General features: G+C 30.7%; 1 protein-coding gene across 3 annotated transcripts; it reads left to right on the top strand.

Moving 5' to 3' along the window:
• Nucleotides 1-19884: 19884 nt before the first annotated feature.
• LOC139784364 (uncharacterized) lies at nt 19885-60643 on the top strand. Of its 3 annotated transcripts, none has more exons than XM_071723538.1 (2): nt 19885-21066; nt 59819-60592. In XM_071723538.1, the coding sequence occupies exons 1-2, from the start codon at nt 20610-20612 to the stop codon at nt 59890-59892; spliced, it is 531 nt and encodes a 176-aa protein (XP_071579639.1). In that variant the 5' UTR covers nt 19885-20609; the 3' UTR covers nt 59893-60592. The 3 variants fall into 3 exon arrangements, 1 of the variants encoding a protein (XP_071579639.1); XR_011721545.1 differs by lacking the exon at nt 19885-21066 and adding an exon at nt 56524-57035 and having other exon boundaries at nt 59819-60643; XR_011721544.1 differs by lacking the exon at nt 19885-21066 and adding an exon at nt 56524-57427 and having other exon boundaries at nt 59819-60643.
• The last annotated feature ends 11446 nt before the right edge of the window (nt 60644-72089 follow it).

Below are 72089 nucleotides of genomic sequence, written 5' to 3'. Positions count from 1 at the left end.
TTTAATTGAAATTTGACTTTAATAGTAAGATTAATTTTATTAGTATACGTTCCATCTTCTTAATCTACTACTTATTTTGTACGTGACGTACGCAATCCATGCTTCATATGCACATTCAATCCTATTGGATATGGATTAGAGTAGAGATGTGGATTCCAATAGATTCTGAAAACAATACATTAATTAAGTAACATCAGCAATCTTGATGTTTTAAACACTGTAATTGATGAATGAACAGCTGCCGCATTTGACGAATTAAATATTAACTTTTCTACAAGCATATAATTTATTGCTTATTTTATTAGTTATTTAAATTAACGTCGAACATAGTTGAATTTCTTCTACATTTATATATCCGTTCTTTTACATATCTTATGTAATGTCTGTAAGCTATAAACATCTGAGTAACATTCAAATAATTTGAAATAATATTCTAATTATTTGGATAATTCGAACAACAGTGTCCAAAAAAAAATCTGAATAGAATTTATTAATTCAAATTTACTTAATCTATTAAATACTAAATAGAAAACTAATTGCAAAATGTTAAAATTATTTGAAGTTAAGGATTACCTAAAAATAGTTTAGTAAATGAATTATACAATAAAGCATTTTATTAAAATTTGAATGATATTTATAGTCCTAATCTATATTATTTATTTTACGGAAAATTCGTTATTATGTAGAATTTAATCTTTAAATACTTATGTGTAATATTTATTTGTACAATCCATATTTAATTTAAAATATACGCATAGAAATAACTTGTCATAATGATCTACATGTATATTTAGTTTCATTTCTCCTGTCTATCAGCTTAATCGTTTATATATTAACCGACTTGGAAGAATTGTCCATGTTAAACCTAAAATTTTATGGATCTGTTAGAAGTCTTAATATTTGGATTCTAATGTTTGCAATCGAGCTTTGAATCTACATCTTGTCACTTTAAGAAATTCACATCTCATCGCTGACGTTAGATAATTATTCGTTATAGTTATCATATTTGATTTTTTCTGTATTTGTACTTATTTTTTCTGCGCTTTTTCATATAGTTTTAATTTTTTCACTTACTTCTTGTCATTTATTTATATATATAGAGATTATTAACGTCTGCCTATCTAGCCCCCCTCCCACTTGATCAAAATTTAGCGAATAAATTATATAATAATACGCTTATGCGTTCAAATCTTATAAGAAAAAAAATTTGCGCTCCTTTCGTTTAGCCAAAAAAAATTTTATGGGAGTTGAGTAGGCTATCAGTGAGCCCCCCTTATATTAATCACAAAAGCGAGTTTTTCTGAAAAACAAATATATACATACACAGTAAAAAATCGTGCGTCCAAATGTTAAAATTTTCTTGTGTTACCAAGATTTGACTATTATTTCAATGTAAAATCAACATACAACAGCTATGTTATTATTTTCGTAACATTTTCATGTGTTATATTTATGTCAACGTGATAACTAACACTTTATGTATGTCATTTAGAAATTGAATATTATTTTGAGTTCTTTTAACATAATTATTTCAAAAAATCAACACGTCTTAAAGTTATTTTAACATAAACAAAAGTTAAAGTAAATCTTCAAATAATCGTAAACTTTGACATATAAAATAATCAAATTTACTAAAATATGTGTTAATATAACTCAAAATAAAATGTATAATATACATTTCGTAAGAGTTACATTAAATCAGACGGAGCAAAATGTTATATCGACATTTTGTACAAGTTATTTTTACATTATACTTAAAGTTAAAAGAACACATATAAATGTAAAATATAGTGTCAATAAATTAACATTTCTAATTTGTCAACAAGTAACACACGATGAATGAGTTATTTTAACATAAAATTTAGAGTGGACTTTCTGGGACATTTGAAAAATGTTACAATTAACATTTTATTTTTTACTGTGTATAGAATATAGAAACGGGCTAACTAAGAACCAAGCGCGGTAAATAATGCGCGAAAGTTTTATTTTTATTTTTATTTTACATATTTTCCAACCTTGACTGCGCGCCGAATAAATTTGTCAGACTTGAAACACAGCTCCGGTTGGAGTAGTAAAATCCCTCCCTACACCTAATTAAATCGATTCGATTTAATTTTTGATGCTATATGCATCTAAATAACTGTAAAAAAATAATTGCGAAAAATATTATTTCAGCCAGGGTTCGAACCTGGAACCTCCTTCATTCCGTGAAGGTGTCGTATCAATTCGACCACTGAGGCATGTGGTAATATTTATCGCAATAACCTATTATTATAATAGTTGTAATATTACACAGTAAAAAATAAAATGTTAATTGTAACATTTTTCAAATGTCCCAGAAAGTCCACTCTAAATTTTATGTTAAAATAACTCATTCATCGTGTGTTACTTGTTGACAAATTAGAAATGTTAATTTATTGACACTATATTTTACATTTATATGTGTTCTTTTAACTTTAAGTATAATGTAAAAATAACTTGTACAAAATGTCGATATAACATTTTGCTCCGTCTGATTTAATGTAACTCTTACGAAATGTATATTATACATTTTATTTTGAGTTATATTAACACATATTTTAGTAAATTTGATTATTTTATATGTCAAAGTTTACGATTATTTGAAGATTTACTTTAACTTTTGTTTATGTTAAAATAACTTTAAGACGTGTTGATTTTTTGAAATAATTATGTTAAAAGAACTCAAAATAATATTCAATTTCTAAATGACATACATAAAGTGTTAGTTATCACGTTGACATAAATATAACACATGAAAATGTTACGAAAATAATAACATAGCTGTTGTATGTTGATTTTACATTGAAATAATAGTCAAATCTTGGTAACACAAGAAAATTTTAACATTTGGACGCACGATTTTTTACTGTGTATACTTCGAATTTTAAATATATATAGGATTTATGCGCTAATTATGCGCTTTCACATCAGAGTAATTTTGAGTTTTGCGTTGCATATTTCTAAAGGATTTCCTTCTTGGTGCAAACAGTAATATTTTCTTATAACTCGTTAAAAATTCAAAAATTAGATTATTTAACTACGCACAATACATATCTATCTGAATTATGTGCTATTATCTTAAAGTGCATCGCTGCATCCCTTTGTTGATGTTTTTATCTGTTTTAAAGTTTCTTATTATCAGAAAATAACAGCACCTAAATCATAGATATATTGTGTATATTTAATGTATCAAGTTTTACAATTTTGAATTAATTAAGCGTGGATGCATGGCCGTCATCCGTTTTAAAGTCACTTATTAAGGAATGCAGCGCGCAAAGATTAAAATCACTTGAAAATAATAGTGCGTAAATCGTACATATATCGTGTATATTTAACTTATCAAGTTTTACAATTTTTGATTACTCAAGCGTGAATGTCTTTATCTATCGTGAGAGGAAAGTCCCTTAATTTGTATATTTTGAGAGTAATCAATTATAGAGTTATTTTAAGGCTCTTGGGTACTCGTCGCGGCCATGTTGGAATGTGACATCAGAAGCGAGAAATGACACGTTAAAAATTCTTGCGTAGTATTTCCAAATAAAAAGATATTTGGTTAAAATAACACTACAGATCACTTCAGCACACTTTGAAAATACTCCGAGTTGAGGTTAAGTCTACCTCTTTCCCTTGACAGTTAATAAACAGCCGTAAAACGAATGTGATACGATGCAGGCTTGTGCGCAGGCGCATGACTAGATTTCGTATTATATTCATTTTACGGCTGTTTATTAACTGTCAAGGGAAAGAGGTAGACTTAACCCTTAAATGCCACCTGGGGTCCAGCGGACCCCAGACCCTTTAGAATGATATATTTTCAAATGTTCCCGTCAAAAATGGAGCTCATATTTATTTATTTATTATTTATTATTTTTTTGATTTTGGAGCCAATATTTTAACTGTTGGCGATCTTAATTTTTTATTATCAAGAATTAAAAGCCTTGCGATCCAAGCCTAGTTCTTTGACGGCCTTATGTTAGTTTCTGTATATATATATACTATATATATACATATAATTTTTCCAACAAACTGCGCGCCGATTAATGTCGGACTTTAAAACACAGTTATTGTTAGAATTAAAAACCCTTCCCTCCCCGGAATTAAATCGACTCGATTTAATTATCTAAAAACTGTAAAGAATTTTATTGCGAAAAAAATTACCTCAGCCAGGGTTCGAACCTGGAACCTCCCTCATTCCGTGTAGGGCGTCGTACCAATTCGACCACCGAGGCCGAATTAATTTTTTATACTATGTTGAAATTGAAATTTTAACAATATAAGCATTTTATTCTCTTTTCTAAGCCTTGAACAACATTGAAAATAATTTTCATAACTAAATATCAAAAAATCAATAAGTAAGGAGACATTTTTCATGCTGGGGTCTTTTAGACCCCATGTGTCATTTACGAGATTCTTGAGAGGTGTGGCATTTAAGGGTTAACTTCAACTCGGAGTATTTTCGAAGTGTGCTGAAGTGATCTGTAGTGTTATTTTAAGCAAATATCTCTCTCTCTTTTTATTTGGAAATACTACGCAAGAATTCTCAACGTGTCAATTCTCAACATTTCTTGCTTCTGACGTCACATCTCATGAGATGTCGGGAAAGAGCCCAGGAGCCTTAATATCAAAATCGATACACAGCAGCTTTTAATATACTTTACTCTTGTATTTTTGTGCGTTTTGATAATTTTTGAAGTTGTTTTGTGAGCAATAAATTCCAAAATAATATTATACGAATATTTGATTGGAGAAACAGTTTGTTAAACTCTTAGGTGCATGGCTAACTTTTTATTATTGATCGTTTTGATCTTATGCAGTTACGATAACCGGTATCAGTACATTCATAACCATTCAATATTTTCGATATCTCTTTGCGGTATTTTAGAGCAAAAAAGTCTGGTATATCGGTGTATGACTGATCCATGGAATTCTTAGAAAATTCATAGAAGTGCATGAAAGGATGCACACAATATCTACGCATGTCTAGGACTCTGAGCCATAAATAGCAATAAATAAAATGTATCGATTTATACGCTATTATTTCTAGATATTAAAATATTTTGCCTTTTAATTCTTAAAGGACCTCTTACGTCTATTAAGCTGACACAACCATTTTAGCACAATTGAACATACACATTTAGTGCTCTTTTGTTGCTAATTTGTTGTTATATTCCGGATTTTGTTGCTGCAGCTATTTTGAAAAAAACAGTGGCTGTGCTAGCTTAGAGGAGACCGGGGGTCGTTGGCACAAGAGGCAAGTTGGCAATGCGTTCTGTTGATGTATTTATAGCGAAAAAAACAATGTAAAAGTTATCACAAAATATCTCTTTTATAACATAGGTACTTTTCCCAAAGTTTTATTTAACCTCTAGAGGCCGGGAAAAGGACTTGAAGAGTTTTTTTTTTTTACTATTTTTCCCTTATTCAACACACAAATTTTGCCTGAAAACATCAAATAGCTTGTGTTTTTTGGGTGGTCGATATTTCGACTACCCCCGGCCTCTAAAGGTTAAATCAAACAAGTATTACAATAGAAAAAGAGAAAACTCTGATTCAAGAGGTGGCAAGTAAATTTTCGAGCGTTTAAAAATATCGTATTAATCTTCTTCAGCTTGAGAAGTAAATCAAAGTGACGTATCATTAGTTAAAAGAAACGTTTCTGTTACTATACGACATGTTATTTTGAGGAACAACAGTAATTTATTGTAATAAAATGACTGAAATCAAATGTATATAGAGATGGGGTATGTTGGCTCATATCAAGGCACGCTTAGCTTGACTTGTTGTTGCCGCGCGCGTGAGACCTGTGTGAGCATGTGATTTGCTACCTACAATGCTGATAGAAGCTAGATATATATTTATATTAATATTTTTATGTTGAAGAAAGCTACATCTAAAATAGTTTACAATTGTTTTTTTGCAACACCATTTTGCTATTCGATCATTACAAAATAACTTTAAAAGATACAATCTTTATCAAGAAGTACATATCTGTTACCCGTTTTGTGTCTCTATTACGTTTTCATTAATTTAACATGGACTTTTGTTGCATAGCCAACTTACCCTACTATCGGGGCAAGTTGGCTACGATGCAGCATGTTCGTATTTTACTTATTACAAAGAAACTATACATTGCAGTATACAGGAGCGTTTCTGGCATGAAAATATAGAGAAAGGTTCTCTCTATCATATTAGTACTGTTTAATCATGATAATTAGTTGTTTAAAAACTCAAATGCCGAAATTGTGAAAACAGTGCCAACGAGCCCCGGTCTCCCCTAAGTTTAGCACAACCACATAAAAAAAAGAAAGAAAGAAAAAAAGAAAAAAGCAAGAACATATTTATTTAGTGCTATTTTGTTGCTATTTTGTTGTTGTATTCCCAAATTCGTTGCACGACCCCTACCATCAGAAAACTATCCCTCTATTACTCCGAACCAGCACAACACTTTATAATTCCAATTTTAAGGAAAATCTTGGTGGATTATATATTATTTTGGTTATGTTGCTTCACATTTTCATTAATCCCGATTTTGTTGCTCCACCCTTACCATCAGAAAACAACTTCTAGATATTCCTTTTTTTTTTTTTTTTTTTACGGGGGGAAAATCTGCACGGATACCCCCTCCCCGGGGTTATGTGGGACTCCAACCCACTAAAAACCCTCCGGCTGTCCCTTTCGGCACGTTTTACCTGACGGTGGGGGGAGGGGCAGCGGGAAATGCACTGATTCGTCCGCCACCCCCCCCCCCCCGTTCTAGATATTCCTATCTAGCATAACACCTTATAATTCGAATCTCAAAGAAAATCTGGGATTATACAATTCGAATCTCAAGGAAAATCTCGACAAGTCATATTATTTTGAATTTAAATTGTTTTACATTTTCGTCGACTTTGTTGTTTCGCCCTTATTATCAGAAAACTATTAGTTTTACTATTAGTTACTTCTATATAGCACAACACTAATTCTAATAATTTCTTGAAAAATTCTATAGTTCTGATACGTTTGATCAATAATTCCGACTTTCAAGTATTGTTATTTTTAATCTGATTGTTGTAATGAAATATATTTATAGTAAAAATGTTGTCAAAGTCACCCTCCTGAGTGACCTTCAGAAGGTTTCAGCCCGCGCTCGTTGTTTATTCAAAAGTTATTAACAAAAAAAATTTGAGAAATATGGCACCTTGTTTTGCGTGGAAAGTGTATGCGTGGAGGCAGTAGGTTTCGCCTCCCTGCGGTCACATGGGTTTGTGGCGTGCTTTACGAGCTCGTTTAAGTAGAGGTGGTATTAAACAAGATAAGTTAGTCGATCATTTGTGTGAATATTTGTGGCGATATACAATAAAAAGAATTGGAGGAGACCCATTTTATGTATTACTAGATGACATAAAATATGTGTATTCAGGAAATTAATAGAGAATATATATATAATGTTTTATTATATATATATAAACAAGCTCGTAAAGCACGCCACGAACCCATGTGACAACTCGTCTCGCGTGGAAAGTGTATGCGCCACATGGGTTTACAACTTTCCACGCGTGGAAAGCCCACGCATGTACTTTGAAGGGACACTATGTGTCTAGTTTAACAATAGTGGAGCCCCCCGCAGAGGGGCAGAACCTACTGCCTCCACGCATACACTTTCCACGCGAAACGGGGTGCCACATGGGTTTATAACTTTCCACGTGTGGAAATGATCATATATTAGTCATTTATGCTTTTTAATGCTCAAAATAATTTCTACATTTCTCAAATTTTTTTTGTTAATATAACTTTTGAATAAACAACGAGCGCGGGTTGAAACCTTCTGAAGGTCACTCAGGAGGTGACCTTGACAATATACTAAAATATCAAGGTCATCCAAGGTGACCCTATTTATGTACACAATTACCAAATCCATTTAAGGGCATTTATTTGGAAGCCATTTGAAACATTTCCCCCAAATAATACGTAAATTGGACGTGGGAAGTTTTCGGAAGTTCATCTCTAAAAAGATCGTGTCAGTTGAAAAATACCGTCAAAGAATGACTGAATTGCATTTTGAAATTTTGATATGCTGCATGCGTGGCAATTCAATTAGTGACAAGTAAAACTGAATCAAAAGCGCATATTCCTTACATAGTCATTATTGATTATTTTTGTTTTGTCGGTTTTTGTTACTGCCATTAATAGTAAGAAGCAAATTAAACGATTTTGTATTTTTTTAAATAATTTCCTTCTGGGCAAATAGAACGGTTTAGTTCGTTTTACTGGCCCAGGTTTAGAAAGTTCTTGCAAACATTCAATGTTATTTGAACCTATCAAACCGCGCAAATTCTCACAGACGTTTCAAATGTAATCTTCTTCATTTATATTGTTGGATCTATTTTAAGTTTGTTTTCACAGCTTTTGAGGCATTTTCGGTATCATTACTTTTTATTGAAATATTAGATGATAAATCTTTTACATTGTCCTTTTTTTTTAGAAAATTTTTTAAATATGATTCAAGATTTTTCTTATTACAGTAAACCCTCGTTAACATGAACTCGAAGGGACCAGGATTTGGGTTCGTGTTAACCGGGTGATCAGGTTAACGAGGAAATTTTGCCCCTCGTTAACACGAATTCGTTTGCGTTAACGAGGTCAACTAAAAAAATTTAGTAGATAGTATTTTATATGATATATATTCTTGTATTGATATATTCTTTATTATTTATACATTATACAGCAACTTAAATAAAATATAACTTTTATATGAACTTGGAATCTCCACAACAATCAATCACTTAAACAATTAAAATTTTTAACACCTAAATTATCTGCTATAGATATCTGCTATAGATTTTTCCTGAATTCACGGTCCACTTATTGGAATATTTGAAACTCGTATATGATTAAACCAATAATAATTTAGTTTCGACATCTTCATGTTGTGCTCTGTGAATGCGTTTGGCTTTCGAAATAACAGTTCTTGATGCAATTGTCTCATATATTAGTTCCTCATTTTTTATTATCATTGAGAGCGTTGATTTAGGAATATTAAAATATTTAGCGATAATGCTTAATAATATTTCACAATATCAATTATTATTAAATACATGTTTCAGTTTTTTAAATTGGCACTGCGTGCCAATAAGGACTTTTTCGGACTTAAAACGCAATTGTGTAAACTGAAACGAGAAATAATATATTTCATATTAATTTGATACAGTTTCAAGTAAAATAATATACTAGAAGAATATTTATAACAGTTATACAAATTTATATGGATAGATCCATTATAGATTCATATATGATTATCTTTAACCTTATAAATATACTTTTACATGATCATACATGATAATATACTAGTTTATAAAACCATATATAACTATATAAAGTTATACTTAAAGAGATTTAGCCATATAATATTGTTCAAGATTATATTTCCATTTCTTATATGACCATATATAATTATATATTTACTAATATGAACAAATAAGAGGTATTTTTTCCCGAGTATATAATCATATATGCTTATATATGGCCATATATAATTATATACTTTCATATATAGCCATATAATATTGTTTAAGATTATATTTTCCATTTCTTATATGATCATGTATAATCATATATCTACTAATATAAACTAATATAAACTAATATGAATAAATAAGAGGTTTTTTTTCCCGGGTGCCGTGTTGTAAAGTTTTTAATGATATTTTTAATATTTTGTAATATCTTTACATGATTATTAATATTTACATGTACAATGTATTAATTATTTGCGTTTAAATATGATTTAATCAACGAAGCATTTCAACATCATTATATGTAATTATTTCTATATTACAAGAGGAGCGCAAGAGTACCTTTGTCATCGTGCAATATCGGTCTGAACGTTTCTGAGTGTGCAAATTTTGGTCATTTGATTTGTCAAACAAAAACGCTTTAAAAAACATTACAGTTTCGACATTTTGGTTTTAAGATTTTTATTCTATTTTGAACTCGTATTAAAATTATGATCGCGCGAGTTATGATGGGAAATCGTGCGCGCGCGTGATGCATTAGTATCAGTATGTATGACTTGAATATATTTTTTCTGATTAATAGATAACAAAATCGATCTTTATACGCTTGAATACAAATTTTATAAGCAAGATTCTTACATTTTATTACACTAGACATCACAAATGCGCGCTTCGCTATTTAGCTTTAATACTGTTACTATTACACTATATTAAAATTCCTTAATACACACAACTGTCAAAATATACAATGGCAGCTGCTCTCACGAAGTAAGCGTAGCAAGAAGCCAACCAATCGGCATCGCGGAAAAGCGACAACAATAAACTTCGATAAATTCGAGTATCGATTTAACATGCCCTTTTGAGAAATGGACATGGAGAAATGGAGAATTAGACATCACGCTTCGCGCGCGCTATTTAGCTTTAACATTATACTATTACTATTACATTACATTATTAACTCTTTGATACACACAACTGTCAAAATATACAATGACAGCTGCTCATGAAGTAAGAGCAGCGAGAGAACCAATCGGTATCGCGGAAAGCGGCAACAAACTTTGATAGATTCGAATATCGACTTTACATGCCTTTTTTAGATATGGATCCAAAGTTCCAAAATTGAGCTGCTAACTTCACAGAGGTACGCAGCGTAAAGTTAATTGGCGTCTTAGTTTGTTTTAAGGATGTATGGGTGACATCTCAAAGCATTACCAAAAATCTAAAAATTTCATAGATTGTTCTATTATTACGTCTAAGTATCTGTGTAAAATTTCAGCACAATTCTCTTACTGGTTTAAAAGTTATTGTAATTAAGGATGTATTGGAGGCAGGGACCCGGACCGAAAGGATATTTCGGTTCGGTTTCGGTTACGGTTTAATGAAACGTCGAATAACGGTTCCGGTTTCAGTTTCGGTTTCTTGAGCAGAGAAGAAAACCGAAACCGTAAAAATTACGGTTCTTTTCGGTTCCGGTTTCGGTTTTATAGTTCCGCGGAGGAGGAGAATTTTAAAACAATTTTTTCTGTATTTATTTTATTAAACTGTATGCGTATGACCGCCTGGCGAGAGAAATACAAATTAGAAATTATCTATATTATTTAATAAAATAATAAAAATGTGTATGTACGAAAAAATTAAATTGTATGTTTACTGTTTAGTGTTTATATTAAAATATAACAAGAGAGAGGCATGTTAATTCGTTCAATGCTTGAACTTCAATCAGTTTCTTATAGTATATCATTTTCTTCATCTTCCAGGGAAGATATTTGTTCCTTTTCTTTTTCCTTTTGGGCAACGAAATTTTTTTTTTCGATACTTGTAGTTTCATTGGAATCTTTCTTTTCTATTCTTGATATCTTTGAAACTACATATTCGTTTAAATCATTTAATTTTGAAGATCTTTTCTCTTTTATATTATCTAAATCATTTCGATAACATCTAACAACAATTAAATAAAATAATTATTAGATATTTTCTTAAATATACATTCCTTAATTACAATTTGTATTTTTTTAACTCTTAGAGGAAAGACCCCGAGTTTTATTTATAGTTTTATACATAATTGTACATAATTTTTTAAAAACTTCTTTTGTTAATTCTTATTTGACAAATTTGATTCATTTAATAATTACTTTATATAACTTTATATAACTTTATATAATCTATATATATATATATATATATATATATATATATATATATATATAAAGTTATATAAAGTAAGAAATTACTTACGTTTCTTCTTTAGAACAAAATATTCTGTTAGCTCTAATAAGCAATTGGTTTTCTAAGATGTGTTCGTTGATGTTTGTTCGTAATGGCGATAAAATAAATTTTAATCCAGAGAATAGTCGTTCTACGCTGACTTGAGTAGCAGGTACGGATAGAACAGTCATTGCTAAATTATATAATTCAGGTTGATTTTGTTTCTTTTCCTCCCAAAATTGTAATACATTGATTTTTCTGTTAAGTCTTTTTTGTTCAATATTATATCTTTCAAGTTCAGTTTCTACTCGATGTAAAAGATACAAATCCGATTCTTTGGATGATAAATATGAATTTGTGAAATTGTGCTGTCGTTCTTTTAATTTTAAGAACCGCAAAAAGAACCGAAAAAAACCGTAAACCGAAAATAATTATATCGGTTCGGTTATGATTCCGGTTCTACAAACTTTAAAAAATTTCGTACCGGTTACGGTTTCGGTCCAACTAAAAAAAGGGTTATGGAACAGTTTTCGGTTTCGGTTCCGGTTCGGTCCGGGTCCCTGATTGGAGGTATTTCAAATATATTCAGAAAGTGCTGTAAATTGTTTCTAAATTAAATTAAAAATACTCTGTAAAATTTTGAAGTTATTTAAGAGTTATTTAAGTTTAAAGTTGATAAAATTAACATTATCCTTTATAGAGAATCGACATTTTGCTGTAAATATAAATAAAATATAAATAACCATTAAGATATTTCTTAAACTTTTTTTATATGTAAAACATACATCATTGATATTGTATTTTAAGTTTCAAAATTGTTTGCCACAAATAAATTTTTTTAATTGTTTAAACAATACTAATTATTTAAATAACAAAAAATCATACTCAAACTGTTAACGGTAATCCCTTCTAACATATAAAAAATTTTGAGTTGTTTGACATACATGCAAAGTCTTCTTTTATTGAAAGTTTAACTTTTAGCAAAGACTGTACGACCCATACATCCTTAAGCGATTTTTTCGCTTTAACGAACAAAACTATTTGTTTCACTTATCAGGAACTCTAGAACTATTTCAAAGGAAGCGAGAATAGTTAATGACTCTCAATAGTATAGTTAATGACTTTCCACAAATTGAGACGTTAACTTCAAACACATACACCGTGCTGTTTTGTATGCATATTTTATTTTTTTATGTTAACTCGAAAGCGGTTCATCGTTAACAAAAAAAGTAGTTTTTGTAGAGGTTTAGTTTAAAATAAAAAAAATTGTTACATTTCGAAAGAAATAGTGGCGTACCATTTTCTCATTAGAATATTAATATTGTCAAAAGAATATTATTATAATTACCCCCTAAGTACGCCCCTAGTGGATTTAAAAATGGTTTGGTACTAAAAAATGGTTCTTAGTACCACATGTACGCAATATCAAATTTGAATAAAATATCTTGAAACGTTTTCCAGATTTTCAAAATTTTCATATTTCTTTTCACAACTTTGACACCCTGTATTTTTATATTTTGAAAACGAAGCAGTTTAGGGCATATGTTTATAGAACATTTTCTTCCTAAAATAAGCCACGGAATATTTCTTTCAATTTTGTACTTACTTAGGAAACACCCTGTGTATATATCTATAAATATAAATTATATTTAAATATGTATTTTTACAATTATTTGATTCTTACTTGTTGTGCACTATCCAGAAGACTATTTTGTTTAATAAATGCAAATTATAATATTCTATATAAACGGAAAAATTTTAAAACCAAAATTTTTGGTGTAGTTTTTTTTAATAAGAACATTAACACAAATGCTAGTCTTATACAAGTGTCTCAATTTAATTTAAATAAAATTGAAAAGATTTTTTACTTTAAAATTCATTCGATTCTCTATCGAGTGAAAGAAATATGGACCATATTAGTTTATATTCTCATAAAACAGATCAAGGCACTGAGCTAGTCTTGTCAAGATCTGACGGTGACGGTGAAGACAATTAGTAGTAGTAGTAGTAGTAGTAGTGATAGTGGGTGTGATAGTGGTGATGACGATGATGGTAGTAGTACGTGTCAGTGATGGTGGTGATGGTAAGCTGGTGGTGGTAATTGTGATGGCGGCAGTGATCTGATGGTAGTAGTAGCAGTGCAGGCTAGTAGTGATGGCGTCTGTGTCGCCTGTGCAGGATCGATCCGATGTCCCAGTTACCAGGAGAGGGTCAAACGAGAGAAAAAGACCGATAGATGTGTAGAATGCATAAATGTATAAGATGTTCCAGAAATATATGTGTACATGTGTGTATGTGTACAGCATTATATATGTATATGTATGTATATGTACATATATATACACACATACATATATACATATACATATGTATAAAATGCTTTCTTGCACGCAATCGCAGTTTTTCTCGAGGAATATATGGATAGATATCACGGAAGTTCTACAATTTGTAGAGATGTCTATATAATCGTTTTTACTAATGGGTGAAAATGGAAAAAAAATGACGCTCGGTTTGATACAATTCGATTCAGCTAGCTTGGCTTATTCTAAAACTTGATTGCGGTGAAGCAAAAAGGTGGATTTTTGCGACTGCTTGTAACAAATTTACTATTCTAAGGGCAGGCATTGACCTAAATGTCATCGACTAACATTTTAACTTTCATTGTCAACCAACATTTTAATAACACAAAGTCTAGTTTCGCAAATGTTTGAATGTTTATAGAAAATTGGGGTAAATCTTTATACATGATAATGATTATTTCCAAAAATTTATAAATTACTTTTGTTTTATAAAGATTTTAGATTCCCAGAGTTTTAACAATTTTTTAATTATTAGAGGAAAGTCCCCTATTATGAGATAGGAATCCTAATATGAGATGGCGGGGTTTTTTCATGGTAGGATCAACAGATGGGGCCTATATAGGGCCTTTTAGCTTAACATATCTTATATTAGGATCCTACCTCATAATAGGGGACTTTCCCCTACATATTTTTGAAAAAAAAAGTAAATTTCAATATTAAATATTTTTATGTAAATAATTCTTAAATAGGTTTATATTAAGAACAACTCAAATTGAAATTGATTAGAAATATTACTTAAAGAATGCTTACTTTACTAAAAACATTACAATTCCTACATTAATTGACATTATAATTAAATTTTTCTTAGAATCTCATAGAAGAAAAATATTATGTATATTTTAAACTTACTATTAATATACCTTTACTATATATTAATTTCGAAAAATATGACTGTAATATAATATATCATTTCGTAGACACTTGTATATATTCTGTAATATTGATTTAATCAATATTCAAAGTCGAGGAACTGATGATAAAGTTCAAAGTAAAGATTCCAAATGTCAAATTAGAATCGTGATTTTAAATATCAGTGTAAAACGTAGGGAATGGATTGCTGTATCGACCAATGAGATGGATCAGGGTTAACCCCTTCGTTGGCAGAGAGAATTCGACAAAAAGTGCCCAAAATGGCAGGAAAATTTTTTATCCTGAAAATTTGTACCCTGCGGTTTTTGAGGGCGCTGATTACGAATCTGAACTTAAAATTCGAAAATTCAAAATGGCGGATCCAATATGGCGGACGAAAATACAAAAAACGGCTTGATTTGGATAAATCTTGGTACTTATGGGTTATTTAGGTTGCTGATTACGAATCTGAACTCAAAATTCAGAAATTCAAAATGGCGGATCTAATATGGCGGACGAAAATACAAAAAACGGCTTGATTTAGATAAATCTTGGTACTTATGGGTTATTTAGGTTGGTGATTCAAACTTTGAGAAATCTCAAAACTGGAATTCTTAAATCATTTAAAACAACATTGAGTACCAAGCTTCATACATTTCCACCTATTTTTTGTATTTCGCTCCATTTTATTGGATTCGCCATTTTGAATTCCTTCATTTTAAGTTCAGCTTCGTAATTAGCGACCCCAAAAACCCTCGAGTGGCAAATTTCATCCCAATCAAGTAATTTTTTGCATTTTTATCCACCATTTTGGATCCGCCATTTTGAATTTGCAAATTTTAAATTCAGATTCGTAATCAGCGACCCCAAAAACCCCCGAGTGGCAAATTTCATCCCAATCAAGTAATTTTTTGCATTTTCATCCGCCATTTTGGATCCGCCATTTTGAATTTGCAAATTTTGAATTCAGATTCGTAATCAGCGACCCCAAAAACCCCCGAGTGGCAAATTTCATCCCAATCAAGTAATTTTTTGCATTTTCATCCGCCATTTTGGATCCGCCATTTTGAATTTGCAAATTTTGAATTCAGATTCGTAATCAGCGACCCCAAAAACCCCCGTATAAGACTTGGATGCCAAATCGGAGCAAGTTAAATAGGAAAAAAAAGGTTGACGCACTTTTGCGTCAATGCCACACAGGGCACGGATTAATTTGACGCACTATTGCGTCAATGCCAACGAAGGGGTTAATATTAATGGTTAGACTCCTCCCTTGCGCTGAATTCTATCATGAGAAAAGACTAGTAGGGAATGGAAAACGAGTAATTCGATCGATAATGCAATAAATTTATATGGTTTTAAAGTATAATATTATTCAAATAAGACTCTACTTTTCAATAGGATACAATTTCTTGTCAATTAAACGTATCTTCTTTTTTCTTTTCCCCATCTTTTACTCCGCCTCCTTCTATAGTATTCCAGCGTTCTGATTTACCTCTTACTCCCTTCTTTTCTTGATCGTCCTTGTCCTCGTCTCCGTAATTTTCCTCTTACTCCTCCTGCCCCGTTCTTTTTATCTTGTTTCTCCTTTTCTATTTTCTCTTCTTTCCATCTTCCTTTTCCAACTTTGGTTTCCTTTTTCTTTATGCTTCTTGTCTTTTTTCTTTCTTTTTGCTAGTCCTTTCCTTCTCTTCTTATTACAATTTTTTTTCTTTGAGATTTATTGAAATTTTGCGTCAATTGAAAAGTTGTTCATAAAATTTAAATAGTGATAATAGAAATTATGCAAATGTATTTTTTAGCGTCATTTCTATATCTTAACACTGAAACCCGAATTAATTTATAAATAAGTAATTGAAAAGTAAATTGTAAGAGTAGGTACAATAAAAAATCTTATGTGTTTATATGTAAAAAATCTCCAAAATCGTAAAAATAATATTGATAGAAACGGTTTTAAAGATAAATAAAATTAAATACAATCACAGGAAATTCATTATTGTTTTTCTTTCAAAGAAAAACATTTCAAATCTTTCAGTTGCATTAATTGCCGCTGATTGTCAATATACATATATAGCCCAGTCAAATAGGAACAAATTTCGACGTTTGACGGAAATAACTGATGAAGTTTTGAAACTTGGCAAATATGTTCATTTAAGCGTATTATTAAACATACTAAAAGTCCCGAACTCAATCTATTGCGCTCGAGCCTCCATCTTGGAAAAATGGCGTTCCAATTCAGTTTTTTGCTTATATCTCACTAACCATTAGCGATATCAGAATTATGTTTTATATAAAAAATAAAAGCTTATAAAATTCTCTACAAAAAAAGTTATATACATTTTTTCCGTATCTATTTTTATTATTAAAATATTGTATTTTAAGGTAGTACGTCCGTAAATTCATTTTCTTAGGAATCTTGTAAAATTTGGACAGCATATTAATGTAAACACGCTTTACACGTGCAATTAGAAAAAGATTGATGGAAGTCAAAATTAGCATTTTTTACATGTATTATAGGACGAAAATAGCTTCCGATGTCACATTTCTAATTGTAGAGATCAAAATACTCTTACGGTTTTAATGAAAAATAAGAAGACGATAAAAGAGACTTGCAAGAATATTCTTACAAAAATACAAGACCTTTGACCGCCTAGTTTCGAAGCAATTGATACGTAAAGTACACAATTTCTGACAGCGGTGGACAGCATATGACAGCTAACCTTTGAAAATCTAATAGCACAGTCCCAGCCAAATATACTATATGTCATTTGTCTATCATTAACTTTTTGACGGTATTGTCAAAAGCGAGCGAACTACCTTAATAATAAAAATAAATACGAAAAAAATATATACAGGGTATCCCATTTTAATCGATCACCTCCCACAAACTTTTTTATTTGTGATTCTAGAAAAAAGACGAAAGTTGTTTGGTTTGAAGGGAGACATATAATTCCAATGTCGTGTCATACATGCATGTAGTCATTTTCAAGAAATGTTAAAGGAGACTAATTTCTTAAATGGAACTTGATTTTTTCTTTAAAATAGAAGTTGTAGATCTCGTTGAGACGTTCAAAACACTATAATAAAGCTCTCTTTCGTTAAGAATTTCCTGAGATATTCAAAATTTTGTTATAATATTTTTAATATAAAATATGAACTGTCTCGTAAAGTATTCACTTTTCGATGACTTTACCTTCATACTTTTCTACGTAGAATAATGAAAGGAAGCGAATAATAATAATAATTTTTACATTTGCAATTTTACAAAATTGAATGCGTTTATAAAATGCAATCAAATTTTTTAAAATAATTTTTTCTGTTTTTTTTTTTACAACAATCGATTCTTTTTATTGTTCTACGTATAAAAGTATGAAGGTAAAGTCATCGAAAAGTAAATACTTTACGAGATAGTTTATATTTTATATTAAAAATATTATAACAAAATTTTAAATATCTCGGGAAATTCTTAACAAAAAAGAGCTTTGTTACAGTGTTTTGAAAACGTCTCGACAAGATCTACAACTTTTATTTTAAAGAAAAAATCAAGTTCCATTTAAGAAATTAGTCTCCTTTAACATTTCTTGAAAATGACGACATGTATGACACGACTTACATTGGAATCATATGTCCCCCTTCAAACCAAACAACTTTCGTCTGAAGCATTTTTCTCTAGAATCACAAATAAAAAAGTTTTTGGGGGGTGATCGATTAAAATGGGATACCCTGTATAATTTTTTTGTAGAGAATTTTATAAGCTTTATTTTTTATATATACATAATTCCGATATCGCTAATGGTTAGCGAGATATAAGCAAAAACTGAATTGCAGCACCATTTTTCCAAGATGGCGGCTCGAGCGCAACAGATTGAGTTCGGTATTTGTAGTATGTTTATAATAGTACGCCTGAATGAACATCTTAGCCAAGTTTCAAAATTTCATCAGTTATTTCCCTCTAATTTTCTCTATTTGACTGGACTAATAGCATCGTTGCAACATAGGTTACTCAATTTAGAACACTAAAACAAATTATGCCCAGGTTACATAAACTTTTAATTGTTAATTTTTTGCTTAATTTGGATATTTTAATTTTTTCTAAAAATTGTAATCTGATATAATTACTTTTGTGAATGTAATCTTCAGTAATTAAAAACATATTTTATGAGAAAATTTACAATATACATATATGCATATATATATTTACATTATTTGCGTATAAGTATTTAAGTGCACATACATGCATACATATAGCAGAAAAATATATAAATTAAATTTATAATTATAAAATATAATCTATAATTGTCTTCATGCACTTACACATCTCACCAGCCCATATAAATTCTGATATTATGATTTTTTCATTATAACAGACATTATACAATATTTCGTGTACTTAATTTATTGAACCCTGCAACCGTACACTCTTTTTCAGCACCCACTAACGGTATAAGGGTTTGTATCAGTGCACAGTGGCATATTAAACAAACCTAAAACTTTATCAAAAATTCTGAAAAAATTCATAAGTGTTCCTTGAGATCTCAACTATAAGTTTAAACAATAATAATATTATAAAATTGATTTTGCAATTGTTAATTTAATCATTGAACCTTTGGAAAATATTACATAGTCAACATGTTAAGGACGTAAACGACCCGCATGTACGGTTACAGGGTTAAAATTCTGGATGTTTGTTAAGTACAAAAATTAAAGTCACCTGAAAATAATAGCGCATAATAAGTCGTATACATACATATCGTGTATATTTAACTTTTAAACATAATAAAATGTGTAACCATAATAAAAATTATGTTTATTAAAACATATTAAATCATATACATACAAATACATACATATACATACAAATTGTTTATAAAAAAAACGTGTCTATTTTTTTAGACTTCAGAACAGGATCATATTAATTACAGTTGTTGAATGTGTCGTGTAATGATATGAATTTAAGGAATCAATTTTTTTCGTGTTGCAGATTTTTCGAGGCATCAGTGGACAACAACTTCAATTATGAAGCTATAACAAACACTAGCTAACACACGTGCATGTCAAAAAATGTATTAGAGGCTGTGATTATTTTATCTCAAGCTTAAGTTTGAATAATCCAATCCTTTGGAATTATCAACTCTTTCATTTGAAGATATTCCAATGATCGATACATTGATGCTTTTATTAATCATTGGAAAAATTAAGGATTGAGTGCTTGTAACTTGACAAACTTATCGAAAGTATTCTTTTGTCGTTACAAAACAACTAAATAGATAAAATAACTGAAAAGATTCATAATTTTCGGTCTCTTTACACACATACTTACACACACTTACACACTTACACACGCACACACACACACACACACACACACACACACACACACACACACACACACACACACACACACACACACACATTGAGCAATAAGCTCCAGTAAAAACAAGAGGAAGAAGCATTGTCTAGAAACGAAGACGACAAGAAAACATTTAATATCACGGGACCGGAAGTGAGGTCTGTCACAGTTGCCAATTTAATAAGTGGCAATGTAGCAGCGCGATACAATGAAGGGTCGGAGGTTGTTATTACGGGGGATGTCGTCCTGGCAGCCCCATCCAGGTTAAGAGGAGCAATTAATCTATCAACCACGACAACTGCAAAGACGGCGACGACGACAATAACTCCCGGTATGGATAACAGTGGTGATTCAAGTATGGACACTAACGGCGGCACCGCTGCTACGAGCGTCGGTGCCATTGCTTCAGTCGTCGCCAACGCCGCATCCTTGACATTGGTTAAGGCCGAGAAACCGGATCATCTGACAGGGACGTCGACGTCGCCTGCGACGGTAACCGCTGTAGCCACTGGACCGATCGGCACCGGAAATAATCTCTTCAGCGGTATCGCTAACAGCAATAAGACAGCTAGGTCGGACGATTGGCTGGCGACGAACAGTCCGGGATCACCGCAGAACTCTTTACAGAGCCAGCACGTGGTCTACTCCACTTCACAGCAGCAATTGTCAGAACAGCAACCTTCGATGGCCCACTCCAGTCCGCTCGCGCATCAACAAGTTAGCAATAATGGATATGCAAGTCCTATGAGCACCGGCAGTTACGATCCGTACAGCCCCAACGGTAAAATAGGTAAGTAATCATCATTTTGACAAAATTTGTGGATTATAAAAATTACTTTCGGAAGAATACAATACATTAAGAATTATTATCCAAAGAAAACAATATGTTTTTAATATAAATTATAATTATAAATTGTGAAATTTGCGTTATTACATAATTATAATTTTAAACATGTAAATACTTCTAAAATTTAAAACTCCTATTAATGTTTTCTTAAAAAATTTTATTTTGAATAACTGTCTTCTAAATAAAGTTAAAAATATATCGACCTCTAAAAGAATCTTTTCTTTTTAAGAAAGTAAGCTTTAAGAGGATAAAAATGTTTACTTTTATCTATAGCCAAGCTCAATAGATTTCTAACTGATAATGACTTCGATCTCTGAGAAATCTGATTAATATATTAATTAAGATATATCTTTCCTGCCGTATAATTATAATAACAAATGTTACAAATAATTATAAGTAAATGTTACACTTTTTTTGTCTTTTTTTATCTTTTTTTATCTGAAGAAAATGTTACACTTTTTTTATCTTGACATATGTATATATGTATTGAGATGTATTTTTGTGGTGGGTGTGCTATATATATAACTTAACAGAGGTGAGATTATGATTTTAAATATAACATAGGGTGTCCCGAAATTTATGAACCAAAATACCACAACAAGAAAGTTTTCAAAAAGATATTTGCCATTTTTCATCCTGAACAGTAGTTTTTGAGAAACAAGAGAATTGGCCAATCTCAGACTACGCTTAAAGCCGCGATCACTAACACTATCGACACGCAAATCACGAACAGGCCGCCGTGTAATCATAGTCTGCAATTGGCCAATTTTTACGTGAATATGCGTGCGCGTGTATGTGTTTTATTTAAACATACCTTTGTATATACATAAATATATATATGATAACATTTCAGATTTGTTTGTGTCTGATACCTATTTAAAATTAACTGTGCACGTTAGCCTTGTATTGGAAATTGGAAAAATAAGTTTCGTCCAGAGCATCATTAACAATAAAATTATGTTTCTCAAACATAAATTAGCTTAATTCAAATTCAGTTTTAAATGCATTGTAATGTTTTTGCTTACAGAGTTAAAAAGTAGAATCAATATAAATAAAATCAATATGTAAATTAAACTATATAAAATAAAAACACATTTGTTATATAGGGGAGACCGGGGCTATGTGTCCACACCTTACGCTTTTTTTAAGTTTACTAAAAAACTAATAAAGATATTTGGCTAAAATTTTAATGGTATAACTTTTCAACCTTGCTATTAAAAAAAACATAATTAAAATCGTTTATCTTTTAACATTTTAAAGAGGCGAATTTTTTAAGTGGACAAGTCAAGCGTAGACAGATGCCCCATATGCGGGGCTATCTGTCCACATTCGAGAGGCTATCTGTCCACATAATAAAAAACACATTATTTATATTAATTTTTATACTTATTTATAATATTATTTATTATTAATATATAATATTGAAAAAACTGCCTAGTCGTTGGAGTCAGAGAAGTAGTAGGCACTTTGTGTAGATTTTTTGACAAGTTTCCTGCGTAGAGCTGACTTTTCTTTATATACGGTGGCATCAAACTGATTTGGAGTCTGTTGCAAAATCAATGTGATGAGTTTCTTTTGTCCTCTCAATTTTTTAATTTTTTTTTATTTGGGACCTTTTCTTTATCCTCGGCAGCGTTTGAAATAGAAAATACTCAATAATTTAAGACAAACTCATATATTTAACTTGACGTGTATTTTTAAAATGAAAATTTGGTGACGATTCTTGAATCACAGGATCAAGTATGTAGCTGCTCGTAGGTCACCTTTTTACAGTAGCGGGTGAGAGTCCGAACATTTATTCCAAAGTCTAACGCTGTTTTTGCGAAAAGATTCTCGCTCGATTTTTATTCTTTTAATCACTCAAAGTATAATTTTATTGGATATGTCTACCTTATCCGTCTTAAGGAAAATCTTTCTTTTGTAGTTACGCACCATTTATAAAAGAACAATTCGTCATTGAAGTGTGGACACATTGCCCCATCAAAAATAGGACAGATAGCCCCGACCACGTTTTTCAGTCTTTAACATGTTGCCAATTTTAGATAATGCGGAATTAAGATTTGACGCTTCTCACACCTGATAACTATGTATTAATTGATAATATTATGAATTGCTTACTTTAATTTGAGTTAAACTACTGTCGCACAGCAAATTTTTCGACCGTCGAAAAATGTGATTAATTGTTTTCGCTTTTCTTTTAACTTATATAGCGTCTGCGAGAGGCATCACAAGAAAACAAACAACATTTAAATATCTTACGTAGGGCATTTTTCAACTACTTGTTACAATGGTAGAGACATCTGTCTCAAAACTTGAGATAGCAGTACTGTGGACACATAGCCCCCGTAGACAGATAGCCCCGGTCTCTCCTAACACAGTAAAAAAAAAACAGAATGAGATTAATCATTTCCTGTAGTTTTTTGGACGCTGAATACAACTCGGTTTATTAAATTGTTCTCTCACGTCACAATGTTGAAAAATTAATTTGTAGTTAAAGTTGTAAAAAAGGAATATTTTCACGTACTTTTTTTCATATTATAACTATGATATTAAGGATATTCTCTGAATGGTTAGGTTAGGTCAGAGTCATGGAAATACTAAAAACACCGATATTAATTCTCCAGAAATCCAAAGACAAAAGAAGTATATCAAGAGACACGGTAGTGTCTCGCGCCAAGTACACGCGCAGCGCGAGACCGCCCGCGCCGTGACTCTTACGCGAACATATACGAGTTGCAAGTACCCGAGATTTTGAGATCTCAATAACGAGTGAACGGATCAAGTTCTAAGTAGGCTTGATCGATAGCTTGGGGTCGATTTATATAATAAAAGTGTTTTTAGTTTTTCTCTACGTGCCCTACGAGCGGAGATATTACGACGCAAAGTCTGAAATGTTACACTTAATACACTTAAGGGGTAACGCCACTCTAGAATTTTCAAAAAATCGATTTTTTTTGCTTAAACGATGCTTTAAGGTCTTAGAAATAAGGTACACTTGGTTTCAAAGCTCGGAAAAATCTCTATTATCCCTTTTTCGTAATCCGTCTGCCGGCGCGGAATGCATCGGTGAATGTTAACTGAAACTTTAAACGCGTTTTTCTCGAAATCGCTTTTTTTAAATCGGGCGGAATCAGAACTCGAACACCTTTTATCCGATTAACTTGAAATTTTGAGTGAAACTTTACAATAATATTATCTTTAGAAGTACCTATGGATTTTGCGATAAGTTGAACAAAACGAAATTATGATGGGCGTCACAAGAGACGAAATATGAGCAACAATTTTCCTTCTGAGAATCTTTTTTATTACCCAAAATATACAAAAATTTGAAAATTTCAAAAGAATCGGAGAGGGTGTCGTTATTCTACATATTTACCTAAAGTTTTATTGAATTAAAAATTTGAATTAGAAGTTTTATTGAATTAGTTATTAGTTACAAAAAATTACTAATTACGTAAAAGTTAATAATGTTTAGGTAGAAGTGCATTACGCATTACTTAAAAAATTAGTAATTTGTCAGAGAAAAATGTCTAGTTACTAGTGAAAATTAGTATTTAGGCGAAAATGAATTAATTTTTTTTTGCAAATTGGTAATCAGTAGAAATAAATTGTTTATTATTAAAATAATTAATAGTTTATTTATAAAAAATAAATTAATACTTATTTGAAAATTAATAATTAGTGGAAAATAATTACTAATTTTTTCAACAATGAATAATTAGTCACAATAATTCAATTCAATCATCTTTATTTCACTCCCCTTCCGGGGTTGGAAAGGCGTTTTTTTTTCAGGAAAAACGTTCCCAAAAACCTTTACAATTATACATTCAGTCATTAATCACATACATTTCATATGGCGTTTTCCAGGGATGTACCCAACCCTTTACATATATACTCGCGACCCAATTATACATTTATTATACCCATGACCCAAGCGACCTAACATCATATTTCCACATCTCTCTGCCTCCTTCCTTCCTGGCGGGCCTCTTCGCTTTTGTCCGGCTCTCCCCCACCTTGCGTTCGGCGCCTTCCTTCTTTTACTGTCCTTACTTACTTTTTTTTCCTATCATCCTCCTCCTCGTCCGACTCCATCAACAGACTCTCCTCCATCTTTTTCGTAATCTCGTCCTCCTCAGTCCTCTTCCATCTCCCGCCTTCCTCCTCTCTCCTTTCTTTTCTCCTTTCTTTCTCCTCTCTTTCTCTTACCCTCGTCTCCACAGATTTATCCTCGTCCATTTTCACCCTCAATCTACTCCCTTCCTTTCTCCTTGCCTCCAAAACCTTCCACTTATCCTCCTCGCTCCGCATCCTTACTAACATCGCCATCCAGTCTCCTCTCTGTCCTATCACACTTACCTCTTTTACCTCCACTTTCACCTTTAATCCATCCGTAAACAGTTCCTTCACCTTCTCCCAATTTGATTCCTCTCCTCCCTATCTTTCTTTCTCAATCCTTATTATCAATTCTTCCTTCTCTTCTCGTTGTCGCTCTTTTCAAACTCCTCCGCCCACCATTTCCTCTTACCAGTCTTACCCTTACTCTCTTCACTATCATTCCTCTTCCTTTTGCCCCGCTCTGTTCCATCCTGTCCACCTTTCTTTTCAATCTCTCTACCTCCTCCTTCATCTCCTCCTCTCTTCTTTTACATTCCTCTTTAACTTCCTTTATCATCTTCCATACTTTCTTTTCCACTATCTTTTCCACCGCCTCCTTCTCTGTTATTATCTTCCCTTCCATCTTTCTTTGGTTATCTGTAACATGCACATATAATTACTTTCCTCTCTCTTACTCTGCTTTCTCTCCCGCCCCCCTCTCTTTCTCTCTGACCTATCACGCTTATCTCTTTTACCTCTATCTTTACCTTTGATCCTTCCGCAAACGATTCTTTCAATAATCACCGCTTACCTTTCTACTACCGTTCTCTCCATCTCACAATTCGCCCGCATACTTCCGGACATTTTCTACTAATATGATTTCTCGACATTTTGGAACATTCTAAACCTATTTCCATCAAAATCTCGAAAAATTTTTTTTTACCATCACAAAGCTTCCTCTATGAGGAAGCAATTGGTTAGGAATACGTTGTAACAAACATTTGGCATTACAACTCAGCGTAAACAAAATTCAGCTATCTTTAATAATTCAAGTTATATTAAAAAAGGCTTAGAGTAGTTCAGAATAACCGAACTTCTTCTATATACTCGAGCTATAATGACATGAATAATGTCGAAATGGTTTTCTATTATTCTGGCGATTGTGCGGCAGAGAATTGTGCGCTACTCTAACGAGCTGAAAATCCGCAGTTAGAATCGAACTTAACAACTTCAAAAACATATATAAAGTGAGTTTCATGTAAATTGTATTATTTAAAAATTTAAGTCCGCCATATTGGTTCCGCCATTTTTTATTTTTGCTTTAAATTCGAATAGTACACTAATGAAAATTCCCTATATGAGTTTTAGTCATAAAAATCCCCTATATAAAAGTTACAGTCATAAAAATCACCTATATAAGTTTTATGAAAATTGGACTAATAATTTCTGAAATAAAAGACCTAGAGCTCGATTCTTGAATTCATTCGCAAGAGAAACGTATGCACAAATGTGGTTCTTACAGAAAAGTTGCAAGTCGATTAGCTATCGCATATAGCTTTTAACTAATCAACTTGCAAAGTTTCTGTAAGAGCAGAATTTTTGTATACGTTTCTTATGCAAATGGATTCAAGAATCGAGCCCCTGGTCCTTCTATTACATGCATGCATGTAAGATTATAATACATATACATATATATTCCAACTTATTACTGCGCGCCGATCACAGTCGGATATAAATAATTTTAATTAGGAGAGACCGGGGCTATCTGTCTAAGGGGGCTATGTGTCCACTGTACTGCTATCTGAGGTTTTAAGAGACAGACGTCTCTACCATTGTAACAAATAGTTTAGAAATGCTCTACGTAAGAGATTTAAACGTTGCTTTCTTGCGATGCTTCTCGCAGATGCTATATACATTAAAAGAAAAGCGAAAACAATTATTCACATTTTTCGACGGTCGAAAAATTTGCTATGCGACAGTAGTTTAACTCAAATTAAAGTAAGCAGTTCATAATATTATCAATTAATATACAGTTATCAGGTGTGAGAGGCGTCGAATCTTAATTCCGCATTATCCAAAATTGACAACATGTTAAAGACTGAAAAACGTGGTCGGGGCTATCTGTCCTATTTTTGATGGGGCAATGTGTCTGCACTTCAATGACGAATTGTTCTTTTATAAATGGTGCGTAACTACAAAAGAAAGATTTTCCTTAAAACGGATAAGGTAGACATATCCAATAAAATTATACTTTGAGTGATTAAAAGAATAAAAATCGAGCGAGAATCTTTTCGCAAAAACAGCGTTAGACTTTGGAATAAATGTTCGGACTCTCACCCGCTACTGTAAAAAGGTGACCTACGAGCAGCTACATACTTGATCCTGTGATTCAAGAATCGTCACCAAATTTTCATTTTAAAAATACACGTCAAGTTAAATATATGAGTTTGTCTTAAATTATTGAGTATTTTCTATTTCAAACACTGCCGAGGATAAAGTAAAGGCCCCAAATAAAAAAAAAAGATTAAAAAATTGAGGGGACAAAAGAAACTCATCACATTGATTTTGCAACGGACTCAAAATCAGATGCCACCGTATATAAAGAAAAGTCAGCTCCACGCAGGAATCCTGTCAAAAAATCTACACAAAGTGCCTACTACTGCTTTGACTCCAACGAGTAGGCAGTTTTTTCAATATTATACATTAATAATAAATAATAATATAAATAAATATAAAAATTAATATAAATAATGTGTTTTTTATTATGTGGACAGATAGTCCCGCATATGGGGCTATCTGTCTACGCTTGACTTGCCTACTTAAAAAATTTACCTCTTTAAAATGGTAAAAGATTAACGATTCTATAATTGTTTTTTTTTTTATAGCAAGGTTAAAAGGTTATACTATTAAAATTTTAGCCAAATATCTTTATTAGTTTTTTAGTAAACTTGAAAAAAGCGTAAAGTGTGGACACATAGCCCCGGTCTCCCCTACTGCACTAAATCTGATATTGATTTAGGATTTTATTTAGGGATATTATGTAAATAGGTATAATTAGTTATCTCATTATTTAGTGATATTATTAAGAAAAAACAATTCCTAATCAGTAGTTTTAGTACAAGTAATTTTTGAAATAGTAATTATTTTTTTATTTATTGAAATTAATATAATTTTTACAAAGAAAAAGTCTTATTAGTTAGTGAATTTAATATTTACATTACAATTTTCAAATTGAAAGATCGGATTATTTCCTCGATTTTGTATTGCCCGTTACTTTACTTTCTGCCCGCTATACGGGATACCAATTTTCCTCCCTAGGGAGGAAAGTAAGCCCTGGCGTGAAATTGGCCACTTTCTCTACAGGCATGGAAAGTTGGACTTTCCGTGGAGGTGTTGTGAAAAATAATTTATTATATTGTATCTCTCGCTTTAACAACGACGCTCTTATTTGCTTTAGAGTAAAGTGCATATTTCGGATCAGATCCTAATTCGGATCAACAATGAAATGCCTCTCTAGCCGACTGTATTTATCATATGTGGATTTTTTTCGCTATCGTCTATATATAGCTATCCCTTATAGCTATAGACAATTGGTGAAAAAAATTCACATATGATAAATACAGTCAGCTAGAGAAGCATTTCTTTGCTGATCCGAATTAGGATGTGATTTCCGAAATATGCACTTTACCCTATTTTACAAACTTGATTGAAAAACTTTTTTATTTTTTATCTTTTTCTAAAAAGGATATGAAATAAAAAACTTAGAAAAATATCTTCGTTATTTTATTTTTTTTTAGTGTGTGACAAAACAACTTCAATAACATAAGTAGACAACTTATCATCTTCCTTTAATCAAAAATATTTGTTGAAAAAAAAATACTTTTATAGTTATAATGATGCCATCAGTCTTTCAATCTCAAAATATTTATCTCTAAATATCATAAACGATTTTTTATAAGAAATAATTTAAAAAATAGAATTTTGTCAAAAAAGCTATTTTAAATAAAATTTAACGCCATATTTTTTACAAACAATATTTATTAGGAACAAAAATGAATAATAACGGTAAAAATCAAGTATTAGATTAACCTTTAGAGGCCGGGGGTGGTCGATATTTCGAATATTTCAAAAAACACAAGCTATTTGATGTTTTCAGGCAAAATTTGTGTGTTGAATAAGGGAAAAATAGTAAAAAAAAAAGTCTTCAAGTCCTTTTCCCGGCCTCTAAAGGTTAAAGTAAAAAACTTTGAAATTTTTTGGGGGGGAGAAAAAAACATTTTTTAATTAAAAATAACTTTTTTGGCTTGAGAAAAGATAATTTATAATTTTACTCTCATACTTTATAAAAATTAGGTTGGGGAAGCATAGCATAACATAGCATTTTTGAATCCTTCCCCACTCGGCATGTAATATTTCAAAGGTATTTCTGCAAAATTCCATTTGAAATATTACATCTTTCATTAATATTTCAGAAATTTTTAACGACCGTTTCTACATCATTTCGGTAATGTTTCAATGTCCGCAATTATTTCAAATGCGACCATGCTGAAAGATTTCGGCAATGTTATAAAGTATTTCTCAAATATATCTACGAAATATTGCGGAAACACTTCAGAGATGTTTCAAATACATTTTACACTAAAAAAATGTTTCGTATTAGCAAACAAAATTTTCTTACTGACGCAAAAACTATTTGTTGATATGTGAAAAATAAAATATTTTATTACCGGAACAAAAAAAAATATATTAAGCCGTATATGTGCGTATAGCTGTCGCGCGTTTGTCCGAAGAAATCCAACCGGTCACCCATCCAAGTAGTATACCGGCGCCTTGTCGTTTGACATCGATGATCGAACAGGGTAGTGGTGATCCTCTGACTCTGACGCTTCTTTCTTTCTTATACTTGCTTATTTTGGTGAGCATAAAGCTATCGCATAACAATATTAACAATACAGATATACGAATAAATCTTTTTTGCCAGTCAGCGTCGAATATTATTTTATATTAAATATTATTAAATATTTTATATTTTATATTAAAAATGCCATATGACAAAATTTGGAATATCAGAAAATTCTTAATAAAAGAGAAAAAATGCAATAATTATATAATAATAAATTTAATTTTTTATAAGTTCTAAAGTCTGTCAGCAACTTTTCGGAAATATTACAAATGCAATGTTGTATGTGAAACATTCAAAAATATAACGCGTGCAATGCAAACGTAATAATAGTTTTATCATGTATCAGAAATGTTTCTAAACCATTGCATCTGCAATATTTCTCCCGCAATATTGTAGAAAATTCACTGCCTGCAATTCAATTTTTCATTACCGACGCAATCTTTCGGAGATTTTTCATAGGTATTTTAGATGCGGTATTGTGTTTGATATGTTACAGAAATATTATTCGTGCAAAGTAAACGTAATAGTGCTTTTGTAGTGCTTTGGAAATGTTTCTGAAATATTGCATCTGCTACATTTTTTTTGCAATATTACAGAAACTTATAAATATTGTAAACAACTTTCTGAAAGATTTCAGACATATTGTTAATGCAATATTGCAAAAAACATGGTGCAGGTACATTTTTGAAATATTTTAGATGCATAGTTGCAAGTGAGATGTTAATGAAGTGTTTCTGCATTGTTTCCGAATATTTCAATATTTCAGCAACATAACATGCCGAGTGGGTCGGTTCGACTGCGCACAATTGAGTCGCATTACATTACAGATGACGATGAAAGGATGTCTTATGTCCATTTCTATCAATGCAATTTTTTTTAATTCTTAGAACTAGAAAAAGATAAAAAGTAAGTTAAACAGAAATTGAAGTTAATCTGCTGTTAGAAATTGATATTTACCTTCCTATATGTAACTTCAATTGTAACCATCGAAATATATACTAACTGGAACGAGTGCTGTCTGTGCGATATGAGGAAGAGCATATCAAGGTGTCTCGAGCAGTGCTCTGTCCTTGTCTGGTCTTCTTGATCGGCTTGTACTTCATCCCTACTCCATTCTGCCCATTCTTGACTACGCTGTGGGCTAGACAAGGAGAAGAGAGGAACTTGGGACTTCTCTCTCATATCGCTCGCCTATCGTGGATTTCTATAGCAGCGCTCGTTCCAGTTTGTATATATTTCAGTGATTGTAACTAAGCTTAATGTGCGCCATCTCTCATCGTTTTCTTAGGATTTTTGTCATTCTTGCCATGATAAACAGATGGCGTTACAATATTGCCAACGGTAGAGACTCTATAATAAGAGTCTGGTCATATATACGATACGGTAGCAACTTTTGATTAGTTCACCATTTCTTGTCAAAAACAAGAGAAACAGAAAGAGAAAGAGATATAAGAGAGAAAGAGAAAGCGATGGTGAATGTATATCCTTTTCTCTCACAGGATTTGGACAAAATCGCTTTATATATGGCCAGACTCTTATTATAGGCCGGTATTCATAGTCGGTTCTTATTTTAAGACTGGCTTAAGTAATGTTTTAAGATGCTAATACGGCTTTGTGATTGGTTAATGACATCTTAAGATTGTACTTAAAACGATCTTAAATATAAGAACCGACTATGAATACCGGCCATAGGGTCTTATAATGAGAGTATGGACAAGTGTTGGTCGATTTTTGATTGGTCCGACATTTATGAAGAAGACGTTAGTGGGAGTGAGACAAAGCTATAACATCCAAGTGAAAAGTACGAAAGTGGGAAGGCTATCTCTCTCGATTGTTCGCTATAGTTCCCTATTAATGGCAGATGTGTCCATACTTTTATTATAGGTACTCTAGCCAATGGAATATAATCGTAGAATATGTTACACTCCGCGTCATTAATACCTTCCACCTGGGGGTCAATTGTGTATCTTGAAACGAGGTGAAAAATACAAAAGTGAACAGATTTTACTAGATTTCGACAAATAAAATCGTAGATACGCTAATGAATTTCCTCACTTTTGTAATTTTCACCTCATTTTAAGATACACAATCGACCCCCTGAAGTTAGTCGCGTTCGAGTCAAATAATAATTGAACACATCGTGTCTAGCTATTTGTGCATCATGACTGTTGGTTCAACCAAAAATGTAGTAAATCTATTGGTTGATCCAACAGTCATGATGCACAAATAGCTATAGACGCAACGTGTTCAGTTACTTCAGTTATTATTTGACTTGAACGTGACTAACTTCAGATGGAAGGCATTATTGACACCGATTGTACATTATAATGGACATTGTCATATAAATAATTAAATATTAAAAGATGTTTTAATATTTAAAAGGGAACGGGCTTGGAAAAATTAGCGGGGAAAGAAGACCCTGTTGAGCTTGACTCTAGTCTGGCACTGTAATTCAAAAAGAAGGTATTAGACTAAAATATTTCCATTCTACATGCGTGATTAAGTAGCAAATATGAAATAATGGAAGAGAGGAGTATAAGAGAAAAATATAAAAATTTGACTTGATACTCGATATTACGTATCTTTCGATTTAGTTTAGATCTAGTTTAAATCTTAGAAGATTCTTAGCATACATCTGTTAATATCCACTTTTTGTTGCTTCCTCATAGAGGAAGCTTTGTTTTCGTAAATTCGTATATGAACCTTTGATTGCGTATAAAGTTGGTTCTAATCAACCAAATTTAAAAGAATTATATATAAAATAGGGGTAGAAGAAACCAAAGAAAAGATTGTTTTTTGAGTTTTTAATGTCAATATGTTCAGAGTGTTTTAAAACGTCGAAATATTGCATTAAAAAAAATGTCGGTATGTGTGTATGTATGTCTGTGCCAAATTTACAGAAATTTCTATAACTCCAGAACTGATCAATCAAATCTTAACGAATTATATATGAAATAGGGGTAGAAAAGACTGAAGAATATAATAGAATTAATAAAAATTGTTAATAATAAAGGGGTTACCGATTTCTGTTAAAAAAAATAACTAAGTTTACCGAAATTTCTATAACTCCAGAACTAATTAACCAAATCTTAACGAATTATATATGAAATAGGGGTAGAAAAGACTGAAGAATATAATAGAATTAATAAATTTTGTTAATAATAAAGGGGTTACCGATTTCTGTTAAAAAAACAGCCAAACTTACTAAAATTTCTATAACTTAAGAATTGATTGATCAGTTCTGGAGTTATAGAAATTTCTGTAAATTTGGCACAGACATACATACACACATACCGACATTTTTTTAATTTAATTTAATTAATCAATAATTCTTTAAAATTTCTGTTAAAAAAAAACAGTCAAGTTTGCTCACAAAGCTTCCTCTATGAGGAAGCCAAAACAAATAAATACTAATAATTATACATTGAATAAAATACAAGCTTCCTCATAGAGGAGCTTTGTGAGCGAAGACAAGTTTCCACTTGCACACTTTAAAACTATGAGGAAGCAATGTGCAAGTTTCTACTTGCACACGTTTTACTTGTCTTAATTTGAAAATCAGGAATTTTATCGACGAAGAAATGTGGCATGTATATTTTAGCATTCTCAATCTCGGTTATCTCTCCGGATTCTATCGAGAAGAGTGGATATCCTTGAGAAGGAGCATTGTCCTCAATAGCTATCTCTTGTTCGGCCACTTGGCTCGACCCGACAAGCTTCTCGTCACTCTGTAACATTGCCCGTTGCAATTTCTTGTCAAGGTCGAGACCAAGATATCCCGATATTTCTCGCGTATCTTGATTACAAATACGAGGATTAGAACCTTTTATGTTTCTCATATGCCCTCGAAAGTCTGTCGGGAATATGAAAGAAACTTGATATTTTATAAATGATATGTATCTTCTTAGCAATCGCGCTCTAAATTTTCTTGTTTACTTGTGCAATTGTGCAAAGCTCGTGAATTTAATCTATTTGTGCATTTTATTTGTTAATATTTTTATGTTTTGTTGTTTTTGTTTATGCTATTTTTTATTAATATTTTTATTTTTTGTTGTTACACGTTTTATTATTAGTTATATAAAGTAGTTATTAGGTATATATATCAATTTTTATTACGAAATGTGTTGGAACAATTTATTTTGCAGTATAAATATAATATAGTAATATATCAATAAATAAGAAACTATTTATAGATTAATAAATAAGAAACTATTTATAGATTAGACACCAAAACAATTTTTCTGTCTGTGCGGCATAAAGTCTCAGTTAATATCTTTCTCATTTTATTTTATGAAATGAATGTTTGATAAAATAAGAGGAGCACTTACTAAGGTTTAGCCCTGTTCCTTTACTTCTCTGCCCCTCTCCCATAAATGCAATGTTTAATCTAAATACAGATTGCGTAAACTATAATTATTGATAAAGATTTTGCTAAATATGCTTTCAATGATATTATTTAGCCGATAATTTAATCAATAGTACTCAATTGCATACACTTTAATATCTAATAACTTCAAATAATTATTTATTAAAAAATTATTAACACAGTTAAAGATAGATGTTTTTATTATAAAACGTTTGTATAAAACATTTGTTAATATCTTGAGTAATTTTTTAGATATAACGAAAAAACTCAAAAACCGCTCTACATATAAGGAATGATGTCACTTCTTAAAACTGGTTTTTGGCATCAATTAATAATTTCTAAATTTGTCTATTTACTTCTTCCATATATATGTATATGTAAAGTTTCATTAAAATCAGAATTTGACGAGTCAGAGTTCCCTTGTCAGTGTCGTTAATGTCTTTCACTTTTTGTTTAGATATTTATTTTAAATAATTTATTTATATTTATTACTTGATTAAAGCTACATCTGACAAATTATAATATTTTTAAAAGTTCCACATGTGTGAAATATAAAACACAAGCTTTATGTAACAAAAATAACATTACAAATAAATAATATACAATATAATATTTTAACCTTCCGGCAGGCGTGTCCTGTACATGAAAGGTACACCGAATGGAATCAGATTGAAAATTTGAAAAAATAAGGGATATTACCACAAAATAAACATGCAGTGAAAGTTTACGATATTTGAAAGCTTATTAGACATTGAAGAAATAGCTCGGGGAGTCGGGATTCAAATTGAAAGTTTTCATGAATTTTCTCCAGAATCGCCGTGCGTGTACAAAGTACATACGCGTGCCCGCCGAAAGGTTAAAAATTATCTAATAAAAATATTGCCTTTTTACTTTTTAATCAAAAATAGTAATAGGTACACTAATTTCTCTACACAATTTGATCTGAAAATATCGAAATTAAAAATCATTAACAATTTCGAATGTATGTGAAAAATGCTTTCTGATAAATTTTTTTCCCGTAGAATTCGAATCTGAAAACAAAAATAATAAATTGACTCTAGTTTTTAAGAAAAACGGGATCAAAAGTGCAAAAAAACGTGTTTTAGGCCATTTTTGAACATCTGTAGAAAAACAACGGGAGCCCCTGGAACCTTCTAATTGAGACGAAATGAAAGCTTAAACCTTGCCCTTTTAGGCTATAGATCAAAATATTAGGTGCCATTAACTTGGAGTACTTAATAACAGTTTTTTTATACGAGCGCGCACCGATTCCGCCACATGCTTTTCTGGCCATGCGCACTGTTCTCTCCGCTCTCCAACTATTTTATCATTGGTATTAAGATAATTTGAGAGTGATTTACTGTTGTTGATTCTAAATTTGTTAAAGGGCGAGGTTTAAGCTTTTATTTCATCCCAATTAGAAGGTTCCAGGAGCTCTCGTTGTTTTTCTACAGGTGTTCAAAGATTACCAAAAACACGTTTTTTGGCACTTTTAATCCCGTTTATTTAAAAAACCAGAGCCAATTTAATATTTTCAAGGCCAGATTCTTGTTCAGCGCAACTAAATTAGTAGGCCAGTCATATTAGACTAATTTAGGGGGTTAACCTTCCAATTAATCTTCCCAGGTTGCAACCACCATGAATCGCTTTGATTTGAGGTGCTGTAAGTGGGATTTAGTTTGCTTTGCATGCGCAATGCGCATTAAAAAGTTATTAACAATATTATCAACAAAAAACGCGATTTTTTTTATTTTTTCTCAAATATCTCGAAAACTAAGCAAGATAGGGTAACTAACTATACGTACCTTTTTTGTAGAGCGTAAAATTATCTACAATAATGATCTGAACAACATTTATCGTCAAGTCAGTCGTTTAGCTTGCACGCGCCGTCAAAGTCCGAGACTCGGATTCCGAAAACCCTCGATTTTACCATTTTTTTTATGTTGCGTTGGTGATTTTTTTCCATCATTTAAAATGGAATTAAAAATTCCCAAAAAATCACACATCATCTGAGAACTACAAAGAATACTTTTCAGAGTGTAACCGATTTTTTAGACCCTTTTTCTTTAGTTTGTAGCTATGTAAGCAAAAAATTTTGATTTTTTGGAATAGTCTTAGTTTTTCGCTGTTTTCAGGCCTTAGAATTTATTTGAGGCGAATTTTATCGTATGCATCTTGTTGTGGATGAAATTTGCAACAAAAAAGGATCCTTGTATTTTTTTCGTACGACAAACGCTGATTTTTTTATTGACGCGCAAAGGTATCCAATATTGCGCACAGGTCGGATAACGCTTGTTTTACACTAAAATAATTATTTTTTTATTAAAATTTACGTAATTTTTTCGCATTATTGAACCATATTGCAAAGCCGTTTTTAACACATTCTCTCATTTTTACTTATTTATTAACAAATTGTTTATTTAAAAATTATTATAAACAATTAGAAAAACATGTTATATTCGTTGTACTCGTCGTCTCATTTCAACTCAAAAAATGTTTTTAAAAAATTTATTCATATTATTTATAACATTTATTCAACATACAGTACATCTTTTGATTATTTTTCACATCATCTCTGAGCCAATGGTGCGTTTTTTTGTGGTTTTCCCAGTAGGCCTAATCCACAAGCATTGAAGATATGTCCTTTCCATGTGATAATTATTTGGACATTGCTTGGATACTAAAATTATCCAACACGCAGATGTTGATGAAAATTAACATCTGCCTCAAGATCGTCAAGCTGAGCATATGGATACTGAGGATTGAAATAATTATTCAAGACGCGGATGTTAATTTTCATCAACATCTGCGTGTTGGATAGTTTTAGTATCCAAGGAATATCCAAATGATTATCACATAAAAAGAACATATTTTCAATGCTTGTGGATTAGGCCTACTGGGGAAACCACAGAAAAAAAACGCACCATTGACTTTACCTCAGAGGTGGTGTGGAAAATAGTCAAAAGATGCACTGTCTGCATGTTTGAATAAATGTTATAAATAATATGAATAAATTTTTTAAAAACATTTTTCGAGTTGATATGAGACGACGAGTACAACAAATATAACATATTTTTCTAATTGTTTATAATAATTTTTAAATAAACAATTTGTTAATAAATAAGTAAAAATGAGAGAATGTGTTGAAAACGGCTTTGCAATATGGTTCAATAATAATGCGAAAAATTACGTAAATTTTAATAAAAAATAATTATTTTAGTGTAAAACAAGCGTTATCCAATCTGTGCGCAATATTGGATAACTTTGCGCGTCAATAAAAAAATCAGCGTTTGTCGTACGAAAAAAATACAAGGGTCCTTTTTTGTTGCAAATTTCGTCCACAACAAGATGCATACGATAAAATTCGTCTCAAATAAATTCTAAAGCCTGAAAACAGCGAAAAACTAAGACTATTCCAAAAAATCAAAATTTTTTGCTTACATAGCTACGAACTAAAGAAAAAGGGTCTAAAAAATCGGTTACACCCTGAAAAGTATTCTTTGTAGTTCTCAGATAATGTGTGATTTTTTGGGAATTTTTAATTCCATTTTAAATGACGGAAAAAAATCACCAACGCAACATCAAAGAAACGATGAAATCGAGGGTTTTCGGGATCCGAGTCTCGGACTTTGACGGCGCGTGCAAGCTAAACGATTGACTTGACGATAAATGTTGTTCAGATCATTATTATAGATAATTTTACGCTCTACAAAAAAGATACGTATAGTTAGTTACCCTATCTTGCTTAGTTTTCGAGATATTTGAGAAAAAATAAAAAAAGTCGCGTTTTTTGTTGATAATATTGTTAATAACTTTTTAATGCGCATTGCGCATGCGAAGCAAAATAAATCCCACTTACAGCACCTCAAATCAAAGCGATTCATGGTGGTTGCAACCTGGGAAGATTAATTGGAAGGTTCAATGTCTAATATGACTGGCCTATAGTAAAAAATACCTATTTCCTTAAAAACAATCTGAAAACGATAAGATTTTGTTGACCAGTGTAATGCTTATCTAATATTATAAATAAGTTATTAAAAAATTGCTAAGATATATAAAATATAGAATAACTTTTTTTTAAATAAATAATTTTTCTATATACAAATAAAGATATTAAAACTTCTTTGAAATGTTAAAAATGATTTTTAAATCACCAAGTTTAATAAATCTAAAAATATATGTAATTATATTTCTCACAATTAAACTGCTACATGATTGTGCACACAGATCGTAATGAGATATTATTTCTATGTGGAAATTAATATCTATATTAATATCTATATAATATTTATATTATATCTGTATCTATATAACATAATATAATATCTGTATCCATGTATATGGGGTATTCTCGCTGAAATTTTCACCCTGACTAATTCTACCTAATTGAAGTTTATAATCTGCTAATAATGGATGCATTTTGACTATTTTAGTCCGAGTAATGCCGAATTCAGGTTATTACAAAAACTTCAATAGGTAGAACTTCTTGAAAAAAAATTTTGTCATGCTCTAAGAGGTCTCAAAAATTTCGTAATTTTTAATAGTTTTTATAAATTTTGTTTTTAATTTTAAAAAATAGCGAACTTTACAAAAAAACGATTTTTTTCTCTTTAACATCGTATAACACACTTCGGACTATCAAAAAATTAAAAGAAATACATATATATACATCATATAATTTATTTTAAACTGAACAAATATCCTAGTCATTTGTCGATAAGATTGAACATTTTCAAGATATTAACGTTTTATAAAGTAGAGTTACCGAAAAATTCAATTTTTACAAAAATTACACAGTCGGAAATATTAATCGTAGGCCCAAGCAAAAAAATACGTGTCTTCTCTTTTTCAGAATATTTCTCGGAAAAAAATTGTTAAAATTATTGCAGTAAGTCAGGATAAAAATGTGAAAATTTCAGCGAGAATGCCCTTATATATATCTATGTAGAATCTATCAGAGTTAGCACCTTGTAAACTATTTTTATGTTCTATTATATATAATTTAAACATTTCATTCTATGAATATTTTTATGATTTTCCGTAATATAATCTTTTTTATATGCTTTTTTTGTGTATATAAGAAATGGATTTTTGTATGAGTCGACACATGTAATAACATAAAAATCAAGAAAAAAAATTGTTAAATAAATATGGATGGTAAAATAAGTTTCTGAGGTTTCTTTGAGGTAAATAAAATTTTGAATGTAAGAAATCAATGAATTATTATCACACATTATGGAATTTATCTTAATGATGACCAGAATATAAGCACGAAATATTTTATTTAAAAAATATAAATAGTTTTAATATTTTGTGTGTGTGTGTGCGTGCGTGCGTGCGTGCGTGCGTGCGTGCGTGCGTGCGTGCGTGCGTGCGTGCGTGCGTGCGTGCGTGCGTGCGTGCGTGCGTGTGTGTGTGTGTGTGTGTGTGTGTGTGTGTGTGTGTGTGTGTGTGTGTGTGTGTGTGTGTGTGTGTGTGTGTGTGTGTGTGTGTGTGTGTGTGTGTGTGTGTGTGTGTGTAACACTTTGTTATAATATTTTATGTAATACACTTTGTGTATTTTATGTAAAACACTCGAGTACTAACTTGAATTATACATGCTTCTGAAGTTAGATGGAAAGCCACGAATTGAAGTGACTGTTGACATATAATATGTGAAGCCAGCAACTTTATTTCAATTGTTATCGAAAAATAATACACATCGTGGCAATTAAACCCATCCTCGAAAAATTAATTAAATTTTTCAACCGGTTTAAAAAAAATAAATTGTTATCGAAAAATAATACACATCGTGGCAATTAAACCCATCCTAAAAAAATTAATAAAATTTTTGAACCGGTTTTAACTAAATCGATAAATCGGTAGATTAATGTAAAAGCATATACAATTCTTTAAGATTCAGTCAATTATTTCCCGAAAAATTGGAAAAATTTCGGATACCGGTTCCAAAAAAGATTGGTAACGAAAAATTATACACTATATAGCACTTTCCGGAAAATTCTACCCCTATTTTATATACTTTTGATAAAAATTCGGTCCAATAGTTTTTAAGTTAAAAACGGCCAAACATACACCACCCGTAAGAATTTTATATAATAGTATAGATATATCTATATATAAATTTCAACTTTTATACATTAGAATTCCATATATATAAAGTGCGATATGTTTTCATATATTTTTTAACATTTTAACATTTCCATCTAACTTCAGAAGCATGTATAATTCGAGTTAGTACTTATACAGTTTTGAAACAAGAGCCAGAGAAACAGCGAGAGCGAGCGAAAGAAACGACGAGGCCTCGATGCGTGTCGGAGGCCTCGCGGTGTTCACCGAAGCTTCACGAGATTCTGTAATTGTGTCCGGTTTGCTCGCCATTGGCCGTGATAGGCCTTGCATCCTAGCGATACTAACACCGTTCACATAAGCAAGATGATATTTCGTACTTGTTCAAACGAAGAAAATATAGGAGCGATTTTAATTCATTAAAATAATAAATATATGTTCGAGTGTTACGAAATGTTTTAAAACATTAAAGTTATATGTTCCTGAATTGTACAAAAATTATAAATCTAGATATTAAAAACGAATCGAGAGATCAAATAAGAACGGGAGAAATAGGACTTTGCAAGAGATATGGTGATATAATCTGCGCAGAAATGCGTGTCCTAAAAGCTAGCCGCATGAAAGGGAGAATTTTAAATTATTGTTACTGACAATGAAACAAAAGCACTGAATGATTCAAATTTCTGTTTTTTACAGCATTAATTCAGACTTAAAAAATAACACTAATTCAAATTTGTTGAAAATTTTACGATATGATAGTTTTATTTGTATATAATATAAAAATTTTTATATACATTATAAAATTTCTTTTTATATATTTTCTGAAATGTGTGTTTTTTAAACTGTTTGTATAATACATTTTTCGTACTTATGTATATACGTCTGCAAATTAATTAAGCAGTTAATTTTTATTTCAGTATCATTTTAGCCTTTATCGCATGAAAACTCGCACGAAAATACTTTGTTTTAAATAGGCATGGATAATCCTCTTTTAAAAAGTGCCATCGATAGGGGAGAGTTGGCAATTACCGCGCGGTTGACAATTCCGCGCCATTGTTTATCTCAATAACTATTTGTATTACGCGCCTACAATGATGTTAATATCATAGAGTAACACGAAATACCCCACCCGCATGCGCCGTCAATGCGTTCCGGCCGTCCATTAACTCCGTAACTCCGTCACCGATTCTCACCAAATTCAATACTTTCCTTAAATGATATTCTATCCATCAAATAACTTACACATTTTTTAAGCAGAAATCAGTAACCCTTTCACCGATCCTCGCCAAATTCAATAACAATCTTTCTTTAATGATATATTCTATCCTTCAAATAACTGAGGGTAGACCGAGGTGAATCGGATCAATATAAGTTTTAAGACAGTTTTCGTTAGTGTTTTGTTTCAAACGAGCTGTTTTGTCGTGCTAATTAGTAATCCGATTCGCCTCGGTCTACACACAGAAAAATATCGTTCTACAGCCAAGAAAAGCAATTACTCATTTTATTTTATTTGGTTTGAGTAATAGTTTTCTTCAACAAAGAATATTTTCTTAATATTAGTTTTAAGATATACTTATCATAAGTATTAGAAAAGCTTATCATTATGTGCTTAAAAGAAGAATTTATTCTTCTTTCAAGTATATTCTGAAACTTTATCTAAGAAAAGCAACATAAGCTTGATTTGAATATTTACTGATTCTTTAGGTAAGAATATGAAATACTTGGCTGTATAGAACAACATTCTTCTAATGTTAGGAGGTTTTCGTGCGCGGTCCGGAGGGGTACAGTTTAGATAGTTTAGAATATTAAAATTCCTGTCATCAGGTGGACTCGAACTCGGTTCCTCGTGGTTATGAGTCTGATACTTTATTACTAGGCCACATCTCTGATTATATTCTTAGTACTGCAGTATCTAGTTTTGACAGAAGTGATTCATTGATTTCAAGTATATTCTGTAAACTTTATCTAAGAAAAGCCACATAAGCTTGATTTGAATATTTACTGATTCTTTAGGTAAGAATATGAAATACTTGAAATCAATGAATCACTTCTGTGAAAACTAGATACTGCAGCACTAAGAATATAATCAGAGATGTGGCCTAGTGATAAAGTGTCAGACTCATAACCACGAGGAACCGGGTTCGAGTCCACCTGAGGACAGGAATTTTTATATTCTAAACTGTACCCCTCCGCACCGCGCACGAAAACCTCCTAACCTACATTCCACTTAGGAACTAAAGAATTAAAGAAAATTAAATAAATAAAAATAATATTAATTGTAATCATCAAGAATACAAATTCTTTTTTGAAGTAAACGATTATTCTAGATGAATAAAATTTTTACTTGATTCAAATAACGGATAAACTTCTCTCAAGAAAATGTGATATCTTTATTGAAGTATATGCTTCTCTTCCGTGGACTCTATATTGTAAGTAAACAGAATGTTCGTATTAATTTAATATTCTTGTTTCAAGTACTAAACTTGCTAAGATCTAGAATATGTTTTGAGTAAATGTGATACTTATGACGACTTTATGGTAGATTTGCTCATATATGAACTTATCAAATACTTGAAGCAAGTAATATTAACTTGTAGGTAGTATATATTTTTCTGTGTGTACCCTATATATTTTTTAGGCAGAAACCCTTTCACCAATCTTCGCCAAATTTAAAACAACCTTTCTGTAATAATACTTTATATATAAGATTACATGTATAACTTGTACACTTTTTAGGCAAAAATCGGTAACCCCTTCACCGATCATTGCCAAATTCGACACCAACCTACCTTTAATGATACTCTATCTATAAAAAAAAATTAAGCTCGATATCTCAAAATTTGCGGAAATTAGAGTAATCACGTAGATTTTTTTAGATAGAAATCGGTAACCCCTTTATTATTAGCAATTTTTATTAATTCTATTATATTCTTCAGTTTTTTCTACCCCTATTTCATATATAATTCTTTAAAATTTGATCAATCAGTTCTTGAGTTATAGAAATTTCGGTAAATTTGGCACACACACACATACATACCTACACATACGGACATTTTTTAAAATTACGATTTTCCGACGTTTTAGAACATTCTGAACACATTGGCATCAAAGGCCGGTATTCATAGTCGGATCTTATATTTAAGACCGTCTTAAGTATGATCTTAAGATATTATGAACCAATCACAGAGCCGTATTAGCATCTTAAGACATTACTTAAGACAGTCTTGAAATAAGATCCGACTATGAATACGGGCCAAAAACTAAAAAAAACAATTTTTCTTTGGTCTTCTTTTCTCCTATTTCATATATAATTCTTTAAAATTTGGTTGATTAGACCTAGCTTTATATACGATCAAAGGTCCATATACGAAGTTTATGAAAACAAAGCTTCCTCTATGAGGAAGCAAAACATCACAAGACGTGCGCGAAGCGCGCGCTATAATCTAGTCCTATCTAGTCCTATCTAAAAAAAGGGATGTAAAGTTGATACTCGAATCTATCGAAGCTTATTGTTGTCGCTTTTCCGCGATGCCCATTGGTTCTCTCGCTGCGCTTACTTCATTTGCAGCTGTCATCGTATATTTTGACAGTTGTGTGGATCAAGGAGTTAATAGTGTAATAGTAATAGCATAATGTTAAAGTTAAATAGCGCGCGAAGCGCGCGTCTGTGGTGTCTAGTATTAATAAATTTGATATACATTTTCAAAATATTTTTTGAAATAATGTAATGTATCGTAATTTTATTTTAAATTTATATATTAGGTACTTAAATTTAAAGTTTTTATATGACTTATTTAATTGGTAGATAAATATTAAATATTAATTAAAAAATTGTTGAAAATTTAAAGATATTTTTCTTGAATTATCTTAAATACATTGTGTTTATAATATACATATATAAATATATTATAAATATTAATCTTAAATATATTATAAATATTTTATACATAGATACTAATTTGTAAAATATATCTACCTTAATATTTAAAAATTTTTGCAACATTTAGTATTCAATATTTTCAATTTAATTTATGAAGTTTGGTGAACAAATTAAATATTTTATCACGATATCACAAAGAGATATTTAATAGCTTCAGACGTCATAGAATTGATAATTTATATTTTACGCGTATGATTACAATAAGAAAATGACTATTAATTATTTTGATTTTAATATGCGACAAATGTTTGAAAAAGAAATAAAAATAAAATTGTATATGTATAAAATTTATAATTTTTAATTTAATTTTAAATATTTAAAAGAAAACTTAAATACAATTGTGATTTTAAAATCTGGATTAGTACTAAAATTTATGATTATTTTTAATATATCAAATATTTTAATACATAAATACTATTATTATTCACTCATAATAATTGAATGTTATGAAATACTTGGAAGTAAGTATTATGAAATTAATTATTTTTATATATATTCTACATATATGTAGGGGAGACTGAGGCAAGTTGTTACACGGGTAAAATGTTACAGCGTAAATAGTAGGTTTATGAAACCATCTAAGAAACGCTAGATAAACGCATTTTGAAGATAAATAATCATACATTTCACAATCGTTTATCTAGCGTTTCTTAGACGGTTACATGAACCTACTTTTTACGCTGTAACATTTTATCCGTGTAACAACTTGCGCCAGTCTCCCCTATACTAAATTATATTCTACTAGCTTGATACACCCGTGCTTCGCTACGGTATGCGAAGGATTCTATAATTCACCCTCGAATTTAGATTTGCACCTCTAGGGGTTGATTAGGGCAAAATCTTGAATTATGTTTTTAAGCATTTGAGTAACCTTTGTAAGCAAAGACCAAGTGGATATCTTATCGGGCCTAAGAGATATTGAGGAATCCGTGAAAATACATTTTATCCCTTTTCACCCCATTAGGGGTCAAATTTCTAAAAATCCCTTCTTAGTGGGTGCTTACGTCATTGAAGGAATAATATACTCCCCGAATTTCATGTTTCTAGGCGTAGGGGTTTGGGCTGGCCGTTGATGAGTCAGTCGGAACATTTGATTATATATAGATTATGTACTAAATACATAGGGGAGACGACCGGGGCGAAGTCGTCACCAGGGCGGAGTCGTCATTGCAATTATCTCGAAATCTGTATGTTGTGTGAACTCGTCATTAGTACTGTAAACGCGACTTATGGTGCCCACGTGACCAACGGAGTTGAGTGAGGTTATGTGCCATGTTGTGATTCTTATCGAGGCAAACGTGTTTTCGGAGGTCGAAAGTAAAATTTTTTGCGCGTCAAAAATTTGTAATATCTTAAATATTATTGTGTCTCCGAATCTCAAAGTAAGTGATTCTAAAGAGTAATGCATGCTGAACACGAATCCAGTGAAGTTTTTTTATTTTCATTGATTTCTAATATTTTATGAGCGACCAAACTTGAAACTTGTGTCCGGGGCGAAGTCGTCACCAAGCCATATCATGGAGGTTTCCGGCAAAAATCAAAGTCAAAGAAACAGCAGTGGTCGGATTCCGGCGAGGACTTGGATAATATGTGCTGCGTGTGCTCAGAGATGACAGAATAGAGCTGACGAGAAACGTGCGAGCGTAGGGCACATAAGTGTGTGCGCTTTTCTTGTAATTATTTTCCGCCATCGTGTTTTTAATTAATGTTTCCATTTTTCTATTAAAAAATAATTAATTAAATGTATCCTATCATTTTTCATGATTGGAATTATGAATTTTCATTTAAAATTCAGTCCGAGAATGGAGTGACGACTCCGCCCCGGCAATTTTGACATTTCAATTTTTGCACCTTTGTCGTTTTCACTCTATACCAGTTGAACAAAGCGACGTAGACCAAAAATGTTCGTATAAATTTTGTAGCCAAGGGTTCACTCTTTAAACGGTATACCACATTTTACTAAAATTATTTGTTTTGTTGTTAAAAATCGGCACCGAAAAAATAGTGATGACTTTGCCCCGGTCTCCCCTATATATGTATATTTTACATACTAATGATTATTATTATAATAAAATGCATGCTCATAGGATGTTATACATATACAGGGTTTCATTTTAAATGCCCTAGGCAAATATCTCAAAAAGTATGTAAGATACGGAAAAATGTTTCAGACAAAAGTTGTAGGATATCAAGGGGGACAAATAATAGTAAATCAATTTTTAAAAAATTGATTTTTTTAGGTTATAAAGGTCATCACCATTTTCTTTTTAATAAAATTGTATGATTTCTTTTTCCATAATACAATTCTCCTAATTATTTTACATATAAAAGTATTAAGGTAAAGTTACCAAAAAATTAGTTTACAAAATTTTTTAAATTTTATTTTGGCATTTATTCTGACGTGAAATATAAAATATTTCGTAAATTATTAATTTTTTAACACTTTTATGTACAGAATAATAAAATTAATTAATTGGTGTAAAGAAAACACATTATTGCTTTGCAAAAAAGACATGTAGTTGCATATTGGAAATTGCATAATTTTTTTGCAAAGCAACAATGTGTTTTCTTTACACCAATTGACTCATCTTATTATTTTGGCACATTTGACATTAAATATAAAATATCTCATAAACTATTAATTTTTTGATAACTTTACCTTAATACTTTTATATGTAGAATAATTAAAAGAATCATATTATTTAAAAAATCACACAATTCTGTTAAAAAAAATAGCGATGACCTTTATGTGACTTAAAAAAAAAAGATTTTTTTTGAAAATTAATTTTACGATTATTTGTCCCTCTTGATATCCTGCAACTTTTGTCTTAAACGTTTTTCCGTATCTTCCATATTTTTGCCTGGGGCATTTAAAGTGGGACGCCCAGTGTAACATAAATGTGGGCCGCTACTTCAGGGGTGTATTATACTCGTCAAAATAAGCAAAAAAGTTCATATAAACGTATGTCAAAAAATGCATCAGTTTCGCGTTATACAGTCATGTTTAAAGCTGCACGAAGGATGGCTCACCAGTGGTTCCCTAGTGTCCTTGTGTTTTTGGGGAAATCTAAAACAAATTGTCTACTTTCGGCCTGTTGACAACATTAATAACTTTCGTCAGTGCATTGAAAACGGGTTCAATGAAATACGCAACACGTCGGGTATTTGTGAAAGAGTGAGACAATCACTAAAATGACGGGCAGAGCAGTGTATTTTGGCTAGGGACAATCACTTGAAGCATTTGCTTTAAGATTTTTTTTATTTCACTTTTATTTTCTACTGTTTTGTATTGCTAAAAATAAAATAATACGCTTTGTACCTAATTATGTCTTAAGTTTTAATTTAAGCATAACGTGAAAACGATGCATTTTTGGACATACGTTTATGTGAATACTTTTCTACCTATTAAAGGAGATGGTTTAATTCGATTTTTCTGCTTATTTGGACGAGAAAATACACCTCTAAAGTAGCGGCCCACATTTATGTTATACCCTGTATATGTGTGTATGTTAAATACCTATGACATAGATATTATAAACTCTAAAATCATCATTTTTTTTAACATTTAAAAAACACTGCAGTTGAAGTAAAAATGATCAGAACAGATGCAGCGCAATATAAACAAGAAAAAAAGAAAAATTTAATTAAATAAAATTATATTCTTTTTTAATAAAAAATTAATATAAATAAACTATGATTCTTTAGAGTGGACGAATGGTTTATTTAAGTAAAAGATATTTTATAGCAGTCCATTTTGTTCAATAAGAGTAGGTACTAACTAAGCATGATGAAGATAATTTTTAACTATTATTGCACCATGGAAGTATAGTATATCACGAATACTTGATGGAATTTTTTATTTTTTTCCATTTATTAATTGATGAATTGTCTCGAGTTAGATACTTAAAATATTTTGAAGCCCTGGAAAATAATTCTTTAGTAAAAGTTCAACAAACGATGATGGGTAAAATGGATCATATTTGGCCTAAAAAGTGTAACGTAAGTTATACATATATTTGGGTTGCTGAATATGGTGGTAGCATTTTTATCCGTCTAAACCCGTTGAAAAGTTCAAAATTCACCTTAAAGGGATTGAAATAAAACATAACTTTTAATAGTAATTTAATAGTAATTTATTGTATAACGAAACAAAAGTCCTATTACTCGTGTTTGAGCGTGGTGACTTCTCTTCATATACATGTGTTGTGCACGTAGATTATATACATTGTATATGGGACCTACAGTTTAACGCCGATTTCGAACGGTTATATTTTTTTAGAGACGTGTTCATGGCAAGAATACTCTTCGGTGGTTTGCCATTGCCTTCCGAGAGGAGAACGAGCGAATATAATTTTTCTAGCTCTACCGGGGATCGAACCCGGGACTTCGGCTCAATAGACCAGTGCGCTGTCTACTAGGCCACGCTCGTCCTCACAATTTATTGTATATTTTAATAGTAATTTATTGCCAGTTGACGATTTTGTTTCAATTATTTAAATTCAATTAATTACTTGTATTATAGTTTAGTTTTATTATTATTTTTTTTATTAAAAACTTAAGGCTCCTGCTGGCTCGCGAGCCAACTCCGCGTTTTCGCATGACAGCGTCACACTTGGCAAAACTGTGAACTAAAAAGACGTGAAAAATGACACGTCAAAGCAAAATTATCCTTGCGATTTACAGCGTTATTCTTCATTTTAGTGCAGTGTTTTTACATTTAAAATTATTGTGATAGTGTTAAAATATACCGAAGATATCCACTTTATTGTGATTTAATATGTGCAAGCAAATACTTATTTCAATTCGGCAGCTGTCAAACGGCTTGTTTTCGTTCTTGATTAGGCAACATTCACTTCGACAAATGTGGATTACTCATATAAAAGGGGAATTTTCGGTGTATTTTACAAATCTATTTTATCGTTTACAGATGGTATTTTATTAAAAAGCATTTTTATTTTAGTGTAAATCGCAAGAATTTTTATGATATATTTTCATGATTTTCTCGCTTCTGACGTCATCAATCCAAGATGGCTGCAGTGAGTGAACAGGAGCCTTAAGAAATATTTCAAAATAAAACACTTCAGAAATGCTAAATCTAACATTGCGAAATCAATATGAAGGAAGAGAAAGAAAAAATGGAAGTCCACTATTTTAACATTAAAACTGCACAATGTAGGTATGGAGGTGCACATCTGATGAGACTCAAGATTCTTTGAATAAGAAATTAACTATCTTTTATTATTATTATTAAAATTTATATAATTTTTTAATTATATTGATTTTGCTATGTTAAATTTAGCATTTCTGAAGTGTTTTATTTTGAATATTTGAGTATTTCCTCAGTTTTTAGTAAAAAGAGTAATAAAATCAAACTATAGTACAAGTAATTAAATAATTGGAATAAAATCCTTAACCGAATTACTAGATATATTAAAAGTAATTTATTTCGAACCTTTTAAGGTGAATTTCGACCTCTGTTCCACGGGTTTAGACGAATAAAAATACTATTATTGTATTCAGTGACTCAAAAAATGTATAAATACATGTATAACTTACGTTACACCTTTTAGGCCAAAATTCGGCCTATTTTACTCATCGTTATTTAAAAGGGCGAATCCAATATAACTTATTAATTTGAATTAAATAAAATTGTGAAATTTCTCAACAAAAATAAAGACAGAAAAAAATAGCGAGAAAAATTAAATATAAAACTTGAACAAATTATTTATTACAAATTGTAGCATTACAAATAAATACGTGCCGTAAGCCTTGCACATTGTCTTTTGATACACAAGTTTTAGAAATTATATTTATGGATTAAAAACAAGGATAACAGCTACATCTTTTTGGACGACTTATTTTATTTTTAATAACTTTATAAGGAATATTGAATATGTCATTTTTCTGTTAATTCTCCAAAATTTAATTTTCTATTAAAAACAGTGAATTTATCTAAAAATAACTAATAACTACTCTGTTAAAAAGCAACTAAATTAACTATATGTAAACCGCTATAAGCTAAGTTACCATTGCTCTGATAATTCATAAAATAGCGATGAATATTAGTTATACCAACTAGGATATACTGTACATGACAATTTTAAAATTTGATACACCAACTGCTTGGTAAACGTTGATACTACACAACGTGGAAATTAAAAGGGAATTATAACTTTCCCTTTATCACCTTCTACTTGGAGTATTTTTCATATCTTTTATAAAAATGGTACGCATTCTAAAATATTACAGATATGGCATACCTACTCTAATGTAATGTTCAAGAATTAATAGTACCTATAGTTAAAAGAGATAATAGACATGCTCGTTGGATAGTTTTCTCACGTAGCAGAAAATAATAGTGATACATTTTTTGTATTTAATTTAATGAAACAGATGTGAAGTAAAGAGAAATCAATTATATATATTACAACCTCGAGTTGTATTTTGAAGATTTTCAATATTTTTTTTTAATTTAATGCGAATTAGAAACATTGTAGTCTCTTTTATAATCAAAGAGAATTATATTTTGTACCTCAAAATCTAAAAAAATGAACCAATTAACTTCAAGTTTTATACTTTTATACACAATTTTATACATAAAATATATATATAAAGTTAAATTTCTTCTTTAACATGTAGTCTGCAGTATATATAATATTTCGTCAAAATCATATCATATTGTATAGTTAATTGTAGTGGAATTGCTAACGTCAGCATCGTCGTACAGATCACCGATTAGAGTCGTGCATTAACATGCACGGGTGTGCCTCCCGCGCCCACTTTCGGCCTTGAGCCTGGATCACTTGCAAGAGAACGAGAGAATTGTGATTTTAGAATTATACGTTCGGAGATCGAGAGAATGTAAAGGGAAGGAAGAATTTCCGCGCGCCACGGCGGAAAAAAATGAGAGAATTCTTACGTAAAATGCTGATTAAACGTGTATATGTATAAATGTGGCTTTAAGAAAGTAAATACAATTACATCCGTAGATCAATTTTACTTAGAAATAAAAATAAAGTAAAGCAAATATACTTATTTCTTTAAATTAATAAGTAAAAATTTTATTTCAGACTCTTATGAAACAGATCGTATGTGTTATTTCAATATCATTCATTTTCAATTCTGCTTTATCTTTGTCCTAAATTTTTTAACGAAAGATATGACATTATTGTACAAAATTAATGTAGGGGAAGTGTGTGTAAAACGGCCCCCTTAAGGAATAAATTGATTTTACTTCTAAAGGAAACCATATTTGGATTCAAAATACCGTCAGAAGTTTTCATTGACATCTTTGTTAATTGAAAAAGTTGAATATAAGCATCCCCTAAATTTTCAAAATTAGTAGCAAACAAAAAACTGCAGACATGCATTTTGACCGTTTTACCCACACCCTATGGGTAAAACGGCCCCGGTATATAATTTTATTTCTATTTTATATGTCTTTGTGATATACTTATTTTATATATTGTGATCTAAACTACAAAAAGGTAGGCTTACTTTAAAATAAATTTAGACGTAATTTGATAGGTAAATATTTACTTTTTACTTGCAAAAATCACAGATAACATTTTCTGTTTCTGTGTTGGCGCACTCCTCATGCAACCATTTTCTACAGAAGATGCACTGAACCCATTTCTCTCCACTTACTGAATTTATGAAATTTTCTCCACAAAAAAGACATTCGACGTCGTTCTCTTTATCTTTACTACAGCTTGGCCGTTTTACCCACAATTGCAACTGTATCAACAAAGTCTAAACAAAATGTTTACTTAACCTTAAATAAAAAATTTCTGAAAATATTCGGCTTACAGGATCACTACAGATATTTAAAAAAATATAAGCGACTAGGAACATCGCATGGGAAAGAGAAGAACACTTAATAAAGCTTGGACTTACCTTAGATCAGACGTAACGAAAGTAGGAAAATTGCGTTTTGCATCCGTACGAAGTTTGTTATTGATGCCAAAATGCACGAGGCACGTCTGTGACATGTGAGCAACTTAACCTACTGAGTCGCCAGACGGCAGGACTGCGTATTTCTGAGAAACTAGGGGGAGGCCGTTTTACTCGGCGGGGCCGTTTTACACACACTTCCCCTAATTAGATTTTCTTTAGATCAAGGTTTTGCGTTGAAAAGTAGTCGAGATTTCAAAATCCGTTATGTAAAATTATATAAAAACAAAAATTAATGTGTAATTGTATTTAAAGGTGCATATAAATATTGCATAAGAAAATATAGAGAAGTATACTTGTTATAACTATAGATTTCATATCTTAATATATACTTTCGGTAAATCTTTAGATTAACTGACCCACTTCTCTCCAGTGGCCTTGACCTTGACATATGTTGTCAAGGTTATCACTTTGAGTAACATACAAAAGGTTTTAACCATTGCTCGTTGTTTATTAAAACGTAATTAACAAAAGGAGTTTCGTAAATATAGAACGTAATTTTCACATGGGTTTGCAATTTCCACGCAAAAAGCGAGGTTCACCTCACACCATCTAGTTCTTGCAGTGAGGAATGAGGTCTATAATCCAAATTTTGTAACGACTTGTACTTCATCATTGTTTTCCTTTATATCTAATGTAGTCTGAATTTTAACTATATTCTCGCGCGATTTCTATTTACACCGGAAGACGATCTGTTCATCTATCATTGCGTTTTTTTTTACGTCTTTCTTTCTGCACGACAAATTTTGTTTCACAGAAAATTACTCGGAAACAACTAAAGTAATATAAAACATGATAATACAACAGATAAACATAATAATACATGATAATACATATGTAATATAAACAAAATTTTTATGAAGATATAAACAATTTTTATTGTCCAAAAAATAATTTATTTTTATTTGTTTTTATTCTATCATTTTTTTTATTCCATCTATTCTTTTTATTTTTTTTTCTTTACACTACAACAATTCTTTACATAAATTATCGTAACTTGTAGAGGTATATTTTTATATTACTTGTAATATTTATTGACAAGTTTAATTATTAGAATATTTGAACGATGAATATGCGTTTCGTTCTGCTTATAATAAAATGCTACTTGTTAATATTCATATAGCTATAAATGCATATTCTTATAGTATATTGAAATCATTTGGTTTTTTTTGAGGTGCTAATGCAAATTAGATCATCCTGATTCGTTTCTCATGGGAACGTCGTTTGAGAAAGTCGCCGACTAATTGGACGACGAATAATTATCCAAAAAATTAACATGACAAAATATATTGATCATGCCACTTCCATATGTGCAACAACACCAATACCCCGTCCACGTTCATATTCGTTTACACTCAATTCTTAGTTTGAATGCCTTTTTTGAATCATCCATCATATTGCAATAAATTGCAAAAAGTGGTTTGGATAAAGATTGTCATATGGACTTCGAAATATTATTCGACTATATATTTCAGAGGCGATTACTTATTTGTATGCAAGGAATATACACACACACATATCCATATAAAAAACATTATAATACCAAGAATTGTACTGTTTAATATAATTGTAGTAGGTATATATAAAATCGTAATTAATGAAAATGTCGCTAATAAATGTCACAATTTATATTATTTTAAACCTCATTTTAAACCTTATGGCATTACCGGCCAAAAGTTTGAGAGCACAATAAAATTTAAAAGTATTCCAGTGAAACACTACTTACAAATCCAATTTATGCCTTACGTAATATTCTTTCTTAATTTGAAAGTAACCACGCATTGTAGGTACTTAGCACAGTTGCGGTTAACATAGCATTGTACAATTTAAAAAAAAACGGACTATGGTCGTAAAATCTTTCTTCCAAAACTGAGCTGTGACTATTTATAGAAACTATTTTAGAAGATAGATGAAAGACTCTTTCTTCAGAAAAAATAAATGAATAACTTATCGTTAGATTATCTATATTAATTAAAAAAAAGAGAGATTAAATATAAGGGTGACAACTTTGAAAAAAGTGTCTAATACAAATACTCTTCAGTATTTAATACTTTTTTTTATCTTGTAAATAAATATGTTTTGTGGAATTTTTAAACATTTTATATTATTTTCCATTTTATTATAAAATAATGAATAAAATAATAAAAATATATTAATATTAAGTTTAATTTTATTTCATGTAGTAGACATTTTCTATTAATGATTTCAAACTTTTGCCTGGCAGTGTATATTTTCGCACTAAATCTTAAATTAAAACTTTAATAAAACAATCTACTTAAACTTGAGAATATGTATTTATATAATTTAGTTAATTTTGTGAAACTTTAGTTAATTTTTAGTTAATTCTGTGAAACTTTTTTATTTTTAATTTTGCTTGAAACACAATAGTTGCGTATCTGTAAGAAAACATCACAATTAATTAAAAATTAAAGCACATTTTACGAGGAACGGTCCATGTAAAACTCTCCATAATTTAAATCTTAATTACGGATATATTAGTTTAAAAAAAGGATTCTGAGAATCCAATGTGACATTATAAAAAAAACTCGTAAACTATTATTTACTGTATATCCCCGTAGGGTTTACAGTCTAGTATCTTACGGCGTTTTTGCAGGGACGTACCCAACCCTATCCCACTCTCATCCATTTCCTTTGGACCAACGGTTTAACGTCTCTTCCAAAAGACGGAGCCCAGTTTTTTCCGCACAAGATCTTATCTTGCACGGAGGGCGCAGTTTCTTCGGAAAAAAACTTTTTCCATACTACATGGCTCTAGTGGACTCGAACCTGGTTCCTCAGATTACGAGTCTGGCGCTCTACCACTAGACCACACTGCCGCCCTTTAATGTGACATTATAAATAAATTATATTTTTGAATAGATTTAAAAAAATCAAATACGACGGTTTTGCCATATTTTTGTTATATTTAGGAAATTTTGGTTGCAGCGCTTCCGAAATGCTGGTTAGTATGACACAGTTTGTCCAGGCTCGCCTGGGTATGGCGAGGGTTGACCTCCTTTCTCTGACCATGACCCACCCCGATAGCCCCCAGCTAAATAGTAGCTCTCAGCCCCGTTTCAATGCTCCCCCGCGTTCGTAACTCTATCCCGACATGCGCAACGCGTTCTCGCGTATGTCGTATATGCACGTGTAAGACGCCTCATATTCACTCAACTAATTTCGCACTGTATGTAACAGGTGAATGAGGTCAAATAGTTATCCCTACCACACCTAGGAAGTTTTTTTATTAGGCTTTGCGCTCTCCAGTTTTAGACATCATCTTGTATGCGATTACGATTGATTGTCGAATCAAGGAAAGTGCAAGAGTCAAGAAATATAACAGCTGCACTATATATACTGGGTGTTCTATTTTATTTTAAACAGTTAAATATTTGGAAATTACAGAATTTTTTAGAAAAAAATATTTTATATAAAAGTTTTATGACTTCGAGGGGGACATAAGATGGTGCCATTGGTTTGACCTTGAATAGTCGTTTGAAGATTACGTAAACATAACCTTTAATTTGTTAAATAAAAACCCCAATTTTCAATTTTGCATATTTTTGTAGCTTACCTCGAGAGCTTTTTAAAACACCTATAATAGATTATTTTTTCATTAAGTACTTTTTGAATTATAAGGCTTGAAGTTTACAGTACCGCCGGCATTAGCATTAGCATTACCCATCAAGATGTACCGCATGAAGGTTGCACGGTCGGATTTACACCTCTGTTTTTATATGGTACTTGCACCGGTAATGCCATTACCATCGTACTCATCGATAAAAGCATGTTGCTTCGAAATTTTTATGATCTGATCGTTCCGATTGAAAAAGATAAAAATTAGCTGCTTCAAAGGATCAACAAGATTTCTAATAGGTAATAGGAGTTTCTAATAGTAAGAGTTTTAAAATTTATGAAATCTAAATAAAATTAAAATTGAAAGAAATTATTCAAATATCAATTCTATCTCCAGATTAAAATTAGTGATTAAAAATTTCATCTGACCAAAATAATTAAGCACAAAATTATTTGGGTCAACCAATTCTCTCAGCTTCTAGTTACATCAATTCTATATTGGGTTAATATAATATAATATATTATAACTTAATTTTTTTTTACGTGTAAGGACTATAATTTAGAGCAGACTATAGATCGCCGCTTCAGTTGATTAAATCACACTATCGGCGAAATTCAGAATCTTTCACATGCGCGTGCGAGTTTATTCGGGCACAAAATCACACTGCGGCACAAGGCGCGCGTTAACAGTGAAAGTTCCAAAAACGAATCCACTCGACTTCGGCAAGTCGAGTTGCTGCTATTGGTGCCGCTGGCTCTCTCTCGTGTCTGCCGTTCCACTCTCAAGCGACTCCATGCGATCCGCCTGGCCTCAGTCGAAGGCGAACCGTCGGAGTTGCAGCTTCGACCCTCACGCTCGTCCCTCATTACGGCTTTCAATTCTGACGTCGAACGCTAATGAACTTCGGACAATCGATACGCGTGTAATAGTACGCGTGTACGCGACAATTCACACGAAGGTGTTCGTGTCGCGATGTGATTATGTTGTGAGCGTTTGTGCACCGTCGAAGGTATTTAGATCTGACGAATTAACAACGAAATGTACAGTTCGAGTTTCAACTATCCTAAAAATCATACGTCCAAGAATTAAAAGATCTAAATGGTCTCGAAATCTCACGTACTGATCGCGCCTAACGACTAATCGCTTTGAGGGCTAAATTTTGCACTGAAAGACAATAATAATATAAAATGGCGATATGTCGTCCGCGTGCGCGCGCGCGACGAGTCGTGATGCGTTGATGGCGTCGGAGCCATTCTTCTGTGCGTGCTGCCAGGAGAACACGTGCGTGTGTTAACGCGTTACACCCCCACTAATGGACACTCACTGCAACGTGATGATGCAGCAGCAGCTGCTTTGCTTAGAATCTTCAGACTGACCTGAATATCCAAGAAAAAAATGAACGTTTGTTTACTGTGTTTTTTTCTTTTCTGTTTTATTTCGCATTTTTGTTCTATTTGGCACGTAAAAAAATTTCTGAAATTTATGATAATCTCTTTAATTTTTCTGTTCTCTTAATCTATATGTAATATTTATATATAACATTTGAATATCTGTTTGAAATTCTTAATTTTACATAGTTTCTTATTTTGTGAGAAAGTATAGTAAAAACAGTGAAACAAAATAATAAAATAAAGAAATGATAGATTAAATGTATATTTTTTGAAGCCATTTTCTCGAAATATTATTATAAATAAAAAAATAGAAAATATACAAGAATTATACATATATTAGATATATGTATAATTAGATAGATTATATAATTATAGTTTTTATTAACTTTGCGTACATGCGTGCGTGTGCATGTGCGCATGTGCACGTGTGTAAAAATTCATTATTTGTTTTGTCTCATATGATAAATTGATAATAATGAACTTATTACGCCCTTAATAAACGAGAATAAATGTATGAAGTAACAAAAATCAATAGGAAAAGCAATTAAAATATAATGCACTTATAGGTAATATTTATGCAAAAATATATTAACAATAACAAGAAATGCATAAAGAGAAAGACGGAGACGAAGCTAGAGGAGAGGAAAGAATGTAGCATTCGTAAATGAAAAAGTGGAGCGAAGAAAGATGCTGACCTCGATACTTCTTTCCTTATACTCTATCATATATAATTTCCATAAGGAAAGATCGCCATAACATTTATAACGATAACTTCTGCTATATCGTTACTTCACGTTATTCTAAAATAATGCTATGTTACTCTAAGATGTGTTCTTTAAATTTTTTTCTTTGTATATTTATTAGATAAACTATATAAAGCATTTAACATTTTTAATTATAAATTCATTTATATTGGAAAGTAGTTGAGTTGAGAAACTTACTATTCTAGAATCTAAAGAATTTAAAGGGAATCAGAATGTAGGAGAACATAAAAGAAAGTTGAGAGAAAATTCAAGACAAAGTCAATTCAAGTTTACATATATTTTTTTATATTATATATTAAAGCGTATAATTTTCTCTATAAAAATACTAAAGTAAAGTCATTAAAAGACGAATATTTTATGAAATATTTAATATCTTATATCAAAATATATCATCAGAATAAGGTATAAAATATCTTGTAAATTATTGATTTTTTTTTAAATAATATTGTTTGATATTTTATGTAGAATAACTAGAGCCTAGAGCAATTGGAATATGTAAGAATAATTATATAGTTTTATTTTTAAGAAATATAAATTATGTTAATATCTCAAATGTATATACATATATAAACATAGTGTAAAAAATTTATCTCGTTATACTTGCCTGAACAGTGCAACTTTTCTCTTGGGTGTTTTCTTTTCTATTCAATGAATAAAAACTATTTTAGATAATTTTTTCATTGATTTGTGTGCGCATATACGTGCGTACATGTTGTGCGCTTGGCGTACGTGGAAGTGGGAAAGGGAGATACGCATGTATCAAATACATATAAATATTTTATATACAAAAATATACATTTTATTTAAAAAATAAAAAATAGTATACAGAGTGTCTGGTAATTACCGTACCATCTCTTGTAGAGCGAGTTAAATTGAATAGAAAAGTCCTTTATTATTTTGCTATTTTTGCAATAAATAATGGGAAATTAATTAATAAAGATCTGCGAATGCATGAGCGTGCATCCATGCGAATCAGCGACAAGAGACAGCCCAGCGTTTATGGCTTTATACTATAATATTGCTACACGTGCGGTAAAAAAGGCATTGGAAGGAGCGCTCTTTAAACAACAACGGCTGTGCACGAGCGACATTTGGGCCTTCGCGCGTGTAGCAACCATACACGCTAGGCTGTCTCTTCTCGCCAAGACGCACGCTGATTCGCGGATCTTTTTAAATTAATTCCTCATTATTTATTGTCATAATCGCAAAACGGTATAAAGGATTTTTCCATTCAATTTAATGCACTTTCTACCCATTCACGAAAGGTAGTACGGTAATTACCAGACACTCTATATATACATAATTTTTAAATATATATGTGAAGATATATGTGTGACTTAAATATGATAAATTAAATATATTATTTAACATATCTTAAATTAAATATATTATTTTTAAATTTTGACATCTTTTTAAAGAAAAGTTTATATAATAATTATTTAATAATTATGAGATTAATATATAGTGTGGTATAATTTTATGTGTGTTATGTATATGTATATAAAATATGTATATATAAATATGCTTAACTCATTTTCCCCTCCATGAGAAATGGAATGTGAGGATTTATTCACATGTAAAAAGAAGAAAAGAATATAAGATCAATTTTTAGCGCTGATCTCGATTCTTTTTCTCAGAACATTGCACGAAAAGGATTGTGATCTTGCGCTTCCATCGATTTTCGAACGACATGAAGAAACCTATACATTGACAGTCCATGTACAATCGATCGACATTTATTTATAATTGCCTTGTGAATCTCGCATTAGAGATTGAGAACAATTCTCGGTTAATCGAAAATACCTACGACATAACACTGAGGAGATTGAGAAGAAAAGTTAAAAGGTTAAGGTGAATGGTGAGATGCTTGCAATGCCACGGATACCTGTCGCAGGAGTACGGAGAAAATGGAGCAACAAGTATATTGAAACTCTTCAAGAATCTAGTCCGGAAGTGTCGAGTAGTGATACATTCTCGTCAAGCTTTCAAGCAGATTTGGGCGCGTCAGTGCGTGAAGAGGATCTTCAACTTTGGGATTTGGATCTTCAACGAGGACTCAGGACAGAATCTGAAATCATTCGCCATTACCACCACACTTTTGGCACCAGCGCTGCAGAATTAATTAATAGCGATCGTCCAGCTTCACCTTTCTCTGCCTCTATTCAAGGTAAATGCAATCGATGACGAAACAGCTGTTGTCAGATTCTATAGTGGCGGGCAAAATTATTAAATTTATGAAATCAATTTTCAAATTCTGAAACTTTTGAAAGTTTATATTCCTAATTGTTATGATTTTTAACTATAATACTACTGAAAAGTGATTTTTACATTTCACCCTTATCTAAAAAATATGACGTAACTGAAAATTTTTAAAATAATTTTACATGTAAAAAAGTACTTTTGTATTTTATTATATTTTGGAAATGTAAGTATATAAAAGAGACACAACCCTGATACTTTTTTAGATCAATTTTACCCTTGTTTGAAAAGTTGACGTAACTTTTATATATAATTCTAAATTTTTTTAAATAGTACCACAAATTTTCTTACATATATCGATTTTTTTCATATTCTGCGTATGAAAATATAAAGATAATATTATTTAAAACTTAATAGCTTACGAAATAGTTTATATTTTAGAATAAAATGTGAAATACTTTATAAAGTAATTTACTTTTCTTACCTTAATATTTTTATATAAATATATGAAATAATGAAGTATAGTTAGTACCTATAGCAATTGATAAAAGTAACTGCAAATTGTATTGAATTTTTTCTTGATTAATAAGTTTTAATTTTCTATAACATTGAATTTTCAAATTGTTAGATTTTTAGATTATAAAATCGCGTTAGACGCAATTAATTATCGCTAAGATTGAATTTCTAACACTTTTTTACAAAAAAAGATAGTTTCTTGTTAGAAATATTAACATTTTTGTTTTCTATTTGCATAAGGTTCTTAAATTTTTTAATTATTTTGTTTAAAATTTTTCTTACAGATTACAGCAGTATTCTTATATTAATGTTTTAGATTTTAATAATGTTAAATTTCTCGACTTTGAATTGCTTATTTTTAATTTTGAGATGTAATTAGTCTCACGAAAATTTCAAAAGCATAAGCAAAACTATTGTATGTTTTGATATTTGACTTTTAAAAGTAGTCGACCTATCTGATAACTGACATTCTACACATCACATACTTTGGATTAGTTCATAATTTCCGATTAAATGTCTTATATGAAATGTCATGTTAAACTTTGAGTTTGGACGAAGTAGGTATCGCCAGGTTATCAAGAGACACGTGATAGCGTTTCGCACTAAATATATTTATATTGCCATATACACACGGGAACAATAATGCGTGCGGCACCACGCATTTAGAAGTTAAATTCTTCTATAATATTTAAGGAATTTATTTTGTTGTTTATACGGTTAATTGTGTAAAGCGACTTTATTTTGCAAAAGAACAAAAAGAATCGATAAATCACAGGTGAATGAAATCTCTTCATGAATACAGGTTTTTACCGGATGGCATTAAGGATTTTGATTGTACTTTTTTCGGATGGTATTTTGGAACTAGTCATATCTTTTTATAATTATTATATAAGAAAATTAAAAATATCTTTTCTATATAATTTTCTATATAAAGTACTCAGAGTATTTAAATATTCGGAAATTTCAAGAAATCTATGAATTCAAAAAATATACCTATAAATACTTAGACTGTTGATTTCTTAAGTAATTTGTAAGTAAAAGAATTATTTTAATTATCACAAATTTAAAACATGAAAATAATATTATAGCAACATTTATTAATTTTTAAATTTTTAATTATTTTTAACAATTATGAGATTTTTTTCTTTTAATATATTTTAATGGAATATTTCTATCAATTGTTAATTCTCAATCCGTCTAATCTGAATAAATTCTCTCCTCTAGAAATATATAAATAATTTTTTTTTTTAATAATGTCTAATAGATAATAGAGTAGGGAAGACCGGGGCTAAAACGTCTACGGGGTAAATACGTCTAATCAAATATCTCGGAACCTGTATATTGTGCGAACTCGCTATTAACATTGTAAACGCTGCTTATAGTACCCATGTAACCAACGGAGTTTCGGCAGGTTACCTGCCGTGTTATGATTTTTACGAGGGCAAACGTGTTTTCGGAAGGTGAAAGTTACATTTTCTGCGCGTGGATATTTTGTAATATTTGCAATAATATTAGCTCTCCAAATCTCGAGGTACGTGATTATAAAGAGTAATGCATGCTGAACACGAATCCAGTGTAGTTTTTTCATTATCGTTGATGTCTAATATTTCGTGGACGATCAAACCTGAAACTTGTGTTTGGGGCTAATCGGTCAGTAAGCAGTCCGGGTGCATTTCCAAGACATTTTCGGGCTCACTGCATATGGAATATGGATGAGACGGGAATTACAACCGTTCAGACACCGAATAGAGTCATCGGACGTCGAGGAGTGAAACAAGTCGGGCGAGTGACTTCTGCGGAAAGAGGAACCCTCGTAACTATTTTTTAATAATGTTTCGCATAAAAATTTTAAATAAATTTTTATATTTTTCTCTTAAAAAACAATTATTAAAATGTATCCTATTATTTTTTAGGATTAGATGTACGTATATGTATCGAAAATGCAGTGCAGACTGTTATACCCCGGCATTTTTGAGATTTCAATTTTTCCACCGTTGTCGTTTTTGCTCTATACCGGTTAAACAAAGCGACATAGACAAAAATTTCCTATATAAATTTTGTAGCTAAAGGTTCACTCTTTACAGTGGTATACCACATTTTAACTACAATTATTTATTTTGTTGTTAAAAATCGGCACCGAAAAAAAACGGACTGTTTAGCCCCGGTCTCCCCTATTTCTTTAATGATTGATATAATCAAAATACAGTCGCTTTTAAGAAATACACAATTACACTGCAAATTATAAATTTTTCTTTAATTGTATCTTTTTTGTATCTTTTTTTATGTATTTTTATGTCAATGTATTTCTTTGTATTAATCAATGTACGTCATTATTTAATTCGTAAAATATTAAGGTGCAGTCATCGGAAAGTGAATATTTTATCCTCTTATATCAAAGTGTCAGAATAAAATATATGAAATATCTCGTAAACTGTTGATTTTGGTATATCGTTACCTACTTCTATATTAATTCTTACAATATTATTTTTATATCCAAAATATCGAAGAGAATTGATTTATGTAAGAAAATTTACATGGTTTTATTTTAAAAATGTAAGTGATCTTTGTGAATATGAAGAGTGTGTGTGAGACAGTTAAAGTGTAAAGATATTTTATAATATTTTAACAATATTTTTATACTTTAGTATAATATAAAAAATATTATAAACTATTTTATAGTACCTTAAATAAATAGATATATATGTAGATGTATGTATATCCTAATATTTTATTAATATTAATATTTTTTATCTAAAATGTTTTCCTCTCTCCAACAAAGTATAAATTTTTTTGAAAATTTATTAACAATTATAGAATATTTTATACAACTTATATCAAGAAACACTTGCGCCAAGTTACATGTAGTAAACAATAAATCGATTCGTTAGCGTATTTATATGCGATTCACTCAGTTGAGAATGACAAGTTATATCTTAATAACGCTTGGATTGATCAAGTTTTTATCGAGATTTAATCCATCCTTCTATATTCTATAAACACAAAAGCATTTCTATTTTTACTCTATATGCTCTATGAACGAAAATAGTTCGAAGTTTCAACTGACAAATTTTTATTTAGGGATTGAATGTCGTCTCCTTCATTGTTTACATATTATTGCAATTTCCGACACAAGCTTGCATTAGCTTGCGTTGTTTGCAAGAATTTGTCTGCTGATAAACAGATGACAAAGTTATAGGTTTATTTTCTCTTGCACTCTCTTAAACTACTACTTATACATATATAGGTAATTATGCATAAAAGGGGCCCCCTCTCCGATTTGGTTCATTTTTAAAAATGTTGTTGGGGGAGTCTTCCCGAGTCATTTTATATATATATATATATAAGGGTCGGACTCAAATAGCTTCGGAGATATAGGCTGAGAAAGGATAAAAATAAGAAATATAAAAATAAACGTTTGATAATAATTTATTTAACATTATCATTAGGAATCTGAAAGATTGCATCAAAGAATGCGGTAATCCGAGTGTCAAAGTTATATTTACGGCGAAACAGAAATTCAGCAAGGTATCCTTCATAATGTTTTTGACGTGTTCACACACACACACATACACACACACACACACACACGCGCGCGCGCGCGCGGGGGGGGGATGCAAGGGGGGCCTTTGGCCCCCCCCCCCTCCCGCACCCACCTTCGCCGGTAGGCAGCGTGGACCTCGCTTTACAACTTAAAGTACATGTTAAGGCTGCGGTCCGATTCACGCTCACAGCGCTGAAAGCATCGCTCTATCTTCGTTTTATATTCGATGTGCAACGAAGACAGAATGATGCTTACAACGCTGTGAGTTATATTCCTCAGTTTTTTCTACCCCTATTTCATATATAATACTTTAAGATTTGGTTGATTAGGAAAATCTGAACAGGAAAAGTCATTAAGTACGACTCTTTTAAAGAATTAATTTAAAATTTTAGATATCCCGAATTTTTTTTCAAATTGGGTTGTAGCACAATGGCACATAGCCTATTGTTATTCAGGAAGACATATAAGCTATCCACCAGTGTAAAATTTTTTTTAATCGATTCAATAGTTTCTAAGATTATCCTGAATAGTGGCACAAACAAACTTTTCCCCTTTATATAATACTAGAGATGTAAAACACACAATCGTATGTGATTGATTAATTATTGAATCATGATAATGTGAAAAAAAAACAGTTTAAAATACATATAAAATATAACAAATTAGAAACTTGCACATTGCTTCCTCATCATTACAGATCGCTACCATTGCTCCTATTTTATTTCGCTCACAAAGCTCCTCTATGAGGAAGCTTGTATTTTATTCGATGCATAATTATTAGTATTTATTTGTTTTGGCTTCCTCATAGAGGAAGCTTTATGAGTGAAATAAAATAGGAGCAATGGTAGCGATCTGTAATGATGAGGAAGCAATGTGCAAGTTTCTAATTTGCACACTTTTTTTAATTTTTAATTTAATTTTTTTATGAATTGATAGAGCTTAGTAGCACAAGTGGGGTTTTACAATCGACGCAATGTCAAATCGATGTTGACTTGGGGAGTTCAGGCTACATGGTCCAATATAGACTTCGCATATGGACCTTTAATCGGGTATAAAGCTGGGTCTAATCAACCAAATCTTAAAGAATTATATATGAAATAGGGATAGAAAGGACTGAAGAATATAATAGAATTATAAATAGCCTGATATCTCAAAATTGGCGGAAGTTAGAGCAACCACTGACATTTCTCAAAAATTCAAAATTTTATAAAGAAAGAACCCTTTTACCGATTATCGCGAAATACAATATCAACCTATTTTTAATGATACTCTATATAAAATTACATGTATAACTTATACATGTAACTTTTTGAGCAGAAATCGGTAACTGCTTCACCGATCCTCGCCAAATTCAATGTCTTCCTTAAATGATATTCTATCCATCGAATAACTTACACATTTTTTAAGCAGAAATCAGTAACCCTTTCACCGATCCTCGCAAAATTCAAAACAACCTTATTTTAATGATACTGTATAAAATTACATGTACATCTTATACACTTTTTAAGCAGAAATCGGTAATCCCTTCACTGATCCTCGCCAAATTCAGAACAACCTTCCTTTAATGATACTCTATATACATATAAGTTTACATGTATAACTTGTACACTTTTTAAGCAAAAATCGGTAACCTCTTCACCAATCCTTGCTAAATTCAACATCAACCTACCTTTAATGATACTCTATCCATAAAAAAAAAATTAAGCTCGATATCTCAAAATTTGCGAAAATTAGAGTAATCATGTAGATTTTTTTAGATAGGAATCGGTAACCCCTTTATTATTAGCAATTTTTCTAATTCTATTATATTCTTCAGTTTTTTCTACCCCTATTTCATATATAATTCTTTAAGATTTGGTTAATCAATTCTTGAGTTATAGAAATTTCGGTAAATTTGGCACACACACACACACACACATATACACACATACGGACATTTTTTAAAATTACGATTTTCCGATGTTTTAGAACATTCTGAACACATTGGCATCGAAAACTAAAAAAACAATTTTTTCTTCGGTCTTTTCTACCCCTATTAGTCGGAGAGCTGACGACACTTTTGGCCAAGTGATTTTGTAAAATACAATTTTCCGTTTTAACCTGCGTGGACGACTCTCCTTCGATAATCCGAACACCTGGCTGGCCGTACCTGGGGGGTTTAGAAGTACGCAGGTGAGAAAAAAAACGGATTTTCAAATCATAGTATAAGTCATAATTTTTATCGGATATTGATAATTGATCACTCAGAAACATGCAAATAAATTGCCAGTTCGATAGTTCGGGGGAATTAGTCGCCAGGCTTAATTATAAATAATTAAAAATAATTATTTTTAAGTCATACTATAAAAGCTGGTTTTTTTTTAGTAACAAGTATAGTGCTAACACATGCCACCAAAAAAAAGCCAAATAAAAATTTTGGTGGCAACATCTCTAAAAAAATAATTACACATTTAAAGAGCGTTTCTTCAGGTACAAAATTGCTTAAGGAAATTTTGCTGTACGTCGCTTAGTTTTGCCCCCAGGAAAGGAAAAGTGACACAAAGACAAATTTTCAAATTGAAAAATGCCGGGGTAAACTCGACACTTTGCCTGATCGACACAATTTGATCTGGAACTTATTTTTTATTGTCTGAAACTAAATATACATTTGTTTATCGTGTATTTAGAAAGTACAAAAATTTGGAATTAAGTAAAACAATCATTGGAAATAATGAGAACAAAAATTGTTGAACATTCAATTATTTTCATCTAAACTCATGTCTGAAAAATAAATTTATGCAAGTAAATTCGCGATTACACGTGCGCACACATTTGTCATGGGCCATATAGCTGCATCACAAGCATCGTTTATTATTGGGAGCCAATAAAACAGCGTGTCGACTTTGCCCCGTCGACTTTGCCCCGAACGTTGTTTTTTACTTTTGTTACTCCAAAAATATAAAAATTTTGAAAATATGCAAAAACTATTATCGGATTCGTATAAAGCATCGAATTTCCCATCAAAATCACTTACCGGTAGATTCGCAAGAGTAAAGCTCGATGAAAGAGTAGACATTTTCGAGAGATCAGAAAAATTACTTTTCACTATCAAAAACGCTTATGTTGCGTTAAAAATTACACTATAACTCAGAATGTTACCAAATTCCGTTGATAATACTGGTACATAAAGACGCATTTACAGTAGGAAAGGCAAGTTTCTACGATAGATTTAAATTGGCAAAAAGCCTAGTGTCAAGTTTGCCCCGGTGTCGAGTTTGCCCCGGTCTCCCCTAACATAGATTTCATTGAGTATCTAAAATTCTAATTAAGATATAATAGATGATATTCAATTTGAAATTACTTACTAAATACTTACATAAAGTAGGGAAAGGGGAGTAAGATGACGAAGTGGGTAAGATGAGAAATTGCTAATTTTTCTAAACTAATAACAGATAACGAGTCGATGCTGAATTCATTAAAGGCTTTAGATAATAGCACATAATCTCTTGTAGTTTGATTTCAATCTGTCCACAAAAGTAGATAATATAATAAGAAATGTGTTTTGGGTGCATCCATATGTAATTTTTTAGTGTTTGTTTAGAAGGAATGACATAATTATGGTAAATACTTTTACTTTCTCTATGAAATTACAGTATAGTATAGCTAAGAATGTATAGAATAACATACTGGAATTTTTCATTTTTCGCATTGCAACATTTTTATTAAATGAAAAAAATAAACACAATGACTGCGGGTAAGATGACGAACATCATGCGTGTGCAAGATAATGTATCCGTAAATGCAATATAACTGTTAATGTGCATTGTAAATGTGACTGCAAAATTAGTTAGTTTTTTAAATATTGGTTACCTGTGTAAACAAATCTTACCATGTACATTTCACTGATTTTTCCATTTTTTATTTTTTTTATTGCGTTAAAATATTATAACACCAAAACAATATAAGAAGTTTATTACAATAAAATAAATCTTCTTATTCGTAAAAAAGTATATTTTTAATTTAATTTGACTTTTTATTATCTTATTTACTACTAAAAGTCATCTTATCCACATATGGGGGCAAGATGACAAAAACGACACGTTCTTAAAAAATGTAAATTTTTAAAAATTCTAATTTATTTAGAGTTTTTAAATTTTTACAGTTTATATAAAAGACTTTAGTGAATCTAAAAAAAATAGCATTGTTTCTACATTCTTGCAGAAATTAGGAAAAATTGGCAAACCTTAAGGTCGTCATCTTATCCCCCTTTCCCCTACTAGATGTTAAAATTCAAATAATTATGTCACAATAATTTTTATCAATATTTTTAAATGTTTAAATGGTTATATATAAAGTTATAAGAGTTTAGAGTTGATTTACAAATTTTTGTGTCATAGATACTATAGATGTAAAAGATTTTAGATTTTATGAATTATTAGGTGTTATTTTTGTTAGGTATAAATAAGTTAATGAATGGAACTCTAAAAAGAAAATAAGAAAACAATGTACCTATTGCAGAGGCATTGGCTGTTACTTGAAAACTTTTGAACAATCTAAATTTTTTCTGTTTGGATCATTTTTTGTTTAGAGAAGTTAAAGAATTTTCAAAGAGTTTAGAATATATCATATTTTTATTGCTTATTCGAAACTTCTATTTGCTAATTGCTGAAATTATATATTAAATATATTTTTCAAAAACATTATATTTTTGAGATTTTCCAAATTAAATTTTGGTTATATAATATTTTTAAAAAACTTTATTTTATTTTAAACAATTTCTCTTTAAAGTGTAGGAGAATAGCAAACCAAAAAATAGGATACTTTTCAACATCATATAAAATTTTTATTTAAAAAGATAGGTAAATAGTTTTTTGAAAGATATACTTAAAATTAACATGCAAAATTGTAACAAAAACACTAAAATAATAAACAACAATGGCATCCTAAATAATCATTGCAGTTCATACGTGCCGCAAGATTTTAGCTACAATAAATTATTTGAAATAAAAAAGTAGGCATTTTTTAACTTTGTACTTGTCATTTTTGGTTCATGGAAAAAATTTTTATAAATTCTATTTTTTGCGAAACTGGACACATCTGGGTGGACAAAACATGGAAACTGTATTTTTTTTGAAAAATTTTGTTTTTTGTTTTGTTATTACTTAAGAAAAGAATTAAATGTAAAAAAAGCCTTAGTGATACGCAATATTATTAAAAGTGTTACTTTTTAAAACTTTAAATTAATTAGATAAACCGGGTTTGATCATTATTTTCATAAATATATATTTTATTACAAGAAGGACGTAATTTTTTTAATTTTTAAAGATTTTTTAAATACTTATAAGTTATTAGTGTATTTTTGTGGCTTTAAATTAATGTAAAATAAAAATAATTTTTCGATTTTTCGAAATTTCTAGAGTTCTATAATCCTTTAATATTTAAAAGCTTATAACAGATTTCCTTCATGTTTATGATATTTTGTTTATTATTATATATGGAGATTCTATTTTATTATTTAATTCTTGAAAAGAGTAGAAATATTTAAAATATATAAAATGCTTATTTTATAAAAGTTTTTTTAATGGTTTTTATGTGATTCGAAAATAGTTTATTATCTTTTTCTCTGTGATTGATATGAGTAGCAAAAAGTTCCTTAAGAAAAAAATTCATAAAATAATAAAATTTATCTTAAATTTGCATAAAAAATATATTTATTTAAGTTGGAGATTTTTCTGTAAAGATAGTTAGAGAATTAAGAAGTTTTCACATAAATATAGGTATTTCTTCTAAAGTTTAAATAAATATCCTGCTAAAAATACATATTTATGAAAACAAGTATTTTTTAATGATTCCTACACGCAAATCTTTTTTTCTCTCCCTTCGTACAGACTCACATCTATGTTTTCCCACTTCCTCTTTTCACACGGTCGCTTAACTAGTCTGATCTCTGGAAGGAAACGAAGCGGTGCTCACTGGCCCGTTTTAGCTTTCGTCTCTCGGCTGAGCACAGCGCAACGCGGTGGGAGAAATAGAGAGGGAAAAACTCGCCATTTGTTAGGTAAGACAAGAGAACAAGGAGGCCACGAATGGCTGTGTACGTCCGCTTGTATAGACATTCACCAAGAAAGCCAGAGTCAAGGCCGCTCACTGCTACGTCGTGACAGAGAGGTACTAACCAACATGGAAACCTTGCTAAGGAATATTAAAACCGGCAACGTTTCGCGCGTGGTCTTTCTGGGTTTAGCGTAGAAATGTAGTTTTCAATCTAAACTTGAAACTTGCGTTTCTTTTTATATATGCATATATATCGGCTTACTTTGTATTTAATACAAGAAACGTTCAATGCAATTTACGAAAATAATGACAGACAAAAATTAATGCAATAATATTAATGGTTTTTTAAAACAATAATATATTAAATCATATTACATCAATTGACTTGTTTTATCATATTAGGATGTCTTATCCGATTTTACATTATTTTTTAAATACTAGATTCTTTGGATAATATTTTTTAAACGAAAATGTGTCAAAAAGAATCGTCGTTAATCACGACTTACTAATTTCTAATCATATATATCTTTATAACTAAACTTTAAACCAAATTTTTATTAAAGTTTAAATTTAAATTAAACTTAAATTAAAGAATATGAGTTATATATATATATTATTTTCTTTTCTAGAACTTAGTTTATGAAGAATTATTGTTCTTCATTCCTAAAATATTATTAAATATACATCAATATTTATTTTTCTATCTGTACATATACATACATATATGTATAAAAAAATATCACGAATCAAGAATGTAAAAGAATATTTTACAATTCCTATATCAACGATTCGCGCGTGGTCTTTCTGGATTTATCGTAAAAATGTACGTAGTTGTCAATAAAGACTTGAAACTAGCGTTTTTCTTTATACATATATAAATATCTATCAGAGTTTACCTTGCATTTAATACAAGTATATTCGCTATATACTCCGTCCAACGAGAGATCATGGTTGGATCGGACGAAAACTTGTTCGTTTTGCATAGGTCTCCACCCACAGAACATCTATTTACGTATACGGTACGCCACACTCTAGGGACTTTACTCCCACTTTGCTCGCCTATGCGCAGAACTAGCCATGATCTCTCGTTAGATGGACTTTAGTTCTATATATTTGCCTGTCTTCAATTTTATGTATTGTGTTAATTATCATTCATCATTTAATTATAAAAATTTGGATGCTAAATTACATGAAAAATGATATTGAATTATTAAAAAACATATAAACATTAAAAATATAGTACCTAAATATAATCTAAAAAAATTAATACCTAAAACGTAAAATAAATATAATGTGAAGAATATCAGCGAGAAGGTAACTGGAGAATTTAAAAATAATAAATTCAATAGGAGACACAGTGAGGGAAATGAAAAAAAATCAAATCGCAACGAATATAAAAAATACGTAATTGCATTTAAAAAGTATCCAATTGCATATTATATGAATTATGTTCTTCTGTCAATCAATTTATCTCATTTCTTGCACAAAAACATTAAAGCAAAGTTAAAAAATTAATATCTCAGATATCTGTTTTACATTTTATTTGAAAATATATCAAAAATATAATATAAAATATTTTATAAATTATTGATTTCTTTTTGTATGATTTTATTTTAACA

This window comes from Temnothorax nylanderi, unplaced genomic scaffold, assembly GCF_030848795.1.
Source record: "Temnothorax nylanderi isolate EJ_2023f unplaced genomic scaffold, tnyl_v1.0 TNYL_tig0616_pilon, whole genome shotgun sequence".
Lineage (NCBI taxonomy): Eukaryota > Metazoa > Arthropoda > Insecta > Hymenoptera > Formicidae > Temnothorax > Temnothorax nylanderi.
The sequence above is the reverse complement of the archived record's forward strand: the minus strand, read 5'-3'. Positions and strand labels throughout refer to the sequence as shown.

What these genes read in the sequence shown, in the direction of transcription:
- LOC139784364 (XM_071723538.1), top strand. Translation starts at nt 20,610, where the DNA reads ATGGATAACAGTGGTGATTCAAGTATGGACACTAACGGCGGCACCGCT. An exon ending in CAGCCCCAACGGTAAAATAG is followed by an intron (nt 21,067 to 59,818) that starts GTAAGTAATCAT and finishes TCTTTTTCTCAG; the next exon opens with AACATTGCACGAAAAGGATT.